A 72,089-nucleotide genomic window follows, 5' to 3' on the forward strand; every position below is an offset into this window, starting at 1 on the left:
TGGTCCTTTAGTACGTTTGTCAAAGTATATAAAGAAGTGTATGAGACAAAAACTGGACAGTTTTCCCATTTCTTTTCTTCTCTTTTTGGGCTGCTAATTCCGAGTTTTTGAGCCTTTCTCCCTCTCCTTTATCTTGCAATTTGGTGCTTGAATTAATGGCATATAAATTGCTTCTCCTTAAGACTTATTTGGTATATATCTTAATGGATTAAGAACAACTTATATACAACTGAATAGTAGCATCTTTGGTGGTTGGTCATTGCTTGGTGGATACATTATAGAGAGTTTCTTCTTTGGAGCTTCATGTCATCTCATCAACTTCCAATCTCCTATGAGAATCAAAGGCTTAAAATGTTGTAACATTTTTCCTTATATGGTTGATTTAATTTTTCCGTGATTAAAAAATGATCACCGGCGGGTTAAAATGAGTTTTAAGTTTATTCTATTTTTAAAGCTTCTATTTGCGTTTTTAGCATTTTTGGAAAAACGATTCTGAATAAAACCCACTAATTACTACATAGTTCTACTCGACACACTATAATTAACATACTCAACTATTGTTAGGTACTTTACGGATCACCGTAATTTTACGAGTAAATAATAAAAAGGCCAACTCCGACGCCAAATGGATATAGGCAGCCACCACATTGGGCATTTTCATTATTAAATCACCATATAAATATTCATTGCTACCTGTGTGTGTGTGTGTGTTTGTTTGTTTGTTTCCATATGCATTGAATATTAACTCTGAGTCTATCTATCACATCTCTAGCTATTAGACTCTACGATCTATTAAGCCATAGTTTGTCATACACAATTATTTATTATTTCAATGTCAATTAGACATAGCTGTATTTTACACCAAGTTATTAAATAACTTCACTAACTATTTATCAACATTCCAATATTAATATAAATTGACTCCCATGTCATTCATACACAGAAAAAATATTACCTTAAGACACTCGTTATAAGGCTAACAAATACATCAAAATTAATCATAAGATACCCCTCTATGTATGTGTGACAATCATTAAAATTATGCTATTTCTATATTTGAATGTTCTAAGTTTCATATGTAGACACCACACATTTTAAACTTAGTAGTTAAAAGCTAAATCATGATATACTAGAAACTTGGAAACCGTTAGAAAAGAAAGTATACTTAGTGTTTACATTGAATTATCCAACTACCTTATAAAATTCCAAAACCGAACTATGTAACTTGTTGCAAAATATGTATAAATATATACAACGTTGAAAATAGTGAACAATCAGATTATTTTAAATTTTTAACTAAATAAATCATAAATGAACAACTTTATTTAGTTTAAAACAATTTTGGATATTTTTAAACCATCATAATATTTAAAGAGTAAATTTTTTATAAAAATCGAATTACTTGAGCTAGAATTTTAGAAACCTTAAATTCCCCAAAATTTTTATAATGTTTATAAAATACTCTCTCTCTCTCTCTCTCTCTCTCTCTCAACTTCCGCCAAAAATTCTACCATGCCACCACGAAATGATGAAGTTTTTGGTTTTTCTTAAAGCTATGCTACACCAACAAGCCAAGGTGAAGAACATACTTGTTGATCTTTTGCAATTTTTACAAGTTTCTAATTATCTTCTTCTTCCATTTTCAGATTTAACTTTCATTCTACTTGAAAATTTAGAGTCCTTTGTGTCTAAATATTTTCTAAACCACCAAGGAATTATCTTAACTCCATGGATGTACTCCAAATCAGATTGCATGTGCAAAAAATGGAGATCAAAGCTTGGAATTTAAAAGTTTTCTCAAAAATAACTAAAAATTATCATTTCTAGAGTTTTTGCTAGCTTAGCTTTGGTGCATGCAATCCCTGATGGTTAGAACATGTTTCTCATCAAAATATTCTTCGTATGACGTTTATAAATAATAATGTAAGCAAAAGAAAGTAAGGTTTTTTGAAGAAACAAGAGTTTGAACATCTTTTCTTGAGCTCATTTTTGTACAGCGGCATATTCCAACACTTGATTTTGAAAGACCATAACTCACTCAATTCTCAACCAAATTGAGTGAGATTTCTTCTGGAATTTAAAATTTTCAAGTTAGCTTTCAAAACCAAGTGGTCTCACTTAAAAAAGTATAATATTTATATCTCCAAATAGTCGTCACAAGACCAGTGCTCCAGTAGCTATACCATCTTAAACAATTATGCATTTTATGTCAAAAGCTTCCCAATAGAATAATCTAAGTTGGATAAAAAGTTTCTGATCAGAAGAATATTGTAAAAAAATTTAAAAATTGCCACAAAGTGACAACAAATTCAGAGTATGAAATCATGAAATGAGGTTTTGATTGATTAATAGTTGCTTGTGTAGTTAAGGTTTTGTGGATGGGTTCATATACACCAACCAGAGACCTTCTGATGTGATATTTGTTCAGTCATCTCGATTATCATTTGTTCTTCGTACATCTTTTTGATGACTTATTTTTGGGATGAAAATCTGTTTGGTGCATGTTACTTATCTTCGGGTTCTTCTTTGAGAGTGTTTTTGTGTCCGTGATGATGATTGATAGGTTATTTCCTTGAGGTTTTTGTATCCGTTGAACATGATGTTTGCTTGGTAGATATCCCCTATTCTAATAAAGCAGTAACCAAATGTCGCGTGTCATTTGGTCGACCCCCTCCCAAGCTTAATATCCTGCTCAATTTTTCAATGTGAATTTCCTTAATTGCCCTTTATCAATTATATACCTCATGCCCATTTATTTCGAGCTCTGCAATTCAACTACTTTCGTAACAAGAGTCCTTAAAATCAGCTACCAAATTATTGGGATTCTCATGATAATTAGCTATCTTGGTGTTAATTTGGTATGTTTCCCATTCATTTTCTTTTTCTGTTTAATCATCACAATCTTCTCTTTCTGAATTTGTTTTTTTATTCGTCGTGTTTTCAATTAAAACTCTATCCTTCTCCACAATTTTCTACAATTTCTTACAAGATATGTCAATGTAACTCCACATGTATTCTCTTTGGTTTCATTTTCTACTGTTAGTAATGTATTGCCAATGGAAAAATATAATTTCTTATTTAATTATTTGTGAGTTTTTTTTTCAATCGATTTTTTGGTTATTTGTTGCAAGAAATCGAGTTATTACATCTTTCTTCAAATAACTAGTCATCAACATTAATTTATGTCATCTGTTCTAGAAATTGGAAGATTCATTCTTAATGTTAAAAATTTGACTGAGGACACCATATGGAATCATGTTCTTGAAGCTGATTTACGAACATAAGGTGTTTCGTCAAATGCTCAATGTAGAATCAAAGAATCGAGTAATAAAACGAATCAGAGTTTGAATTGAATTCAGAATATAATATTGAACTCAAGATGTAAATATGATCTTGTTTCAGCTCTATTACGCTTTCGAATGTTTACAGAGTACAAAGACAGGTCTGCAAAAACTCTTATCTAACTCTAGTAAATGTCCCTATTTATAGGAAACAGAAAGCGTACAAAAAATATACTAAGGCATAAAACACTTAAGCTTCGAATCTAAAGAGCCTTAGTAAAATACATTACAAATTATATGAAGAGTATAAAATAGACTTCGACTAATTACAACATATTTTGCCCTTACAATCTCCCCCTTTGTAATCATAGTCGAACATCTTAATTTGTGAGAAGCTGGATGGAATACAGCATCACTCTTCGAATTTCCGTGTTCCAAGAAATTATCTTCTTAAGCTCTTTCTTATCTCCTTCATTGTCTTTCTTACAATGATTCATACGAACAATTAAGTTCGTATATTGAGGCGTTGCATATCTCTCTCCTTCGCATGCCTGGAACAAGAAACGTTTTGCTTTTCCAGCTTTATCTTTTCCTGCGAAGACTAACCCAAAAGGCTTCAAACATATTTCCCCATCAGCATACTTTTTCAGTTCAGCTTGATTCTTCGTAGGAGCCATTGGAGCTTTTATTTCCATGCCTTTAGCTGTAGCTAACTCCACATCAGTTAGTGCCAAGCACTCATATTAATTTTCATTGACGATCTTGATGTGAGCAACTCCAAGCTTAAATTCATTTGGTTCAGTGTTTTGCAGATATGAAAAAGATTTGTCTTTCAAAATCAATGCAACTTGTATGAGATCATACAAGTTCATTAATGGAAAGACTGCAATAGTAAATTCACAAGTATTTCCATTTGCCCTGACCACCACATATTTGATATTTTGGACTGTGTTTTCGAACACCACATCCTTTTTCATACTTATAACCTTCTTGATTTTCACCAACGACCAAACTTCTTCAGGGGCTTTTGCTAGAACAGCATGAAATCGAATCTTCATGTGAGTACCATCCTCCTTTACTTTAAAATTTCCTTCAGCTTTAAATTGAGGCATGATAAACATCATCTCATTCACTGGAAAGTCAAGCTGATTTGTATCCGTATTCGTAACCATGTAACTCGGCTTTGGTTTCTTCTCAAACGAATACATATGATTATATGCAACCTTGGCTTCAATTGTTTCATAATTGTAGTGTTTGGAAGGATCACCTTTATCAATACCCTTCGGATCACTAGCACGTTGAGTCATTATGCTTTGAATCAGTCTTAGCCTTTCAAGTTCAACTTCTGCTTCAGCTTTCCTTTCTTCTTTCGACTTTTCCACCACTATTGTTTTCCCTTTATCTTTCAAAGCTGAATCATCTTTCACCTCCTTTGTTTTCGAACTACTCCCACCAGTATCATCAGATCTACCAATCACAATTCCTTTCGAAATTGGTTTTGTAATTGGCACATTCGTTACAACTGTTGAAGTAACTGGCCCAGCAGATGCTATAACTGGCTTTGTTGTTGGGATCTTCGAAGAAAACAACCTTCCCACAACCTTCGCATCTTCACCACTAGCCTTCGAATCACCAGTTTTTCTTTCTCCCCCTTGCACCCCTGTGAAAACAGGTGGGGAATCTGTAGTTGGAAGAAGGCTTCATGTGAGAGAAAGAGGAGCTAGTTGCTTGTGGAGAATTGCTTCGAATTGTGTGAACTTTTGAGATAAAAATTCAGGAGTAATCAGGGAAGAAGAAACCGACTGGACAGATAGTTCTTTTAACTCCTTTAGCAAAGTAATCACTTCCAAAAAATTGTCACTTTCTATTGTTGAAAGTTGAGTAAGTTGAGGAGTCAAACATTCGTATAATTTGACAAATTTCGTGACAGCGTCACAAATAATATCGACCTTTTGATTCATAGATGCATAATCTTGTTGAACACTTGCAATCTCTTTTTGCATATCTTCGCGAAGTTCATGAATCTGCAAATTGACATCCTCCCCGACTTTCTTTACTTCTTGAACAAAGAGAACATGCCTTTCCTTTGTCACATTCTTCAATTCTTTCATATCTCCGGCAAACATCGAATTTTGAGAATTGATTCGTAGTTCATTGTTTTGATCACTATGATCAACCTTCTCCAAAATTCTTGATTCGGAGTCTGTAATCATCCCGGATACTTTACTCACGACTCTGGCTTCGAACATTTTCAACAGAGTATCAACCTCTAAACTTGAAACAGACGAACCACCCCCCATATCAGCTTGAGATTGAATTATAGAATTCAACTTCTTATTCAAAATTTTAAATTGCTTCATTGTCATCAGCATATGATCTGGAAAATCTTCTTCTTCTTCATCAAACTCTAATTCCTCAAACGTGCCTCCAAAACCCTCATTATCAGTTTCGGTCTCCATAAGAATGGTTTCTTGAACAGGTGAATTAGGTTTGGGTGTATCAGTGGATTGAGAAGAAAAAATAGAAGTAAAGGGTTGATTGATAATATTTTCGAATGTAATGGAATCAGTGGTTGAAGTAATTGAAATAATTGGTGGTGGTAAAGAAACAATACTTTCGAAGGTAGCAGAAGTAGGTTGACCTTGAGCTTCTTTTTTCGAATCTCCTTCACTCATGATGACATTTTCATCCGTATCAGATACGTTTGCAGTGATGCCTGAAGTTCGGACCTCCTCAGGAACTGATTTGGCAACCGAGACTTCAAGTGGGATTACAATTGTCTACTAAGAAGTTGAAATTTCTTTGTGAATAGTTGCTTCTGGGGTTTCTGGAATTCGTTCATCTTCATCTTCTGTGAACTCAGTATTGAGCAAAAGCTTTCTTGACTTCTTCGTCTTCTTCTTAGAAATGTGTTTGGCCATATCTTCAGCCCCTCGTTTATTTGATGATGGAGAAACAGGCGCTGGCATTTCACGAATTAAAACTCCTTGATGAGTAACCTGAGGCTTTCGTACCACATTAGATGTTTGAGACTTGCGTAGATGTGAAGACTTCATTTTAATTCTTCGAAACATACCAGTCTTCGAAGGAATAACCACTTTCTCTTGAGTCTCATCAACAACAGGCTCAATTGATTGAGTCTCAGCAATCAACACTTCGTGTACCTTGGACTCTCCAACTGTAACTGGCTTCTTCTTTGGAAATTTTGAAGATTTCGAATCCTTGACTTTATTTTCAAAAGAATCAGGTTCAGGCTTCTTCGATCGCTTAGATTTCTTTTCTTCCTTCGGCAATAACTTCCGAGTTTCAACAGTAGTATCAATAGTTTTCAAATAAGCTACTAAGACAGAATTCAAAGGATCAACACGTTTGAGCATAGCATCAGGAATACGAGCAACAAATGGAAACTCCTCAGTATCATCTGTGACATCCTTCGGATAGTGGTACGATTGAAAAACGGCTTTGTCTTCATCAGTGGGTACCATAATCCCTTCCTTGTTGTAAAAATATTGCAAAATCAAGCTCCAGTATCTTGCACACGAAATACCATGAAGAGCATTTGTGTTTTCTACACTCTGTTGGAATTCCTTCCATAATTGAGTAGAATAATCCACTTGAAGATCATAGTATAGCCCAACAACCATGGCATATACCTCCATTCTTCCTTTATCAAGACCAACTGTTCTCCCAGTTAAACATCTCAGAAAAATACCAAATAAGAAATTCCAGATACTTGGAAGACCAGATTTCTTGAAATTACTGATCTTGGATAGTTGAGGCTGATATCCCATCTCATTAAACATATGTACGATTTGAGGGAATGTGAAATCAACATACGGAGGTGAATTCGGAATTTCAAGAATTTGGCAAAAGAGTTTCTTTGATAATCTGACCTTTTTGTCCTTCACCAGATTGAAAGTAATGGTATCAAAAGCTTTGTTGTAAGTAGCGGTTGATCCTGCTTGAGAAAGCCATGACATTGGAACTGAGAACGAACTGAACATTGCTTTAGACAAAACAGAGCTCTTCAAGGCAACGATTAACATCTTCAATTCTTCTGGGTATTGAGAAACATCAGCCTCCACATGATAATTACTTCCTTGAATCTTCATAATCGGTAATGAAGATACATCATCAGTTGTATGTGAAGGAGTAGCATCGACATGAACAGAAGTCGCCATTGTTAGGGTTTGAAAGCTTTGAAAATCAGAGAATTTGGGCGTTTTGCTTTTTAATCGCGTAAACTGATAATTGACCCTTGAAACCCCTTTTATATGTAACCCTGAAGTTTGAAATTAAAGCGGGATGTGCATTTAATGAGATCTGACGTGGCACCTTGAAAATCGGACCATTACTGCGGAAAAGTAGCCATGCGTCAAAACGTAGTTGTCCCGTCGCCTTGAAAACCGGACAGAATACCATACGTCATTAAAAACAGCCTGTATTGTTATCCCCAAGAGGATTGTAACCGTCAGAACCCTTCGGATGGAAGTAAGGCTCTTTCACTTTTGGGATGAAAAGCGAAGTCATATGCCAGATGTTTGAAATCATCAGCCTGAGTTGGTATTACTCAGAACCTCAAGGATTTCGTGAGTGCAGTGTTCCAAAGAATTTAGACAAGAAACAAAGTTAAGAAAAATTTGGGATACTGTGATGTCAAAATATTAATTTGACACGAAGGCAGATAAAATCCCGGGCAAAGATTGCTTCATTAATCATTAAGAGAAATGATCAACAGCTTGTGTAGGTTCCTGTGAAATACAATCAAATACTTGTAGATAAGTATCGAAGGGCTTCTTTTATAAGGCTTCGTGGGTAGTTAAAAAATTTTGTTACATGTCATCCTAAACATAAGGTGATAAATTGTAACATAAATTACTTGTTTGACCAGTGTAGTCAGTGACAAGTTTGCTTTGAAAAATTTTAAGTGACATTGGATTTCGAATGAAACTCACACGGAAATCATATTCAAGAAAAAATTTGTGCTGGATCTTGTTCGGTAACAAACATCATGGGTTTCGAATGTTTGATCAAGACCACTCATACGAAATGAATACGATTTGGAGTTTCGATTTTTGGTACTGAACCAAATGTTTCGTGAAAATCTGAAACATAGTTCCCTGTCAATTCCTTAAAAGTTTAGAAAATTGGGTTTCACTTTCATCACGGTCTCATCATGTCAGATCATAAACATAGATTTTTGATATGTCTAAGGCTCGATGGGTTTGATTAGAGACCTCATAGACATATGTCTTCGTGTGTGATCATGTAAGAACTTTTTGAGTGAAAAAGATTGATGTAAGACACGAAATGTACCTCTGTTATATTTGGACAAAACAGTAAACTCTTAACTCATTGTGAGAAGAGTCAGGTAGCTCAGGAGACTAATGTGAATATAAGCCTGATTGTGAAGAAATTTTTGTATGAAAGATTTCATTAAGGCTTTCGTACACACACATTGAGTCAATGGAGACTTTGGACAACATGCAGCAGCATGCTTCTAGGGACAACTTAACTAGTTCAAGATATTGAAAAATTTATTGATTTGTACGAAAAATGTACCTGGACCTAGAACTGCAAGCATGATCCACTGTGTATCATCATGAATATCTGCAAGAAAGTACTAAAAAGAAATAAGAACAAAATATTTTTGTTGTTTTGATTTTTCGAAAGTAAATAACAAAATAAAGAGAAAATCTTTTTGATGTTTTGATTTTTCGAAAATAAAGACAGAACAAACGAAAATCTTTTTGAATTTTTAATGTTTCAAAAATTAAATGACAAAACAAACAAAAATCTTTTTGGATTTTTAATTTTTTGAAAATTAAATGACAAAACAAACGAAAATCTTTTTGGATTTTTAAATTTTCAAAAATTAAATGACAAAACAAAATGTACTTGTTGCAAATACACGAAATTTTATCATCCCCTGATAAGTGACAAATTTACGAATTCGAAGGGGTCGAAGCGTTGACTATGAACAGTAACCTCTGAATCAATCCTTAAAAAAAAATAATAAATTTACGAATTCGAAGGGGTCGAAGCGTTGACTATGAACAGTAACCTCTGAACGTTGACTGTTATTGCTTTGTCTTTCATTCAACGCCTCTGAATCATTCCTGGTCAACCATCATTCTCATTTTTCACATGGAACAGAATTTTCATCGATCATTCCAAGTCCTTCTAAAATTTTCACAAAGGAATTTTCATCTAAAGGTTTCGTGAAAATATCAGCTAACTGATCAGTTTTTTTCACGAAATGTACTTCTATATTTCCATCCTCCACGTGATCCTTGATGAAATGATAATGAAGAGCTATATGTTTAGTCTTCGAATGCTACACAGGATTATGACAAATTCTTATTGCACTTTGTGAATCACAATATAATGGAATCTTTTTCATATTAATTGCATAATCATGCAATTGACTTTGGATCCATATAATTTGTGATGTGCATGCAGCAGCAGCCACATATTCTGCTTCAGCCGTTGAAATTGATACACACGTTTGCTTTTTCGACTGCCAGCTCACCAATTTGCCATGAAGCAATTGACATCCACCGCTTGTACTCTTTCTATCAAGATTACAACCACCCAAATCCGCATCTGAATAGGCTTGAACAAAGAACCCAGTTTTCGAAGGATACCACAATCCAAACCAAATTGTTCCCTTGAGATAACGAAAAATATTCTTCACAGCAGTGAGAAGTGGTTCTCGTGGATTTGACTGATACCTAGCACAATCACACACAGAAAACATGATATCAGGTCTACTAGCTGTAAGATAAAGCAACGAAACAATCATGCTCCTATAAAGTGTTAGGTCAACTGCAGGTTTTTCTAACAAAGGTGTTAGCTTTATGCCAGTTGCCATTGGAATTCGTAACTTTGTGCAGTTTGTCAATCCAAACTTCTCAAGCAGGTTCTTCGTATATTTTTCTTGATTGATAAAAATTCCTTCTCTGCTTTGACGAATATTCAATCCAAGAAAATTATTTATTTTTCCCATCATGCTCATTTCGAACTTACTTTTAATCAGATCTTCGAATTATTTAGACAAGGCAGGGTCAGTTGAGCCAAAAATAATATCATCAACATAAATTTGAACAAGCATTAGATGATTCCCAACTTTATTTCGAAATAACGTGGGGTCAACCGATCCTTGTTTAAATTTAGATTGCTTCAAAAATGAAGTAAGAGTTGCATACCATGCTCTTGGTGCTTGTTTTAACCCATAAACTACCTTATCTAAAATATAAACATGATCAGGATGTTCTTCGTTATTAAAACCTGGGGGTTGTTCCACGTAAACTGTTTCTTCAAGCTCTCCATTTAAAAATGCACACTTCACGTCCATTTGATAAACATCAAAGTCTTTATGAGCTGCATAAGCCATAAATATACGAACAGCCTCGAGTCTTGCGAAAGGGGCGAAAGTTTCTTCATAGTCAATTCCTTCTTGTTGTGAATATCCCTTAACAACAAGTCTAGCTTTGTTTCGAATGATATTTCCATCTTTGTCGGTTCTGTTTTTGAAAATCCATTTTAACCCGACAATCGAAACATTTTTAGGTTTAGGAATTAATCTCCAAACCTTGTTTCGTTGAAATTCAGACAATTCAGATTGCATCGCAACAACCCAATCTGAGTGTTCCATTGCAATGTTAACTGTCTTTGGTTCAATTTTAGAGATAAAAACATTGAACATGCAAAATTCTTGATAAGCATTCAATACCTCATTCTTTGTATGAATTTGAGCTCTAGTTAAAACACCTTCTTGCGGATTCCCAGTTACTTGATCCTTCGGATGATCTCTTGTCCATTTTTCCATTAGAGGATACGTTGGATCAAAGTCCAAAGGTGCGTCTTCGTATATATCATCATTCTCTGAGCCTGCAACCGAACAAACATCATTAAAATCATTATTATTTTCATTATGTTCTAAATGCTCCCCCTCAACATCATGCTCCAATCTCTCATTCTCCCCCTCGAAAGAATGCTCCCCCTCAACAAGATTGTTCGAATCCAAGTGCTCCCCCTCAACTGGATTATCTTGCATACTTTCGCCTAGCTTTTGAGAAGTTGATGTTAAATCATCAGTTAGCTTTGTTAATTCAGGAAGATGATTATAATTGGCATTAATTTCAGCATCAACAGCATGATCTGAAATACCAAAAATTAAATCATAATTAATATCTAACATTTGTGAAGGCTCAGATTCATCTGGTATTTCTTTTAGAATAGGATGATTTTCAAAATACGTTTCAGTTTGCTTAATATAGTAATCATCAAATGTAAGATTAAAAGTTTCTTCTACTTTTCATGTTCTTTTGTTCAATACACGATATGCAACTGAATTTTGCGAATATCCCAAGAAAATCCCTTCATCTGCTTTAACTTGAAATTTCGAAAGATTGTCCTTAAGATTCATGATAAAGCACCTGCATCCGAAAACATTAAAAAAATTTCACATTAGGTTTTCGATTGTTGAGAATTTCGTATGGAGTGATGTTAAAACGTCGATGGATAAAAGATTTGTTTTGAGTAAAACATGCAGTTGATACTGCTTCAGCCCAAAGGTATTGTGGAAGATTCGCATATGCTAGCATAGTCCTTGCTGCTTCGCATAAAGATCTATTTCTTCGTTCAACTACACCATTCTGTTGTGGTGTATATGGAGACGAAAAATTATTCGAAATTCCTTTGTGCACCAAAAATGAATCAAGAACATTGTTCTTAAATTCAGTTCCATGATCACTCTTAATTCTTTGAACAGTCTTCTTCAATGTTGTTTCCATCTTTTTGACAAAGCCAATCATGATTTGTGCAACTTCAGATTTAAGCCTGAGAAAATAAACCCACGTGAATCTTGAAAAGTCATCAACGATTACTAAAATGTACCGTTTCTTGTTGATTGTTGAAACTGTCGAAGGACCACACAAATCAATATGTAAGAGCTCCAGTGGTTCAACAATTTTTGAATCTATCGTAATCGGATGCCCTTGTTTATGTTACTTTCCAACTTGACAAGCTGCACATAAAGAATCATTATCAAATTTAAGTACACGTAATCCTCTTACCAGATCTTGTGCAACAAGTTTGTTGATGTTTCGAAAGTTGAGATGTGAAAGTCGTCGATGCCAAAGCCAACTTATGTCTGAGGAAGCTTTCGAAAGAAGACATACAGCAGGTTTGCCTATTATTGGATTGATGTCCAAAGTGAACATATCACCTTTCCTTTTGATTTAAGCAAAACTTCTTTTGTGTTGACATTCGAAATAATGCTTCCTTCTTCGTTGAAAAGAACTTGATTGCCAGTACCCACAACAAGTTGTGAAACACTTATCAAGTTATGTTGAAGATCTTCAACATAAGCCACACGATTCACTGTGAATTGGATGTTTGTGATCTTTCCATAACCTTTGACCTGACATTTTTTATTGTTACCAAATTTCACTACTCCAGCATTCTTTAGGCTTCGAAAAGCTCGTAAATTCTCCTTCTTCTCAGTTATGTGACGAGAGCAACCACTATCAATATACCACTGGCGATCGTATTGCTCGTTACACAGTTCCTACAATTAGTGGAAAATTTTAGGTACCCAAGGCTGTTTGGGTCCTTGGAAATTAGATTTCAACTTCGAATGTAATGAAGAACATTTAACCCAATCACAAACCATGGTTTTGAGACTATCAATTAAGTTCACATCATCACTTAAAGGAATTGAAACATAAGATTTTGATGATTTCGGATGTTCACTAATATTACCCTTCGTATTCTGAGTTTGTGATTGAACATTCTTTGCTTTCACTACTGGTCTCCATGCTTTGACTGATATGTTCGAATCCTTAGAAGATGAACTTCCATTTGATGAAGTATTCACATACTTCTCATAGGCTTCGTGAATTTGCTCCTTTGAAAATGTACTCGACTGATATATTTTTCCTTTGCCCTCAAGCCAATGATTTGGTTTGGCATAAGAACAAGGTTTGGCATAAGAACATGGTTTGGCATGCGGAATTAAAGATTACACAATGAACATGGTGATTTGGGTGTTTAAGAGATGTATTGAATATGTATGGTGTTACACAAAAAGGGATCTAGATCTAGTCTACATAAATAACACACACTTACACACTCAACTTTTACACCTCTCAAGCACACCTCTACAAGTGGACTAAACCCACCTTATATAGAGGTGTTTACATGTCTCTCTCTCAAAGTTAGGAATGAATGACCCACTTCAAATCTTTCTTCTCAACCTTCTTCTTTTCCTCAACAACAGCTTTACTCACAGCACTTCCTTTTACCTCAGCTAGCTTAGCCTTCGAACTGAACGGCTTTTTGAAGAATTTTTTAACACGATTATTTGAGTAAAATGCTATTGCTTCATCATCAGAATTCATGATGAATCCCTCTTCTTCCTCAGGATCACCTTTTTCATCTTCTTTCTTAGATTTCATGGACAAAAGTGGCAGTGGACCTCCCAAATTCAGCTTCGATTCTTCAGCAATTTCATTAACTTCACTTTCATGTGTCTTCAACTGATTGTACAGATCATTGAGAGATGTTATATCGAAACTTTATTGATTCTTTACCATCATACTCACACTTCTCCATTCTTTTCGAAGACCCATAACAAAGATAAGATTATATTCCATTGAAGTCCTGGTGATTCCATAGCGATTACAACGGTAGATTAACTTGTTCATTCGGTCATAGTACACTTCAATTGTTTCACCTTCTTTTTGTCTGAAGTCTTTCAGCTCAACCAAGCACTGTTTGACTGAATGGATTTTCGTCCTTTCACTTCCTTGAAATTTTTCTTTCAAATTGTTCCAGATCTCCTTAGCAGCTGTACAACTCCTTACGTAATTGTACACAACTGGAGGTAAAGCTCCTCTCAACTCCCTCATACATCTCTTCTCCAGTTTCTTCATACAATCAGTTTGATTTTCAACACCAGAACTTGCAGAAGATGATCCAATTGCTTGAATATTCATCGGAGGGTTGACATTTCCAGAAATACATGACCATAGTTCTTCATCAAGACCATTCAGATAATCATGCATACGATCAGCCCACTGATCATAGTATTCAGGAATTAGCATTGGAATTTTGGTCGATGATCCTAACAAATAAGAAAGCGAGGTCATAGAATTGAGATTGAAACTCGCCATTGTTGTACGGAAAATGATTTTGAGAATTTTTGAAGAATATTTGAGAACAAACTAGTTGAATCAAATCAGAATTACAAGACGTACACTCGATTCAACAATTCAAACGCAGAATCGAATCACAAACTAAAATCTAGACAATTTTTCACTATCAAAAAGTGCGGAAACTTTTGAACCAAAAAGTTGATTCAAAAACTTTTTGAATAGATGAAAATTAGATCACAGATGTGATTCCTGCTCTGATACCAATTGTAGAATCAAAGAATCGAGTAATAAAACGAATCAGAGTTTGAATTGAATTCAGAATATAAGATTGAACTCAGGATGTAAATATGATCTTGTTTCAGCTCTATTACGCTTTCGAATGTTTACAGAGTACAAAGACAGGTCTGCAAAAACTCTTATCTAACTCTAGTAAATGTCCCTATTTATAGGAAACAGAAAGCGTACAAAAAATATACTAAGGCATAAAACACTTAAGCTTCGAATCTAAAGAGCCTTAGTAAAATACATTACAAATCAAACGAAGAGTATAAAATAGACTTCGACTAATTACAACATATTTTGCCCTTACACTCAACAATCAGAGACCATATGAAATCGAAGTTATTGTTATCGCCACCGGTGTGCATACTTTTTCGGAAAAGTTGCACATGTTGTCGTCAATGCCAACCAAGTCGACCATTTCCAAAAAGTTCTTACAACAATCTGTGGATAAGAATTTAATTAAGGTGTCAAAATTTCAAAGTATAATGAATGAATAAGAAAACATTTCAAAAGTACACTGTTATTTCTTGCATTATTACTTACAATGGGTAATGGTGGAAGTATGATAAAAAAAATTTGCAGGAAGTTCTTGAAAAATCGAAAGATAATGTTGGTGGTCCATGGAAATTTGTTGGATTGTTGATGACAGTGTCGAGACTATTCGCAGAGCTCCTAATCCTGGTGTAAACATCAAGATGATCACCGGTAATTACTACACTCATATCTCCTAATTATTAAACAATGAATTTTTTTAACATATATATATATATATATATATATATATATATATATATATATATATATATATATATATATATATATATATATCAGTTTATTATTATTAACTTACATGTGATCAACTTGCCATTGCTAAAGAAACTGGTAGACGTCTTGGAATGGGAACAAACATGTGCTCTTCTTCATTGTTTTTGTGCTTTAGAACTCAAAAATGTAATATTATTAAGCTAATTTTTTTTGTTATATTCTATGCATGGATTCACTAAGAAATTTGGTTGGTTGATTTTTTAACCCATGCGTGTCCAATTCCAGTTTCACCATTAATTATGGATTTATTGATGATGAGATGATCTCCTCATTGGAGGTTTGCTCAGAAAGGAATTCTTGTCATTGTTATATTATACGCTTCTGTTGTCTTTTTCGTGTTTTGATATTATGCATCAATTCAGCATTCATAGAGACCTAAAACCTAGCAAGTTGTTGTTAGATGCAAATTATGAATTAAAGATAAGTGATTTTGGACTTGTCAGACCAAATGTTGATAATGACTTTATGATTGAATAATAGGTTGTCACAAGCACTTTCTGCATTTTTTACTTTTTACTATATTCACACTTGATGTATGTAAAACAGGTTAAATATTTGTAGTATTTACTTTTTTTATATTTTATTTCTAGGAAATCGGTGTGGCTGAAGATGGAATCGTCGGAAAGATATTTATAATTCATACATGGGGTAAAAATTACATCCACATCTCTTTCCTTTTCTCAATGTAAAAAAGAGCATTTTCAATTAATTGAGTTGAAATTTGATTTTTGTTGATAATCCATCAACCTATAAGTTTGCAAATGTATCTACTATGTCATGACTTTTGTAGTGTTTTGAAGAAAAACATTTTTTCTAAGCTGTAGATCTGAAGTTACCCAAATTCCCTATTTTTGAACGATAGTATTATATCATTTGTTCTTGGAATTCGACCCCATGACATGTCAATTTGTATGTTCAATGTAATTTCTTTTCTTTGAACCTTTTCTAAAAGTTTTTATATTTTTTTAATGGACATTTCCTACAACTTTATGTTAGTACAGGGACAATTGCTTTACTTACATTATCACTATTTCATTGACAGTGACCATTTTTGTAATATCATTTACAATTTATAGCATTTTACTTTTTTATTTTGAAAGATACTGTACTTTTAATCCATCTCGTAAGCAACAAAATACAAATGACTATTGTGCCCTTAGTTTTGTAAATGTTTACATACATATTACACATAAATATTTCTTGTCATATTAAGCAAATAATTCTTAAATTTAAGAGGTACAGTTATATTAAATTAAATTAAAGTAATAAAGACATAGTCATTTAACAACACGTTTAGATTTCTAAAAACTAACTCCCAACCCAATTCGAAAGTAATCACAAAAAAGCCTATGATTTATTATTTAAAAAAATTAGAAACTCCCATTAATCACAAAAAAGCCTATGATATATAAATAGATGTCTTTACCCATTAATAACATTTAACAAGAACATACTTTTACTTTTAACTAAAAAAACATAAAATTATTTTTAATTCACAGTACTTCTATTTTTAACCGACTACATCAATCTATTTTAATTATTTAACAAAATTCAATAAAATTTGCTTTTTAACAAAAAATAATGTTTGATTTTTAACCGACTAACGAAAAACTACGAAGTATTATATCTTTAACCAATAACAACAACATCAATTTTAACCCAAACAATAATGTAGATAGCAATTTTCAGGCTCTTCCCACCTGTTATGGAATGGTTTCCATGAATATCTACCCCATTTGCTTCAAATTTATGTCTAATTAAATGACTAATTTTGTTATTTCAGATTACAAATTTCAACCTATGAAACGGTTTTCATGGGTTGCTTCAGATTCTTCCACCTACAAAATACATATAGCTTGAATGTGTATATAACTTGTGATAACATTTGGAGTCTTCTTTTTATAGCGATACATTTTTTGTATTGGTTTGGATTGTGTTCTCTAACTTTTAATACTTTCATCAAAACTATAAAAAAAAATCATGTTTTTTGTTGATTAATCTGACAGTCTGTAAGTGGCAATTTACACAAAGTAAAGACCAGACAGAGGGTTCTGGATTTCCAATTTGGACAGGTTGCCACATCAAGAACGTTGCACTATTTGATCCTTTTGGATAGTATTTCTATATCCAAGAATGAGATTTGATATATTTTCGATATATTCAATTATTTAAGTGGAAATGAGTAAATAAACATTTCAATTAAACATTTTTAGGAGTTTATAGAAGCATGTGTAGCCTTTAAAAGAAGATTTTTGAACATGTAATTCAAGATTATGTGAATTTTGAATATTGGATTTGAGAAAACAAGGCTTAGATCTCTAACTCCACCAAAAAGGTGTAAATAAATTCGGGAAAAGTTTGGTCAATGACTTCAAAATTCTGTCCTCAGTTTTTATTATGGTCATTATTTTTATTTGTAATTATGAATGTAATATTTCTTAAAAGCACGATATACAAACTACTCTCATACTTTGTAAATTTTGGAATTTCAACATTTTATTTAGTAAAATGTTTTATTTTTAAAATTCCGAAGGTAGACCAGAAAATAAAATAAAAATATTTTTTTTTATCATTTTATTTTCTGGAAACTATTATTTATAGCATTCTACTTTGTAAAATAATCTCTTTTGAGGATTTCGAACATGGAATGGAAATCTTAAAAACATTTTATTTTATAGCATTCTACTTTTTTAAAAACATCATACTTTGTAAAATGGTATTTTTTGAAGATTTCAAACACGGAAGTTGGTCACCAACTATGTAGTTACACTTTATTCAAATTTATATTCTATTATATATATCATAATTATATTAAATGTTTTCACATACATAATATATATTGGATATTCAAATAAAAATATATATTAATTTTAAATAATCGATATAAAAATCTAAGCAAAACTTATACATATTAATTTAATAAAATTTTATAAAAGAAATTTACCGGTAGTTTTCGCAGGTTTTAACCTATTTACCTACTAACCAATCATTCCAATGAGTTGGCCCAAAACATAAAAAAAAAAACTAGCAAACCTATGATTAAACACTATCACTAAAACCCAATCTCTTTCAGGCTCAACCCCCATTGATATATTATTGGGTCCATCATATGAATCAATCCATTAGTCCAATTTGCTACATTGGAAAAGGTCCCACGAACTAAGAAAACAAATCTCATGCCCTTAAAGAAAGTGTGTAATTTAAATGACATAAATAAATTTAGAGTAAATTATAAGGATGTCATGTTGTTGGGGATAAGCTCGATGGTTACTTCTTAAAACCATTTTTTTAATTCGTACAGTCTTTAAAACTTGGCTTTCTTACGTCTTTGGTCCTTACCAATTTAAAAAAAAAAAAAAAAAAAAAAAAAAACTATTTTACCCTGCATAGTTTTTTTTTCTTTTTAATATTTTTATTTTTAGTATTAACTTACTATTATAAAAAAATGGTAATTAAATATGTGGGTCCACCTCCGCACCCAACCCCTCCTCCTATTCTTCCGGTAGTCATCCTCCCGTGAACAATCATACCTTCATCTTCTCCGGCAAGATGTATGAAGCAAATCGCACGAAACTCGTACCAGAGACCATATACAATGCAAATCATCACCATATCTGAAGCAAATCACTACCATATATGAAGCAAATATGAAGGAAAATCAAATTGGAAAATAGGAAAAGCAAATCGGAACAAGATCACACCGAAAAAACAAATCACCACCAGATTTGTAGCAAAGTTAAAGAAAAATACAATTTAATACATCTTAGTTATCATCATACAACGAATGAGAAGGAAAACGAGCAACAAGTTGTGCCGCAAAGCCTTTTGTATGGTAAAGTCAATTCTTTTGAAGACTACATCCATATATCTAGGGGATATAACATTGTTATGCATGATCCGTTGTACTCTACTAAGTAGCTCCACCACATCTGGCGCAAGGAAACCAAACGTATCAAATGCAAATGGTATGAACACGTGTTGATTTTCCATGCACGGTTTCTCATGTTTGGTGACCTTGCATGTAGCAGCTTTTAATGCAGCTTGTCCTGCCGTGAAACCCCCGACCCTCAAGCCATCAAGAGGGGATACCCCTGTAAGGTCCACACATGTGTGTTTGCCTCCAACCCATCCAAAAATAAAAATGTCTTTCGGTCTAAGGGTTGACCTTCCTTCTGTCGGGTGAGCCAGGAAATTCACAAGAGTCTCTTTCTTGGCGGAAACCCCGACACGCTTACATATATCGACCAAAACATCCCTGACCATATCATGCCTGTATTTGAACCCCAGGAGTTCTTTACAATGAACTGCATGCTATCCAAAAGAGTCCAAACATGCCTTGCGGCACACCAGACATATCTCGTTGGCTGGGAATATTGGAATCATGAGTCGATATTTAAGGATGGTACGATACTCCACAGGAGACATATGTTGGCCAAGCCTATCTATACGGATAGCTAGAAGAAAATCTTGAGCATGTCGTTCATGTAATCACTGGAAAACTGCTTTTTGCTGAGCCGTCATGTTGAAATGCACTTCCATATCCTGGACAATTTTACTAAAAAAGCACTCACTAGTGTATTCTGAGATTTACCAGGGGGTGGGGGTGTACTTAGTAGTAAAACTACTAAGGTCAATTTTTAGAAGCTTGTTACGAGAGGAACCTAAGGCACAAGCATAATCAGAATCCATACCATAAATGTCGCTATCCCGTAAGATCTGGTCTTGCAATACCCAAGATTGGGCCCTTGAGGCAACAAAAGAATATGAGGTAGCCTCTACTGCCCAGTATAAACCCAAACCACCAAACCGAATGGTTAGGGAAGCAAGTCGGCACTATATGTCGCCAAAGAAAGGGCCAACACAAACCACAATGTCCTTAATCGTCCCGCACAACCCATTATCAAAGACAACGTCGCCTACTCGATGTGAACGAGTTGACACGTCCTCAGCCCAAAGAAAAATTTAGCAATATCCATACAAGACCGAAGTAGAAGGAACTCACTCTGAGGGTTAGAAAATTATGGAAGAAGGCGCATCATATTCACAGTGTTTTCAGCTCTCTTTATGGCTAAGCTGCTAATGAAACTACCATCTCTAATAAAAGTTCCCCCGAGAAGTTTCACCCCCAATGGCGGCCTCGGGATGCCAACTGGGAATAGCCCCTCACGCAGCTTCCTACCATCATACGAGGGCCAAAAGATCTCGGTTTTCGTGATATTCAACTGACGGCCCTATTTTGGGCCAATAACCTTAATGATGTCTAACGCTTTGGCTATCTCCTAAGAATCTCCAATAAGTGTGCCATCATTAAGGTACCATGCATGGAGAAGAGGCTCGCAATTGTCTTTAATATTATGCAAGAGTGGGTGCAACCGAATGGTAAAGAGAAGTGGGCCCAATAGGTCTCCTTGCTGAACTCTAGTAGTAGACCAGATATGTGTGTCTCCTAGATATAACTGTTGGATTAGGTGTCTAAGTTCATACCTATTTCAGGAATGTACTTGACACGGTTGGCATGGTCCATTTGGGTTGCATGGCATTGCAACAAATGGATAGACTAAATGAGAGAAAGGACACTTATGGTATATTAATATATTATAAGTTCTAATATATTAATAATATTATTTAATTAGTTTTGATCAAGAATTAATTTAGAATTAATTTGGTGATCAAAAAGATGACTAATTAAATATATGGGGTTGATTGTGTAAATCATCCATTCTTTTATAGTGGGCTAATGATCCATGGTTTATTGAATTGGGCTAAAACCCATAAGGTGCTCCATGGATAGTTCATGGAGGTTATAAACCCATGGATCATGGAATATGAAAAGGCATGTCACTTAGGGTTTACATGTGGTAACCCTACTTGTGACACAACTATAAAAGGACTCCATGGGCTACCAAAATCGGCACTATGTGTAGAACAAGAGGGCTAGCCGATTTTGAGTGATAGTGTACTTTTCTTAAAGTTATTCCAAGAGTTGTGGTGTTGTGTGAAACATTTGAGGCATCACATTTAGGGTGCTAGGCTCACAAAGTTCTCAAGGAATCCAAGCAACAAAAAGGTATGTTCTTCTACAAGCTTTTATGTTTCAAAGTTCCCCATGCCATGCTAGTTAGGTTAAGAACCTTGGAAAAATCAAATTTGCATGTATCTTAGTAAAACATAGGTCCAAGGTTTCTAGGGTTGCATGTACACTTTAGGAGTGGGAGAATGCTCAAAACCCTTCAGTGGTATCAGAGCCTAGTCTTGTTGTCTTGATACTTGATGCAAATTGTTGAAAAAACTCAAGATTTATGCATTCAGCTGAGTCAACTCGCCGAGTCCGTGGGGGGACTCGACGAGTCCATGTGTTATTTCATCCTACTCGTCGAGTAGGTTCTTGCACTCGACGAGTACGAGGCCCTGAATGCATATTTTCAAGTTTTGTTGCTGCAAATGGACTAGAAACATTACCCTAAACTGTTTTGGTATTTTACAACTTGTTTTATATGGTGTAATGGTTATGCTAATCCTTTTACAAAGGCTATTATCAAAATTTCAAGTTTTGTATGTGTTTGTTTATGATTCTTGAAATTGTTGATATGAATGCTCATGAACTTTTGAGTTTCGTAGATCATCGGAATTATTTTGTTAGTTTAATTCTTGATCTTGATGTGTTTTAATGAAATCCATAATTTGTCCTCAAGTTATGGATTACCAAAAGTGTTTCTTTTAAATTCCATTAATGAACACATAGGTTACATAAAATGAAGAGTCTTTCATTTTAATAAACCATTAACTCATACGTTATGAAAGTTGAAAAGTTTTGAAAGTTACAAAACCTGCCATCAAGTTTTGGAACATGTAAAGTCACCTTAAAACTTTAGTTCCAACCCCTAGAATTTTAAAAGTTAAAATTCAACCCTTATACTTTATAATATTACAAGTTAATAATATATATATATATATATATATATATATATATATATATGTGTGTGTGTGTGTGTGTTTGTGTGTGTATAAGAACAAGTCGTTTTACCGTTAGTAGGCCTCATTCACGAAGCCGGTCTATAAGGGGGTATAAGGTTGTTGCCTATAAAATGGCAGCTTAATGGGTGTCCACTCTCACCCACCGGTTCCTTGACTCGTGGAGGATTGTTAGCCGAACGGGTAAGACAATGACTTTAATCCTCATTAAAAGTATGATTGTTATGAAATAACTAAATGTTTTATAAATTCCCAATCTTAGTTAATTTAGGAAAATTTGAATATGGTGCTAACCCATGAAATTACACTTTGCACTTTGCTTAAGTCGTTAGTGGAGCGTGTATGGTTAACCAGAACACTAACCTGGATTTAACATGGTAGGCAAAGGGTGGCTTAATGTTTATCATAGATCGGTGGAGCACGTTTCGTTAACCGGCACATCGGTTAGGTGATAAATTTTAAGAGTACCAAGTAATTTGCATGGTTAATTCACACCTTGTTTTGTAATCCTTGGCATCCCAGTCACAAAACCTGAAGGGCACAATCGAGATTGAAACATGCCTTTAAAATTTTTAATGAATCTCAAAAGAATCTAGGAGTTTCAAAACCAATTAAAACCTAATAATTTATTTCCTTTTTCATGGTGGAAATTGGTGAATCGTCATTCACCTACCTTCAAATATTTTATAGCTTTTATTATGGCATCCCACTTCTAAGTTATAAAATATTGTGTTGGGTCCTAACCTTAATATTACATTTGGGTGTCTTTTTAAGGACTATCTTGATATCTAATCTAAACTTGTCCTTCTTTCCTTTCAGATGTCTTCCAAGAATGCTGCTTCTGGCTGAAACCCTACCGACTCCTTCTCTCTCATGAACCTTTGTGGGAGAGTCATATTCGATGGTTCCAACTTTATGGATTGGATCCGGAACTTCAGGATGGTCACTCGTTACGAGGACAAGGAATATCTCCTCGACAAAGAGCTTAAGGAATTTGATGAGTCGTCTGCTACTCCTGAGGAGATCGCTGAATTTCGGACTCATGAGAGAGATGCCACAAAAGTGGCATGTATCATGTTGGCCACGATGACATCCGAGCTCTAAAAGTCCTATCAGGACTATTACCCTTTTGAGATGCACCAGGATTTGATGGACCGGGACCATCAAAGTGCTCATCAAGAGAGGTATGACATCATCTCATCCATGATAACAACTCGGATGAAGGTTGGTGAACCCATCACGGGCCACATGTAGAAAATGCAAAGGTATGTGGACTGTTTGCCGAAATTGAATGTGAACTTCCCTGAGGATTTTGCAATTGACATCGTTTTATACTCCTTAACTTCGTGTTATGATCAATTTCGGATGACATATCACATGAACAAGGAGGAATTTACACTCAACAAATTTCAAGGACTTTTGAATACCGCGGAAAGTCGTATTAAGCGTAAGTCGGTTGTTACTACTCCTACTCCTACCGTGGCACCTGTCTTGGCAATCGGGCAAGGTACAGGGAAGAAGAGGAAGAGCCCTTCGAAGGGTACCAAGGGAAAGTCCCTTGATGGCTCGTCTTCGAGTGGAACCAAAAGAGGTTCTGTCACTCCTTCTGCCAACCCTAAAGAGGTTGAATGTTTCTATTGCCATGAAAAGTCGCACTGGAAGCGAAACTGCCCAAAGTACCTGCAAGATGTTAAGGATGGGAAAGTGAAACCCAACAATGCCGATATTTACACTATATTGTCTAATAACTCACCATATTCTAATTCTTCGGTCATTGATACAGGTTGTGGTATTCACATATGTTCTAAGAAGAAGTGAGAATGTGGAGCATGGGAAGATAAACTTCATCATGGGGAATAGCAAAGTTACACCTGTCACCAAGATTGGAGTTTATTCTTTGTTGATAAGTAGTGGGTTAACATTAGATTTGAATAAATGTTGTTACTCGTCTGAAATGGCGAGAAATATTATTTCCTTTCACGGTTTGTACAAACAAGGGTTTACCTTTTCGTTTGATAATGAATGTGGTGGTATTAATGCTTTCTTTAATAATGTTCTTTATTTTAAAGCATTAGCTTGTGATGGTGTGTATGAAACTGTGTCGGTTGTAGACAACCTAGGAAATAATGTGTTGTGTATTGATTCTTCCATTAGCTTGGATAAAGCATCATTATGGCATTGTCATCTTGGCCATGTAAGCAAGAAACGTATAGGCCAACTCCAAAAGGATGGAGTCTTGGAGTCATTTGACCTAAATTCGGATGATAGTTGTGAATCCTGTTTGTTTGGAAAAATGACAAAGTCACCCATCACTGGTACATGTGATAGGGGTGAGGGTTTGTTGGACCTCATACATACTAATGTGTGTGGATCTTTCAGAACCGCCACAAGAGATGCTAACCGCTTCTATGTGACTTTTACTGATGATTATAGTAGATATGGATATGTATACTTAATCAAGCATAAGTTAGAAACCTTTGAAAAGTTCAAGAAGTTTAAACAGGAAGTGGAGAATCAGTTGGGCAGGAACATTAAGATGTTTCTATCCGATCGAGGTGGTGAGTATCTTAGTACATAGTTCCTTGACTATCTTAACGAATGTGGGATTGTCTCACAATTGACACCTCCCAGAACAACACAGCTTAATGGTGTGGCTGAGAGGTGTAATCAAACTTTGTTGGACATGGTTTTTTCCATGATGAGTCGAGCTTCGCTACCAATCTCATTTTGGGGGTATGCCTTAGAGACTGCCGCCCATATCCTTAATCTAGTCCCTACTAAGAAGGTTACCAAAACACCTCACGAGATGTGGACTGGAAAAGTTCCCAATCTAGATCACATCAAAATTTGGGGTTGTGAGGCTTTCGTGAGGCGCGAGACTCATGATAAGCTCGAACCTCGAAGTAAGAGGTGTATTTTCATCGGCTACCCACAGAGATCTTTTGGTTACCTCTTCTACTGACCCAGTGATCATGTGGTCTTTGTAGCAAGGAGAGGAGTCTTTCGCGAGAGAGAGTTCATAAGCCAAGGAAACAGTGGGAGGCAAATTGACCTTGAAGAAATTCAGGAGTCAAGTGGTGAAGGAACCTCAAACTCTAGCAATCACCCTGAGGAGGAAACTCATGTTGATCCGACTAAGGAGTCTGTACCTCTGAGGCGCTCCACGAGAGTTAGGAATGCACCTGAGCATTACTATGGTTTCCATATTACTACGGAAGGTGATACACTTATCAGCGATAACACACTGGTAAGTCTGGATGAACCTAATAGCTACACGGAAGCCATGCAGGCCCTGAGGCTGTGTCACACCCCAAAACCGTAACAACGGAAACGTTCGGGGGTGGAGGACGTCATGTACAATATCACAACAATGCATAGTAGTAAACAAGCAACAACATCATCCATTGCATTAATAATATAATTTAATACAAGTGTGTTCTGTGAAGTTTATAAGACACCAAAAATGTAAATCAAAATAAAAGATGAGTCTTGAACGAGCTCCATCTTCTCCAAAACTGGCATCGGTACCTGTCTACTGATGACATGAGAATACAAGTTATTTTGAAAGAGTTTATCAACTTTAAAGCTGGTGAGTTCATAAGCATTTTAGTGTCATTGTTTGTATGAAAATGTTTGTATGAGTTTGATGTATAAGTTTGTAAATGTTTGAATCTCCTAGAAAACCCTATGTTTTCTACTAAAAGTAGCCTTCTACCAAGGCATCGAATGTTTTGTATGTTTGTCTCTTGTAAGAGTGTGTATTTTCCCAAATATGACTATCATTTACCAAAAATATAGTTATTACATTACCGTTCATTGTGTGAAGATCACAAAGTGAATGCAATGGGGAAATAAAATAGTACTATAGTGTTGTATTAAGTAACTACTGTTGTACCAACTACCTTAAGCCAATTGTTAATTAAGATATAATGTGCTATGATTGTACCATACTATTGACTAAAAACACGACGATGAAAGACGTCGGAAGTAATGACATTTGGCACCCGTACACTTGCAAGTCCCACTGTAGCGAGCAGCAAGGTGTAGGATAGTCAATCCAGTATAGATCTATACGCAAATTCAACGCTCTCCCTCAAGGAGATTATGGATACAAATCGGGCCATGACAGGTGATCCCATGCCCCGAAACCGTAGCTCACATTATGTTATAATATACTTGTATATGTATTGTATGTACTTGTATAATGTATGTTCTCTCTGTCTAGTATGTTCTGTTTGTTTCTCATCATAGTATGTTATGTTTGTTTCTCATCATAGCATGTTATGTTTGTTTCTCATCATAGTATGTTATGTTTGCTTCTCATCATTGTATGTTATGACTCATGTATGAACTGACTCTTTGTATGATTCATTGAGTAGTATCCTCCTAACTATACCTATTATAGTTTACTAGTAAAGTTGTTTGCATAACTGGATGTATTGAACTGAGATAAAAGCCTTTATGTCTATACATGTATACATAATATATAACTAAGGATCAAACGACACTTGGACAAACAACAGGGTACTCTAAGTCCACAACTAAACAAGGAACAAGAAATAAAGTGTGTTGTCAGTTCTAAGTCCTTCCAACCTTACTTATATAACTATACATGCATTAGACACGATTTTGACAATATATTAGTTTAAAAAGAGTTTAACATGTAAAAAGAGTTTGATAAATATTTTGAAGTAGTTTGTTTGATAAAACAGCTAACAGAATAGAAAATCCATTTGTTTGATAGTTATTAATCACATTTGATTGATATAATAACTATAATGTTTCAACTTGTATTCCCGCACCCCCATAAAAGCATTTAAAATCATTTAAAAGGTAGATTAAGGGGTATGAACTCACCTGTAGTGAGTGATACGGTAGAATGTTTGGAAACAGGATGTAGAGTGTAAGGTGAAACCTTGAGCACACAAAGATCCTAATGAGCATATAATGACACATATATGTTTACAATTAGTGTTTAAACAACTAATTATTCAAGTAAAGACACCCTAGGACATGGAAAACACTTTGATTCAAGTGCTAGAAGTACAAAGGGTTACATCTAAGGGGTGTAGGGCCTCACATAGGAGTTTATGGCCCAAATGGTAACTACCTCATGAGTTTACGGCCAAGGGTTTACGGCCCTATGAGTTTATGGTCGTAAACTCATTGTAACTTGTACCATTTTTGATGTTTAAGGTCCTATACTATTCTTGGAAGTATTCTAGACTTAGGTCCATGGCTTAGGAAGGTGTTGGTAGCATCCTTGCACCAATAAGTAGAGTTTACGGCCAAGGGAGATTGCCTTGGCCGTAAACACCCTTTTGTCCTTTATTTCTTTGTGTTTTAAGGTCTTACAAGTCAAGGGGGAGTGTTCTAAGTTCATATCTAAGCCTTTGGAAGGAGTGGTGGCACAAATGCACCACTTATGTGTGTTTACGGCCCACGAAGATTGCCTTGGCCGTAAACACCATATGTTCTTGAGTTTTCTTGATGCTTTTTAGTTGTTTAACAAGTGATTCAAGCTTATAACAAGCCAAGGTAAGAGTACTTACAATATAGAAGCTTGTAAGGGGGTTAACGGCCCAAGAACACTAGTGTGTGTTCTTGGTGTTCTTGGTGAAATGAAGAACACTTGAAAATCTAAGAAAATGGAATGATTTCGTGGGTGAAATCATGTAAGATCACTAGATAATGAAGGATATCAACTAATCAAGGAAAAAAACACTTACTATCTTGAAGATCTTAAAGAAAAATCGGATGATACTTGAGAGAGAATGAGTTCTTTGGCTTTCTATAGTGAAAAATGACTAAAATGACTAAGTGTCATTTATATACTCTTAGAGTTTACGGCCGTAAACTCCACCTTGTGGCCGTAAACTCCAATTCTTGGAGTTTTGAGACTTGAATGATGCACATTAAACCCTAGAGTATACTTCCTATAATTACCTCTTGAAGGTACTAGGCTTTAGGACACTCAAACAGGCTCTAAATAGTGCTAAATGTTAGTAGAAACAAGTCTGACTTTGATTGAGTTATTGAATGTATAAGATAGAAATTTCGGGTTGTCACATCATCCCCCCGTTAGAGGGAATTTTGTCCCGAAATTAGAGTTTAAGCAAATAAGTAGTTACAAATAACTAAGCAAAAAGACGATGATATTTCAATTTCATTTGATCCTCGCGCTCCCAAGTGAATTCAGGTCTTCGCTTGGCCTTCCAGCGAACCTTCACTATCGGGATACGGCTTTGTTTCGTTTGCTTGACCTCTCGGTCCATGATCTCTACAGGTTCTTCCACGAAGTTGAGGCTCTCGTTGATCTCGATCTCGTCGAGTGGGATTACAAGAGTCTCGTCGGACAGACACTTTTTCAAGTTCGAGACCTGGAAAGTAGAATGTACGTTACTAAGTTCGCGAGGTAGGTTGAGTTTGTAAGCCACTGGGCCGATTCTAGCAAGAATCTCGAAAGGCCCTACGTATCTTGGATTTAGCTTTCCACGCTTTCCGAAGCGTATCAAGCCCTTCCAGGGTGAGACTTTCAAAAGAACTCGGGCTCCCATCTGGAATTCCAACTGTTTCCTTCGTTTGTCTGCGTAGCTTTTCTGTCGGTCTCTAGAGGCTTTCAATCGTTCACGAATCTGAACGATCTTTTCCGTCGTTTCCCGAATGATCTCCGAACCTGTGAGAGTGCTGTCAGGAACTCGTCCTTTAGCTAACTGGGTATCACCCACCTCAGCCCAGCACAGAGGGGATCTGCACTTTCGGCCATAGAGGGCCTCAAATGGAGCAGCCTTTATGCTCGTGTGATAACTGGTGTTGTAGGAAAATTCGACAAGGGGTAAATGAGTATCCCATGCCTTCCCAAAGTCGATCACACAGGCTCGCAACATATCTTCCAAGGTTTGGATAGTCCTCTCACTTTGTCCGTCGGTCTGTGGCAGGTAGGCTGTACTCATGTCTAGCCTCGTTCCAAGAGAACTTGGTAGCGACTGCCAGAACCTCGAAGTGAATCTACTATCTCTGTCCGAGATAATGGATATGGGAACACCGTGCAGTCGTACAATCTCCCGAATGTAGGTTCTTGTTAGCTTCTCCATCTTGTCTGTCACTTTGATAGGCAGGGAGTATGCGAACTTGGTTAACCTGTCTACGATCACCCAAATGGTATCGAGACCACCCGTTGTCTTGGGCAACTTGGTTATGAAGTCCATTGTGATCCGCTCCCACTTCCATTCTGGTATCTCCGGTTGCTGTAGTAGACCTGAGGGTTTCTAGTATTCGACCTTGACCTTGGCACAAGTAAGGCATTTACTCACGAAGGTATCAATCTCTGCTTTCATGTTAGGCCACCAGTATAACTTTTTATGATCCAGATACATCTTATCTGAACCTGGGTGGACGGAATAACGAGTGTTGTGCGCTTCTGTCATGGCCAAGTCTCTGAAACCACCGTGTTTCGGTGTCTAGATCCGATCCATGAGAGAATAAGCTCCGCCACCCTTGACTTCCAAGTTCTTATCCATCCCTCTCAGGGATTCACTCGCCACATTTTTAGGTTTCAAAGCATCGAGCTGAGCCTCCTTAATTTGTGTGGACAAGTGTGAATGGATAGTCACAGTCAATGATTTGACTCTACGACCAGAGTATTCTTTCCGACTTAGGGCGTCAGCTACTACATTGGCTTTACCCGGGTGATATCGAATTTCGCATTCGTAGTCACCGAGTAGCTCGACCCACCGTCATTGTCTCATGTTGAGCTCCTTCTGGTCGAATATGTGTTGTAGGCTTTTATGGTCTGTAAAGATCATGCTCTTCGTACCGTATAGGTAGTGTCTCCAGATCTTTACAGCAAACACAACTGCTCCCAGCTCAAGATCGTGTGTGGTGTAGTTGACCTCATGTGTCTTAAGCTATCTGGAGGCGTAGGCGATGACCTTACCTCGTTGCATCAGAATACAACCGATCCCTTGATTGGATGCATCACAATAGACTACGAAGTCTTCTATTCCTTCTGGGAGGGATAGTGTAACGCCCGTGTTTCTAGGCTTGGCATTAATATTGACATAATAGTCTAGGTTAACCTTTGTAACTCATTTAGAAGAAATGAAAAGGAATTATGTAAATATTATACGAAAATTATGTGTTTCATGCTTAATTATTAGGGTTTAAATAATTAAGAATAAAAATGAGCGTCAAAATTAAATATTAGATAAAGCCGATATCTATTAAGAAACTTGTAGTGGGCGTGACAAGGATTACGGATATATAAAGAATGCCGAAATCCAAGTTGTAACGAAGAAGTTATGACCTGTCGAAGTTTCACGATAAACCGGCACGGTGCAGAATGTCGTAAAAAGTGAGTTTTCGATAAACTACATTTTGGCCTTAGTGATCTAAACGAAACTCGTAGTGTTCGTTAAACCGAGAAGTTCGATAAAAAGAACGCCCAAATCTGACTTCGTATGAGGAAGTTATGTTTTTCGAAGTTTCAGTTTAGCAGTAGACAGCTAAAAACTCGAATTTTAGATCGAGTGATTTTTAGCCGACACAACCTAAACGAGAATCGAAGGTCTCGTCATTTGTAGTACAACGGTAAAAAGTCTGACGAAAACGGGCGTTGGATGAAGAAGTTATGAATTTTTAACGGATTTCCTGTCCCGGTCTGTTAAAAATAATAATATAAAAATTAAATTCAAAATTAGCCGAGGAAGTCAAAACGAAAGTTGTAGAGCGTAATTTTACCTACGCGTGCATATAAAGAACGTCAAAAACGGAACTCGTATGCGAAAGTTACGGATTTTACAAGTTTTGGCGCGAAAACCGAGAAATTTCGCATAGGTGGCTTCGGCCACGTCACCCTTTGCATGCAGTCTCCACGTGGCATCTTCTGATTGGACCGCAGCCTCGCGTGGCAACCGCTGATTGGTCCGAAGTCGTCACCCTTCTTTCCCATTGGACCGAAGTCCGGTCCACTAAGAGGCCTCCAGCTATCCGAGCCGAAGCCCTCTCTCGCCATCTGTCCAAACCGAGGCCTCGCAGCCTGCCGCGTGTCCGAACCCTCACATACGTGTCCTTCTTCCGCGGCTGCCACGTGCCTCGCTGACTCACCTCTTCTCGGCCGACATTCGGATGTCACACCTATAAATAGGAGCCTTGCGAACCCTCCCGGGTAAAAATGGGATTTTGCCATTTTTGACCCCTTTTTTCATATTTTTACTATCCCGACATCCCCCGAAGCCTCGGTACTTATTCCAAAGCCCGGAATACGCCACGAAGTGCCCGAGAAGCCCGGAAAATTTATCTTTTCGTTTTGAAGCCCGACCTTTCGCAGAGCCTGGTTTCTCAATAAAACTCCCGGTTTTATTAGAAACGATCGTTTTAGGAAACGAATTGCTGCCCGATTTTCATTAAATCAGGTGAGTGTATAGTTACTTTCACCTTACACATATATATGAAGTATTTTCTTTAAAATACGTGCTATGTGTAATTATATTGATTGTTTAATTAAGGTGACTGTTGAATAGATGCTTTATACAAGTTTTAAACTGTATATATATTTTTTTATCTACAAATATGTTGGGTAAAACATGGGTAGATGAATTAGACGATGAGTGATGAGAGGTATCGATGTTTAAGATGATCTAGTCATCTAGCAGAGTATAGACAACGACGACAGACTATTTTAGATAGTCCAGTGGAACGTTAGTAGACTTGTAATCGGTACGTATGTTTGAACTATATAAAGTGTTCTTGAACTATATGTTCATTAGGTATTTTTGAACTATGTGTTCATCCATTAGTTCTTCCTTTTGACACTATTACGTGTCGGGGTACGGGAGCGTACGGGTGTACTTTATCAGTATTTTCCCTATACTTTTATTTGGAAGAGCTTTGGAGTCTTTGTTCTTTTATGAAGTGATCGGACCAGCTTCATGAGTTAGTGATATAGATCATGAGTTAAATAGTGGGTGTGTGATGAAAAGTGAGTTGGATAGATGAGATGATCAGTGATATAGATCATGAGTTGAAAGCGAGTGGTGAAATATGGGAAAAGCTTTTACCCAAATGTTGGCGTGAGTGGTGCAATATGAGAAAAGCCCTTACCCAACGTTGACCTCTGTCATTCAGCAGAGTAGGGATGACAACCATGGACTGTTCTAGACAGTCCAGTGGGAAACATTAGCAGGCCCGTAACCCGTAGGTGTTAATGGACTAGAGTGTTCATTCGCTGTACTCTATTCCCCTCATGATTGCCTTTAGTGCATGTATGGCTGGGGAAACCCCTTAGTATGTTCATCAGCTGTATCCAAAACCCATTGACATGTATTGCGGGGGGGAAACTCCCGTGGGAAATACCGTAGATGAATAAGAGCTATGGACTTAGTATATGGAAAACCCATTGACATGTATTGCGGGGGGAAACTCCTGTGGGAATTACCGTCGATGAATAAGAGCTATGGACTAGCACATGGCGACGATGTGACTTCGTGCCTATTTGACATAAATTGTTGAAGGAAAGCAATGTTGTCACATTGTTGGTTGTTTTATGTTAGGATGTCTTGTTTGACATAACTTGCTGAGGGAAAGCAATGTTGTCACCCCGATGTTTGTTTTATTTGACATAAGTTGCTGAGGAACCCCCAAAGCAATGTTGTCACCCCTAGTGATAATCCTTAGGCTAGGTCCCTTATGATAGTTGTTTTAGGGACGTAAAGTGAGGATAATGGGAATGGGTATTTAGGGTTATTTTGGTTGATGAAATTAATAAATTTATTGATTGAGAACTTAATAAGTTTATTATTTATTGTGGGTTGAAAACCCTATATGCTCACAAGGCTCCCAAGCGTGACCCACTCAGTTTATTTGTATCACAGGTATCGATACGAAGTTGCTTTACACTGACAGATTAAAAGAGAAGTGGATCACTAGTGTAAATGGATGTAAGTTTTGTTTATGCTTATGTTTTTGTATTAACAATGACATCCCAATGGTTTAAGTGAATAAAATACATTTCTTCGGAAATGATCTGATAGCATATTCATTATGTTTTTCTGGGAATAAATTCCGCAACACTTTTAATAAAATGATTACTCTGAAATTATTTCAAAAGCATAAATTAAACCGGTCTTTTCTGGCTGTGAATTTGGGGATGTCACAGTTGGTATCAGAGCATTAGTTTAAGCGAACTAAGAAATTGTAGGATTTCTAGACTTAAACTTAGAATGCTAAGCGATGATTGTGAGTTGAGTGTGTCTATTATATTTTAGGTAGTGCACCTAAATTGACACGAGCACTAGTTTATTTTAGGAAGGATGCCTAAAATGCTTTTATGTGCTAAATGTTTGTGTTATAGCTATAATGATGCTATTATTTGTTCGGATCTATGGTCTGTTGCCGACCGGATCTGGAAACCTTTTGTGTGTAGGATTCTAAGCGTATGATTACGAGATTAGAACTAACATGTAAACGTTTCGAAGTGATAAGGAGATTTATATGTTTATCGTAAATAAAGCTTTCCTATCTTAATTTCTGGCCTGGTACACCGAACGTCTGCTTGGGTGTACAAAACGTTATGGTAAAGACTCGTAGAGAATTGAGTAGATGGAGGAAATGAAAAGCTTATGATAGTGAATGATACCTATCAGAAGATATCGTAAGAGTGGTATCTTGTCTTAGAATATGTTTGATAAAATAATTAAACGTTTAGAGGAGTATGGTACGTCTGAAGTACACCTTCGATTGGCAGGATGATGGAACGATTGGTGTAATTCCTAAAGTTGTCCCATCATTTGGAATTTCCATCACCAACCAAGTTGAAGTAGAATTGATGACTGAAGATACGCATGGAAGAAGTCCTAGTAGAGTCTAGGAAAATTCAATGATTAATTGGACACATTCGTATGTGTTAAATTGTTTTGTGATTTTAGGACTTGGGGACTGCGAGACAGTACTTGGGACGGGTATGAGTTGGTGTGAATAGTAGTAGAGATCTATACTACTGGAAGCACAGGACTCACACTTGGATCAGGGAAAGTCACAAGGTTACCAAGGAACTCGTAATTGATTCCGTCTTATTCTAGTCTATCGTTACCATCGTTTCGGTAATAACTAAGAAGATGATTGTTATTCCGACCCTAGTGGTCATATAGAATTGAGTCTGACTACGATGAGTTTGTTACGTGGTTTAGAGAACCAAGTTTGATGTAGTATTTGACTTAAGTCAAATCGAAGTAAAGGATGATCAAAGCGATCAATAGAAGTATCGCGTTCGTTGTTAAAGAAGTTGGGTTAGGTTGTATTCTGACCCAAAGGGATAAAGTGATAGCGTATGCATTGAGGCAATTAAAGGAGCATGAAAAGAACTACCCTACTCATGATCTGGAGTTGGTAGTGGTAGTATTCGCCTTAAAGATGGGAGGAGTAAGAGGTCTTCTGATGGAAGAAGCTCACAAAACCATGTACTCGATTCATCCCGGCAGTGCGAAAATGTATAGGGATCTAAAACCCTATTACTGGTGGCCGATGGTGAAGCTCAATGTTGCTAAGTATGTGGCTGAGTGTGTAACTTGTGCTAGGGTTAAGGCACAACATTAGAAACCATATGGGAGTTTAGATCCTTTACCTGTACCGATGGGTAAATGGGAAGGTATCACTATGGATTTTGTGACTAAACTGCCCAGAACAAGGAACGGTCACGACATGATTTGGGTGGTCGTTGATCGCTTCACTAAGAGTGCGCATTTCATAGCAGCCAATGAGAAATGGTCTATGGATAAACTTGCGAATTCTTATGTGAAGGAAAGTGTGAGGCTTCACGGTGTTTCGTTAACGATTGTATCCGATCGTGACAGCCGTTTTACCTCAAGGTTTTGGAGGAGTCTATAAGAGGAATCGGGTACCAAGTGTGTTTTAATACAACTTACCATCCACAAACCGATGGTAAGAGCGAACGAACAATTCAAACATTGGAGGATATGCTGAGAGCATTTACCCTAGAATTCCAAGGTAACTGGGGTAAACACTTACCTCTAGTAGAATTTTCCTATAATGATAGTTTCTACTCGAACATCTAGATGGCACCTTATCACGCTTTGTATGGAGAAAAGTGTCGAACGCCGTCATGTTGACTAGAAGCTGGGGAAAAGCAGTTTATGGGACTTGAAATAGTCCATCAGACTGCTGAAAAGTTGAAAGTGATTAGGGAAAGGAGGTTAGCTGCTCAAAAGAGCTATGCTGACAAGAAAAGACAACCGATATCATTCGAAGTTGGAAATTCGGTTTTTACTTAAAGTCTCGCCGTGGAAGGGACTTATAAGATTTGGTAAGAAGGGAAAATTGAGTCCAAGGTTTATTGGACTATTTAAAGTTCTTCAGAGAATTGAGAATCAAGCTTACAAGCTAGAATTACTGGAAGAACTGGAGGGTACTCATAACACCTTTTATGTGTGTTATTTGAGAAAAATTACAGGAGATGTGCCCGACATAATTCCCATTTCTGAGTTAAGGTTGGATGAAAACAAGAGGTTGATTAAAGAACCTGAGGCAATCGTTGACCGTAAGACTAGGAAGTTGTGACGTAAAATGGTCGAATTAGTGCTTATGTGTTAGAAACATACGAATGGGCCAAATCTCACCTGGGAAACGGAGAGTGACATGATGAGTCGCTACCCGTATTTGTTTGCTGATGTGTGATTCTGGGGACGAAATCATTCTAAGGGGGAGAGAGTTGTAACGCCCGTGTTTCTAAGCTAGGCATTAATATTGACATAATAGTCTAGGTTAACCTTTGTAACTCATTTAGAAGAAATGAAAAGGAATTATGTAAATATTATATGAAAATTATGTGTTCTATGCTTAATTATTAGGGTTTAAATAATTAAGAATAAAAATGAACGTCAAAATTAAATATTAGATAAAGCCGCTATCTATTAAGAAACTTGTAGTGGGCGTGACAAGGATTACGGAAATATAAAGAATGCCGAAATCCGAGTTGTAACGAAGAAGTTATGACCTGTCGAAGTTTCACGATAAACCGGCACAGTGCCGAATGTCGTAAAAAGTGAGTTTTCGATAAACCACTTTTTGGCCTTAGTGATCTAAACGAAACTCATAGTTTTCGTTAAACCGAGAAGTTCGATAAAAAGAACGCCCAAATCTGACTTCGTATGAGGAAGTTATGATTTTTCGAAGTTTCAGTTTAGCAGTAGACAACTAAAAACTCGAATTTTAGATCGAGTGATTTTTAGCCAACACAACCTAAACGAGAATCGAAGGTCTCGTCATTTGTAGTACAACGGTAAAAAGTCTGACGAAAACGGACGTCGGATGAAGAAGTTATGAATTTTTAACGGATTTCCTGTCCCGGTCTGTTAAAAATAATAATATAAAAATTAAATTCAAAACTAGCCGACAAAGTCTAAACGAAAGTTGTAGAGCGTAATTTTACCTACGCGTGCATATAAAGAACGTAAAAAACGGAACTCGTATGCGAAAGTTACGCATTTTACAAGTTTTGGCGCGAAAACCGAGATATTTCGAATAGGTGGCTTCGGCCACGTCACCCTTCGCATGCAGCCTCCACGTGGCATCTTCTGATTGGACCGCAGCCTCGCGTGGCAACCGCTGATTGGTCCGAAGTCGTCACCCTTCTTTCCTATTGGACCGAAGTCCGGTCCACTAAGAGGCCTCCAGCTATCCGAGCCGAAGCCCTGTCTCGCCATCTGTCCGAACCGAGGCCTCGCAGCCTGCCGCGTGTTCGAACCCTCACATACGTGTCCTTCTTCCGCGGCTGCCACGTGCCTCCCTGACTCACCTCTTCTCGGCCGACCTTCGGATCTCACTCCTATAAATAGGAGCCTTGCGAACCCTCCCGGGTAAAAATGGGATTTTGCCATATTTGACCCCTTTTTCCATATTTTTACTATCCCGACATCCCCCGAAGCCCCGGTACTTATTCCAAAGCCTGGAATACGCCACGAAGTGCCCGAGAAGCCCGGAAAATTTATCTTTTCGGTTTTGAAGTCCGACCTTTCGCAGAGCCCGGTTTCTCAATAAAACTCCTGGTTTTATTAGAAACGATCGTTTTAGGAAACGAATTGCTGCCCGATTTTCATTAAATCAGGTGAGTGTATAGTTACTTTCACCTTACACATATATATGAAGTATTTTCTTTAAAATACGTTCTATGTGTAATTATATTGATTGTTTAATTAAGGTGACTGTTGAATAGATGTTTTATACAAGTTTTAAACTGTATATATATTTTTATCTACAAATATGTTGGGTAAAAACATGGGTAGATGAATTAGATGAAGAGTGATGACAGGTATCGATGTCTAAGATGATCTAGTCATCTAGCAGAGTATAGACAACAACCACAAACTATTTTAGATAGTCCAGTGGAACGTTAGTAGACTTGTAATCGGTACGTATGTTTGAAGTATATAATGTGTTCTTGAACTATATGTTCATTAGGTATTTTTGAACTATGTGTTCATCCATTAGTTCTTCCTTTTGACATTATTACGTGTCGGGGTACGGGAGTGTACGGGAGTACTTTATCAGTATTTTCCCTATACTTTTATTTGGAAGAGCTTTGGAGTCTTTGTTCTTTTATGAAGTGATCGGACCAGCTTCATGAGTTAGTGATATAGATCATGAGTTAAATAGTGGGTGTGTGATGAAAACTGAGTTGGATAGATGAGATGATCAATGATATAGATCATGAGTTGAAAGCGAGTGGTGAAATATGGGAAAAGCTTTTACCCAAATGTTGGAGTGAGTGGTGCAATATGAGAAAAGCCCTTACCCAACGTTGACCTCTGTCATTCAGCAGAGTAGGGATGACAACCATGGACTGTTCTAGACAGTCTAGTGGGAAACATTAGCAGGCCCGCAACCTGTAGGTGTTAATGGACTAGAGTGTTCATTGGCTGTACTCTATTCCCCTCATGATTGCCTTTAGTGCATGTATGGCTGGGGAAACCCCTTAGTATGTTCATCAGCTGTATGGAAAACCCATTGACATGTATTGCGGGGGGGGGGGGGGGGAACTCCCGTGGGAAATACCGTCGATGAATAAGAGCTATGGACTTAGTATATGGAAAACCCGTTGACATGTATTGCCGGGGGAAACTCCCATGGGAAATACCGTCGATGAATAAGAGCTATGGACTAGCACATGGCGACGATGTGACTTCATGCCTATTTGACATAAATTGCTGAAGGAAAGCAATGTTGTCACCTTGTTGGTTGTTTTATGTTAGGATGGCTTGTTTGACATAAATTGCTGAGGGAATGCAATGTTCTCACCCTGATGTTTGTTTTATTTGACATAACTTGCTGAGGAACCCCAAAGCAATGTTGTCACCCCTAGTGATAATCCTTAGGCTAGGTCCCTTATGATAGTTGTTTTAGGGACGTAAAGTGAGGATAATGGGAATGGGTAATTAGGGTTATTTTGGTTGATGAAATTAATAAATTTATTGATTAAGAACTTAATAAGTTTATTATTTATTGTGGGTTGAAAACCCTATATGCTCACCAGGCTCCCAAGCCTGACCCACTCAGTTTATTTGTATCACAGGTATCGATACGAAGTTGCTTTACACTGAGAGATTAAAAGAGAAGTAGATCACTAGTGTAAATGAATGTAAGTTTTGTTTATACTTATGTTTTTGTATTGACAATGACATCCCAATGGTTTAAGTGAATAAAATACATTTCTTCGGAAATGATTTGATAACATATTTATTATGTTTTTCTAGGAATAAATTCCGCAACACTTTTAATCAAATGATTACTCTGAAATTATTTCAAAAGCATAAATTAAACCGGTCTTTTCTGGCCGTGAATTTGGGGATGTCACAGATAGTATCGGTGCGGTGCATAAGGCTCGTTTTAGTGTTTGGAACGCTCTCTCCTGCTTCTCTTCCCAGTCAAAGGGCACGCCCTTCTGGGTCAAAGTCGTAAGAGGTTTCGCAATTCGTGAGAAGTTCTGTATGAACCTGCGATAGTAGCCAGCGAGGGCTAGAAATTGACGAATTTTGGTAGGCGTCTTCGGTGCTGACTAGCTCTCAATGGCTTTATTTTAGAAGGGTCCATGTGTATTCCCTCTTCGCTAACCACGTGCCCTAAGAAATCGACTCTTCGGATCCAAAATTCGCATTTCGAGAACTTCGCATAGAGCTTCTCCGAACGCAACATTTCTAAGACTAGTCGCAGATGTTGACTATGCTCCTCCTTACTACGAGAGTGGATAAGTATGTCATCGATGAAGACGATGACGAACTGATCCAAGTAAGGATGACACACCCTATTCATTAAATCCATGAATACGGCGGGCGTGTTTGTTAATCCGAACGGCATCACTACGAATTCGTAGTGTCCATAACGAGTTCGGAAGGCTGTCTTCGGAACATCCTCCCCTAGCACTCGTAGTTGGTGATACCCGGATCTTAGGTCGATTTTTGAAAATAAAGTTCGCCCCTTGCATTTGATCAAATAAATCGTCTATGCGCGGTAGAGGGTAACGATTTTTTATGGTTAGCTTGTTGAGTTCCCTGTAGTCGATGCACATACGAAACGATCCGTCTTTCTTCTTGACGAACAAGACCGGAGCTCCCCAGGGTGAGAAACTTGGTCTTATAAAGCCCTTGTTGAGCAGTTCATTAAGTTGACCGGACAGTTCTTGCATCTCTGCAGGTGCTAGAAGATAGGGCGATTTGGCTACTGGGGTAGCCCCTGGAACTAAGTCGATTCTAAACTCGACTTGACGTTGTGGAGGTAATCCTGGGAGTTCTTCTGGAAAGATGTCGGGGAAATCGCGTACTACTGGAATGTTCTTAATGTCTTTCGTTTCTTGGCTCACATCGACAACATGAGTTTCTTAATGTTCTTAATGTTCTTAATGTCTTTCGTTTCTTAATGTCTTTCGTTTCTTCGCTTGACGGCAGATTAAGGCGAACAGCGTTTTCGTAACACATAATGTCGGCCCGATGTAGACTCAACCAATCCATGCCGATAATGATGTCGAAACTTTTAATTGAGACCGGGATGAGGTCGATAGAAAAAGAATGGCTATCTAGAGTTAGGGTACATCCTATGAATATACTGCTAGTGCTCTCAGTCTTCCCATTAGCCATTTCTACAGTGAACGGTTCCTTAAGTGTTCGTGATTTTTGCTTAAGTAAATGAGCAAATTTTTGGTTCACGAAACTCCTCTCCGCTCCAGTATCAAACAACATGCATGCATAAGAGTTATCGAGGAGAAATGTACCAGTGACCACTGTGGGGTCGGCAACTGCTTCCTCGTGGCCTATGGCCAGAACTCTTCCCACTCCACCGACATTCCCTGCCTTTGGGCAGTTCCTCTTGTAGTGGCCCACCTCGCCACAACCGTAGCAAGCTTGGCCCACACCAGCGCCGGGGACTTGGTTGATTGGCCTTGCCGGAGCTTTGCAGAAACGGGCGGTGTGCCCCTTCTTGTTGCAGTTCGAACACTACATTTCCCGACAGGCTCCTGTGTGGTGGAAGTTGCACTTGTTGCACTTTGGCAAACATCCAGCATACTGCTTTACCGGAGCAGCAGCGGCAGGTGCTATCGCAGCTTGAACTGCCACGACCTGCTGCTTTTTGGCAGCTTTCTTCTTCTTCTTGTCATCCCAGAACTTTCACTTATTATCAGCGGTTTTGGAGGGTTCTGAGATGGTTAGGGTTGTTGTTGACGCCGGGGTAATGACCCCATGGTCAATGAGCCGATGTGCCAACCGCTTGGCACTATCGAATGTAGTGGGGTTTGAAGCCAAAACATTCCCTTGGAAGGGAGGCACCAGCCCCCAAATGTACCTCTCTATCTATCACACCCCCAAACCAGAATGGTAGAATCGTTCGAGGGCGGATGACTTCATGTAGTATCGTAACAGTTAAATACATAGTAAAGAAAGTAAAACAACCATCATATATATAATTTAAAAGTTACATTGTTGAATGATTATTGTTGCAAAAACAAATTACAATATGATGACCAAATGAGTTTTTAAAACTGACGCCTTAACGTCCATTCTCCAAATGCTGAAGTTTACCTGTATTACTGAATCCCTGAGAAATACAAGTAGATTTGAAAGAGTAGATCAGCATTTAAGCTGGTGAGTTCATAAGTATTTAATGTCAATATTAGTATAAGTTTGAATGAAATTGATTATAATATGTTTCAAAACTCCTACAAAATCCCATATTTCCTACTAGTATAAAAGTAGTCTTCTACCAAGACCAGACTGTTTTGAATTTTTGCTTCTAGAAATCCAATGTTTTTCTATAAGTGTGTGGTAGTTTAAAAGTTCCAAAACTTTAATGCATTAGTGTTTTTCATGCTTAAACTAGTAGATTTATATATGTATAAAATCACTAAGGCATTTGATAACTCCGTAAATCAACGTCTTTTTAATACTCCATGTGAGTTTCATAACCATGCTATTGACCCAGACTGCCTCTAACAATGTTCTTCAGGCGTTGGAATGATGTGACGTTTGTCACCCCAGACCTGCCGGTCTAACTGTAGCTAACAGTTTAGGTGCGGGATTGTCAATCCCGTATAGATCTATACACAAGAATCACGCTCTCCCTACAAGAGATTATGGTATATAATACAGGACTTTAACTGCATACTTGAAAGTACGTGAAGTTGATTGTCTCACAAAACTTAGTATCAAATAGATTTACGTATGAAAAGTCCATTTGTTCTTGTATATGAAAGTATTTCCTTGATATAGTATTTATAGTATGTAAACTCTCATGAATATCTAGTAAACTATACATATTATAGTTTTTCCAATAGTGTGATTCGTTTGTATGATAACCCTAGTGTAGTGTCGACTTTGTATGTAAAGTATAACATTTGTAATAACATTATTGAACATTTATACTCAAGATATAAATAAAGTGTTTGATATTTACATAACAACATGTTTCATTTCAAAAAGACAAGTGTTATCGTGATATGTTGTATGAGAACGTTTTCGTACGATAGTTATAAATCACATATGATTGATTTCATAACGAAAAAGCATAGCAAAAGATTGATGTTTTTCATACGAGGATAATCGTGTGTTTACTTGTATTCCTCCCCTTAAAAGTGTATAAAAGCATTTACAAAGCATTTGAAAACTTAGTTGTAGGGGTATGTACTCACTTGATAGATTGAAGAAGGTGAGACGAAAAACTGAGTAGAACCTCGACTTGAGAAAGTTGATTTTCTCGGAATTCTCGGGAATCTCGGGAATCTCGGGAATCTCGTGGATCTCGGGAGTGTAAAACCTTCCTTCGTAACTTGGATGTGAAAATCGGGGCTTCGGGATGGATTTGGGGGTTTAAATGTAGAGCTTCGGCACGAGAAAGGGAAGAAATGAGCAAAAATGACCGGCACCCTCGCATCTTATTTATAAGGGTGTGAGAGGCTTCGTACGCTGGGCGTACTTCGGAGTTACGTGGGGCGTAGTGCCTTCGCAGCTCGTACGCTGCGCGTACGAGGCTACGCTGGGCGTAGCGGACGTCACTGCTTACGTACTTCGGATGGGAGGGCTTCTGACCGATGGGAGAGCCTGCCTGATGGGACGAGGCTCCTATCCTCTGGTACGCGGGGCGTACTTCGGAGTTACGCGGGGCTAATTTGAATTCTCAAACTTCTAAATTACGTAACTTTCGTGTACGAGCTCCGTTTTTCGCGTTATTTATATCCACGCGTAGGTGAGACTGTACTCTACAACTTTCATTTAGACTCCGACTGCTAATTCTGAATTTATTTTTAATAATATAATTTTAACAGGCCGGGACTGGAAAAGTCCGTTAAAAATCCATAACTTCTTCATCCGATGTCCGTTTTCGTCAGACTTTTTATCGTTGCGCTACCATTGTTGAGATCTTCGATTCTCGTTTATTTTGCGTTGGCTAAAGGTTGCTCGATCTCTATTTTGAGTTTTTAGCTGTCTACTGCTATGTCTAGAACTTTGAAAAATCATAACTTCCTCATACGAAGTCAGATTTGGGCGTTCTTTTTATGTATGTTTACAGTTTGATGATATCTACGACTTTCATTTAGATACCTAAGGCTGAAAAGTATTTTATTGAAATTTCTTATTTTACGCTTAACAGTGTCTTGCCGGTTTTGTTGCGGATTTTCGATTGGTCATAACTTTTTCGTTATAACTCGGATTTTAGTGTTCTTTATATTTCTGAAACCCTTGACACAGTATCTATCATTTATGAAATCCAGTAGAGACATTTGAACATTTTATTTTTTTGACGATAGTTTCATTATATCAAAAGAGATTACAATACTTGACTTTTTAGGTCAGTACATTGATTCGAAATATCGGGTTGTCACACTATCTTCTTTCCCTCAGTGTGAACCATGTTGGGACAGAGGGCCACCAGCTCGCAGAACCTGGCGGTATAGGAAACTATATCGGAGCCCTTCATGGTTAGGCTCCATAGTTCTTGTTCTAGTTTCTGAATTTCGCCCCTCAGGCAGTATTCCTCGATCATGAGCTCTTTCAGAGCTTCCCAGCCCATAGCATTAGCCACTACAAGAGTTAGTGACTTGACATGGCTATTCCACCATGTCAGGGCTTTTGCTTCGAAGGTGCACGCAGCAAATTTGGCTTTGCTCCCTTCTTGGCATGAGCAGATCTCGAAGATCGACTCCGTCTTTTCGAACCCTTGCGAGAGAGCAATGACTCTGCCAGTCCCTTTAAAGGACAATGGCTTGCAGTTTGCGAAGTCCTTGTAGGAGCACTCTCTCGGGCGCACGAGGACCTCGCCTTGTGTAGAATGAATAGTTGTTCCACCTCCGGTGGCACTGTTAGAATGATATTGAGCCATGGCTGTTGCCACCACCGCAGCTACTGCAACATTAAGAGCTGTCGTATCAATTTGCATAGGAGGTGGTGGTGTTGGAGTTACTTGAGGATCGCGTCTTGTTGATCAGCACGGATGCATATTTTAACTAAACGTTTACAAAGATGACGATATTGGTAAGAATTAAATAGAGAGAAATGATGAGAGTGACTCATGGACTAACTCTCCATAGCCCAATAACACAATTGAATAGCACAATTGAATGTAGATCTACTACTAAAAGATGATAGCATTTGGATATTAATTTCCATGAGATTAGATATCTGTCAATAATACTGGAATTACAGATGTAACAAGTTCGGGAAAAATGACCTAGAAGTAGGTCCTACATCAAACCAAGATGGGAAAATTTTGACAGAACTACGACCTAATCAAGACCTAACAGGTCCAAGTCTTAACAAAGATAGGAAATTAGACTAGAGTTTTACATAACTTAGTTATATCCAAAAGAGAAGGTTGAGTAGGCTCTATCTACGACGAGAACCACTAGAATGAGTCCTTGATTCTGTCTGACGGCGCTCCATGTCTCTCATGCGCCTTTCAGACATTGACTGCCTATCCCGAAGTTCCCTAACTTCAGCTTGGGATGCAGCTAGCTGTTGCTGCAGAGTCTCATTGGTTATCCTAGTCCTTTCCATAGCTCCTTCGAGTTGGCGAATGCGGACCGTGTTAACGCCAGAGTTGGTATCAATTTCCATGACTCGGTCGATGGCTGCTTAACCTTGCTCAACATTTCGAGCAATCCTACGGACCATGATGGGTAGGACTCGGTCAGATGAGCCTCCCTTGCTTAGATTGTAGAAGCTTCGGTCTCCATTGTACGGTATGGGCTGACCCTGCTCATCACTCTAGCGATTCAAGTTTGTCGCCCACAAGGGTGTGGGACCTTGAAACGCTGGTCGGGGTCAAGGTTTGGGATTTGAGCACCTTGTGGTAGGTTGTTGACTTCTGGCTCGAAGTCAGAACCATCAGAAAAGCCTTCAGCATGGTGATCATCCAAAGGGATTGGATGATCATCTTCTGGCTCCTCTTCAAGCCATCCTGCATTGCCTTCGTTTGGGAAGTAAGGGTCGTCGTGGGGATGGAATCCAGCCATGTTATCTACGCGAGAAAAGGGGTATAAGGAATAATTAAATAGACGTACTAATTAGATAATTATAAGATGATTTTTATCAGTTACTTCAATACTTGCATAGTGCATACCAGTTACATGTAATCAAAACAGGATAGACCTTCGAATAAGTGATCCTAACTCCAAATCCTCAACCAAACAAGGAACAGGAAGAAAAGCAAAGATCACAGATTCTAAGTCTATGACATCCTAGTCATATATAACCTTAGCGTATCCACTTAGCAATTATTGACCTACTAATAAAAACCTTTAATTCTCAGATAAGTAATTATAGTAACACAAAATTCTCCTATAGTATTTTAGGTTTATGTTCTGTTCTAATGTTTTCATTGTAGTGTTGTTGGTAAGTTTTTAGACTTGTTGCAACCTCACAATCACTCTTAGGCACATGCTAGTCACTCCTCGGATAATATAGTTAATCAGGCTATATCTTCCCAGGTTTGACTATATGTCTCTAAGTCCAATTGTGCTACCCAACAATCGTAATACTTTTGTTCTGTCCTAGTGACACTGATTTTAGTATGAATACAGGTAAGTATACTTGGTTAAATATTTTATTATTTAAAAGTATAAACTCTTGGTCAGAGTATTTTAATCCCGTTGTGTTTATAGTTTGTATATCTTTTATGGGTTGATATACTTTATTCACTATAAACAATGCTCTCATACCAATCTCTCACACCCCAAAACCATAACGGCGGAAACGTTCGGGGGTGGAGGACGTTATGTACAGTATCACAACAATGCATAGTAGTAAACAAGCAACAACATCATCCATTTCATTAATAATATAATATAATACAAGTGTGTTCTGTGAAGTTTATAAGACACCAAAAATGTAAATCAAAGTAAAAGATGAGTCTTGAACAAGCTCCATCTTCTCCAAAACTGGCATCGGTACCTGTCTACTGATGACCTGAGAATACAAGTTATTTTGAAAGAGTTTATCAGCTTTAAAGATGGTGAGTTCATAAGCATTTTAGTGTCATTGTTTGTATGAAAATGTTTGTATGAGTTTGATGTATAAGTGTGTAAATGTTTGAATCTCCTAGAAAACTTTATGTTTTCTACTAAAAGTAGCCTTCTACCAAGGCATCGAATGTTTTGTATGTTTGTATCTTGTAAGAGTGTGTATTTTCCCAAATATGACTATCATTTACCAAAAATATAGTTATTACATTACTGTTCATTGTGTGAAGATCACAAAGTGAATGCAATGGGAAAATAAAATAGTACTGTAGTGTTGTATTAAGTAACTACTGCTGTACCAACTACCTTAATCCAATTGTTAATTAAGGTATAATGTGATATGATTGTACCATACTATTGACTAAAAACACGACGATGAAAGACGTCGGAAGTAATGACATTTGGCACCCGTAGACTTGCAAGTCCCACTATAGTGAGCAACAAGGTGTAGGATAGTCAATCCAGTATAGATCTATACGCAAATTCAACACTCTCCCTTAAGGAGATTCTGGATACAAATCGGGCCATGACAGGTGATTCCATGCCCCGAAACTGTGGCTCACATTATGTTATAATATACTTGTATATGTATTGTATGTACTTGTATAATGTATGTTCTCTCTGTCTAGTATGTTCTGTTTGTTTCTCATCATAGTATGTTATGTTTGTTTCTCATCATAGCATGTTATGTTTGTTTCTCATCATAGTATGTTATGTTTGTTTCTCATCATTGTATGTTATGACTCATGTATGAACTGACTCTTTGTATGATTCATTGAGTAGTATCTTCCTAACTATACATACTATAGTTTACTAGTAAAGTTGTTTGCATAACTGGATGTATTGAACTGAGATAAAAGCCTTTATGTCTATACATGTATACATAATATATAACTAAGGATCAAACGACACTCGGACACACAACAGGGTACTCTAAGTCCACAACCAAACAAGGAACAGGAAATAAAGTGTGTTGTCAGTTCTAAGTCCTTCCAACCTTACTTATATAACTATACATGCATTAGACATGATTTTGACAATATATTAGTTTAAAAAGAGTTTAACATGTAAAAAGAGTTTGATAAATATTTTGAAGTAGTTTGTTTGATAACACAGCTAACAGAATAGCAAATCCATTTGTTTGATAGTTATTAATCACATGTGATTGATATAATAACTATAATGTTTCAACTTGTATTCCCCCCCCATAAAAGCATTTAAAATCATTTAAAAGGTAGATTAAGGGGTATGAACTCACCTGTAGTGAGTGATACGGTAGAATGTTTGGAAACAGGATGTAGAGTGTCAGGTGAAACCTTGAGCACACAAAGATCCTATTGATCATATAATGACACATATATGTTTACAATTAGTGTTTAAACAACTAATTATTCAAGTAAAGACACCCTAGGACATGGAAAACACTTTGATTCAAGTGCTATAAGTACAAAGGGTTACATCTAAGGGGTGTATGGCCTCACATAGGAGTTTATGGCCCAAATGGTAACTACCTCATGAGTTAACGGCCAAGGGTTTACGGCCCTATGAGTTTACGGCCGTAACATTATGGTAACTTATACCATTTTTGATGTTTAAGGTCCTATACTCTTCTTGGAAGTATTCTAGACTTAGGTCCATGGCTTAGGAAGGTGTTGGTGGCATCCTTGCACCAATAAGTAGAGTTTACGGCCAAGGGAGATTGCCTTGGCCGTAAACACCCTTTTGTCCTTTATTTCTTTGTGTTTTAAGGTCTTACAAGTCAAGGGGGAGTGTTCTAAGTTCATATCTAAGCCTTTGGAAGGAGTGGTGGCACAAATGCACCACTTATGTGTGTTTACGGCCCAAGAAGATTGCCTTGGCCGTAAACACCATATGTTCTTGAGTTTTCTTGATGCTTTCTAGTTGTTTAACAAGTGATTCAAGCTTATAACAAGCCAAGGTAAGAGTACTTACAATATAGAAGCTTGTAAGGGGGTTCACGGCCCAAGAACACTAGTGTGTGTTCTTGGTGTTCTTGGTGAAATGAAGAACACTTGAAGATCTAAGAAAATGGAATGATTTCGTGGGTGAAATCATGTAAGATCACTAGATAATGAAGGATATCAACTAATCAAGCAAAGAAACACTTACAATCTTGAAGATCTTAAAGAAAAATCGGATGATACTTGAGAGAGAATGAGTTCTTTGGCTTTCTATGGTGAAAAATGACTAAAATGACTAAGTGTCATTTATATACTTTTAGAGTTTATAGCTGTAAACTCCACCTTGTGGCCGTAAACTCTAATTCTTGGAGTTTTGAGACTTGAATGATGCACATTAAACCCTAGAGTATACTTCCTATAATTACCTCTTGAAGGTACTAGGCTTTAGGACACTCAAACAAGCTCTAAACAGTGCTAAATGTTAGCAGAAACAAGTCTGACTTTGATTGAGTTATTGAATGTACAAGATAGAAATTTTGGGTTGTCACAAGCTGCTAAATGGAAAGAGGCAATGGATAGCGATATACAATCCATGTATGACAATCAAGTTTGGAACTTGGTTCACAATGTACCAGGTCGTAAGACAGTCGGGTGCAAATGGATCTTCAAGAAGAAGACCAACATGGATGGTAATCTACACACTTATAATATGATGAGACCTTTTCACCAGTAGTGAAGATTAAGTGTATTAGGGTTATGCTAGCCATTGCTGCATTTCATGACTATGAAATATGGCGAATGGATGTCAAAACCGCTTTCATTAATGGAAAGTTGGCTAAGGATGTTTACATAAGTCAGGCAGAGGGTTTTTTCAGCGCAGAGTACCCTTATACAGTGTGTAAGCTTGAGAAATCCATATATGGATTGAAACAAGCACCTCGCAGATGGAATCTTTGTTTCGATGAGAAAGTCAAAGAGTTTGTCTTTTCGAGGAGCGAAGATGAGTCCTGTGTATATGTCAAGGCTAGTGGGAGTATAGTTATCTTTTTGGTACTATATGTGGATGACATACTACTCATAGGAAATGACATCCCAACCCTGCAGGAAGTGAAGTCCTGGCTTGGGTAGTGTTTCGCTATGAAGAACATTGGAGAAGCTGCCTATATCCTAGGGATAAGGATTTTGAGAGACAGGAGTAAGAGACTAAATGGACTAAGTCAAAGTACCTACTTGGATAAGGTGTTGAATAGGTTCAGCATGCAAGATTCCAAGAAATGAGAGTTACCGATCCAGAGTAATGCCTGACTGAGTAAGACTCAGAGCCCGAGTATAGAGGCTGAGATAGCTGAGATGAGTCGAGTACCGTATGCTTCCGATGTAGGCTCGATAATGTATGCTATGTCTTGTACTCATCCTGATGTGGCCTTTGCATTGAGGATGGTCAGCAGATATCAGGGGAACCCTGGCAAGGCTCACTGGACTGCGGTGAAGAACATTTTCAAGTACTTGCGGAGGACTAAGGACTGGGTCCTTACCCTCGGTGGGAGTGATGACTTGAGAGTAGTAGGGTATAGTGATGCTAGCTTCCAGAACGATAGGGATAATTTCCGCTCTCATTCAGGCTGGGTCTTTACCTTAAACAGAGGAGCAATTACTTGGAAAAGTTCCAAGCAGGAGACAGTGGCTGATTCAACTAGCGAATCAAAGTATATAGCGGCAAGCGAGGCAGCAAAGGAGGCTATATGGTTGAAGAACTTCATTGGTTACCTTGGAGTAGTACCAGCTATAAAGGAGCCTATGGAGACTTTCTGTGATAATAAAAGTGCAGTTGCCTTAGCTAAGGAACCAAGGGATCACGGAAGATCCAGACACATCGACAGAAAATACCATTTCATTAGACATCGAATAGAAGAAGGACTCCTCGTGGCAAAGAGGGTATCATCGAATGAGAACCCAACAGATCCCCTCACGAAGACACTGGGTAGGGTTAAGCATCTTCAGCATGCGAGGCGCATAGGGATAAAGGATGATATTAGTTTTAGAAATTAGATAGCTTTGAAATTTGTAAAGTGTAATTGACATTTGATGATAAATAAAAGTTGTTGTTTATTTATAACTAAAGTGTTGCTATCTTTTGTCAATCGTTTACTATCATTTCATTTTGCATGTTTTGACTTCCAGAACAATTTTGTTATGGTATACCATATTATTCATATTCTCCACAGTCGGTCATATGTTGGAAGTAGATATAAATCAAGATTGTCATGAACCTGGCTTGTAGATTTCTAAAGTGTTGGACATAACAAGAGTTGCTATAACATTCATGAGTGCTCATAAGTTATGAGTATTGGATTCAACCCACGCTCACTTGTATCACTTCATGGAATTTATCTCGAGTGATCGTGAGACGGTAATATTATATAAGTCTTCAAACGTAGAGATATGAGTTGTTGACTATGAGTTGGTTATACATTGATTGTACGGAAACGAATTGGTAACTCGATGTTATAAAACGTGCCTTTGTGTATAATTCAACAAGTAGTAGAAGAAGCATATGAATCGAAGTTTATCTGTTCCTTCTTGGATTAGAAGCAATATATGGGCCCCTCGATGATTTTTTTGTGACCTATGTACCGGGCCCAGTCAGAACTAAATTGATGTGTTCGAATAAGTTGTATGTCAAAAAAATCAGAAATCGGGAAACAAACGGCTGGACAAGAAGTAAGACATTGTTCCATGTATTTGTCCGGCTAATATCTACAACAGAGGATTATATGATCACTTATCTTAAATGGCGTATCATCATGATCTCAGTTCCACGAGAATTTGAAAGAGCTACGATTGTTGATCGGTTCTTGAAGTCATTCTTGAAGTTATAGTTATTAGATTTATCCAAGTGGGAGACTGTTGGATTAGGTGTCTAAGTTCATAACTATTTCTGGAATGTACTTGACCCGGTTGGCATGGTCCATTTAGGTTGCATGGCATTTCAACACTTGGATAGACAAAGTGAGAGAAAGGACACTTATGGTTTATTAATATATTATAAGTTCTAATATATTAATAATATTATTTAATTAGTTTTGATCAAGAATTAATTTAGAATTAATTTGGTGATCAAAAAGGAGACTAATTAAATATATGGGGTTGATTGTGTAAATCATCCATTCTTTTATAGTGGGCTAATGATCCATGGTTTATTGAATTGGGCTAAAACCCATAAGGTGCTCCAAGGATAGTCCATGGAGGTTATAAACCCATGGATCGTGGAATATGAAAATCCATGTCAATTAGGGTTTACATGTGGTAACCCTACTTGTGACACAACTATAAAACGACCCCATGGGCTACCAAAATCGGCACTATGTGTAGAACAAGAGGGCTAGCCGATTTTGAGTGATAGTGTACTTCTCTCAATGTTATTCCAAGGGTTGTGGTGTTGTGTGAAACATTTGAGGCATCACATTTGGGGTGCTAGGCTCACAAAGTTCTCAAGGAATCCAAGCAACAAAAAGGTATGTTCTTCTACTAGCTTTTATGTTTCAAAGTTCCCCATGCCATGCTAGTTAGGTTAAGAACCTTCGAAAAATCAAATTTGCATGTATCTTAGTAAAACATAGATCCAAGGTTTCTAGGGTTTCATGTACACTTTAGGAGTGTTAGAATGCTCAAAACCCTTCAGTGGTATCAGAGCCTAGGCTTGTTTTCTGGATACTTGATGCAAATTGTTGAAAAAACTCAAGATTTATGCATTCTGCTGAATGAACTTGCCGAGTCCATGGGGGGACTCGACAAGTCCATGTGTTATTTCATCATACTCATCGAGTGGTTCTTGAATTCGATGAGTAGGAGGCCCTGGATGCAGATTTTCGAGTTTTGCTGCTGGAAATGGACTAGAAACATTACCCTAAACTGTTTTGGTCTTTTAAAACTTGTTTTACATTGTGTAATGGTTATGCTAATCCATTTACAATGGTTATTATCAAAATTTCATGTTTTGTATGTGTTGTTTACGGTTCTTGAAATTGTTGATATAAATGTTCATGAACTTATGAGTTTGGTAGATCATAGGAATTATTTTGTTAGTTTAATTCTTGATCTTGATGTGTTTTAATGGAATCCATAATTTGTCCTCAAGTTATGGATTACCAAAAGTCTTTCTTTTAAAGTCCATTAATGCACATAGGTTACATAAAATGAAGAGTCTTTTATTTTAATAAACCATTAACTCATAATTTATGAAAGTTGAAAAGTATTAAAAGTTACAAAACTTGGCCTCAAGTTTTGGAACATGTAAAGTCACCATAAAACTTTAGGTCCAACCCCTAGAATTTTAAAAGTTAAAATTCAACCCTTATACTTTATAATATTACAAGTTAATATATATATATATATATATATATATATATATATATATATATATATATATATATATATATATATATATATATATATATATATATATATATATATATGTGTGTGTGTGTGTATAAGAACAAGTCGTTTTACCGTTAGTAGGCCTCATTCACGAAGCCGATCTATAAAGGGGGTATAAGGTTGCTGCCTATAAAATGGCAGCTTAATGGGTGTCCACTCTCACCCACCGCTTCCTACACTGGTAGTAACTTCCGGATTTCCAGGTATCTCGAATTTAGTATTTATTTTGAGTTGAAAAGAGGGACTCGAAGAGTTGACGCCTGAACTCGTCGAGTAGGATCGCGATTGATGACTCGGATTAATGAACAGACTCGACGAGTAGGTGAGGTGACTCGACGAGTCCGCGCTGTTGGCGGAAGCCCTAAAATTTTGGGCCTGAGCCCTATTTAAAGGCCTTTATAGCCTTCAGTGACGGCCACCATTCCCCCCAGAGAGAACCCTAGCATACTTGAGCGCAGATAGAGAGAGAGAGAAGGCCATCTTGATCCTTTTGTGGTGATTTTGCTTAGGAGGAGGAGTGATTCAGCAAGAAGGACCCGAAGAGGTTGTTATTCTGAGACTTTCAGGCAAGGAGGCTTCACTTTGAGGTAGCATTTCAGCCTTTTTCTTCTTTATTGTGTAGACTCCTTGAATCAAGGGTTTCTTTCCCCTTCTTTTAAGTTGAAATAACAGCATGAGAGGTCCCAATGTGAAATAGATGATAGATCTGGAGCTTGAGAGGTCCAGAGAGCCCCCAACATCCAGCTTTATGCAGTTCTATCTTGAGTTCTAGAGCATGGTTGTCATTTTAGGGCTAAATCATCATATAGAGCCATATGAGGGTTGAATGAGCATAAAGTTTGGACCTTTATGTAACTTTCGAGGGTTAGGAGGCTAGATCTATAGGTTAGAGAAACAGATCTGACCTCAGAAGGTCGTTTGATCATTCTCATAGAAGAAACTCGCCGAGTCCATGAGCGGACTCGACGAGTCGGATCGTGTTGCACTACGGTTCATGTTCATGGGTAACCCGTCGGAGAAAGGTTGGCTCGACGAGTCGAGTGAGGCCTTGAAGGATTCCGAGGACACGCATGGACTCGCCGAGTCACCTGAGTGCACTCGACGAGCCTGGTCAAAGTTTGACCGTTGACTGGGGTTAACTTTTAGGGTTCTGGTCAAACTGGTTCAAGCAAGGACAGGGAGGGGTAGAATGGTCTTCTACCCATTCTTTAGGAATAAGGACAAGATGAAGTATTGATTGGAGATGTTATTATTTTGATAGGAGGAGGCTAGATCGGGTTATCGAGCAAGAAAGATTATCCGACATCGTACGAGGTGAGTTTTATCACTATACTTTACCTGGAATGGTAACTATGAGTGACCGGAAGATCTTATGTTTATGAGATATGAAATGTATGACCGGAAGGTCTTATGTGCTAGGACGAGTATGTGATATATGTTTCTATGCGATATGTATATGTTATGTATGTTATGAGTAGCATGGTATTACCGGAAGGTCAGTATGATATGGACCGGAAGTTCAACATGGTATGGACCGGAAGGTCGACAGAGTAGGACCGGAAGGTCTACTCAAAAGGATGGGACCGGATTGCCCCTAAGACACACTGACCGGAAGGTCTCGTAGAGTTATAGCCTTGAGTGGCTAGTTGTATGTGCATGGTATTTTGGGGAACTCACTAAGCATTTATGCTTACCGTTTATGTGATATGTGTTTCAGGTACCAGCGAGGATCGCAGGAAGGCACCGACATGATCTGTACACATTGCTGGAGTTTTATGCATTGAGATCTTGGGATTGTTTTATTTGGATGACATGTGTTACAATGGGTTATTGATATTTATTATGAATGAAATTATGTTTTATAAATGAAAAATTGTTTTGGAAATTTACGTTGTTACAAATTGGTATCAGAGCCTTAGTTTGAGGGATTCGGATGCACCTTCGGGTGTATTTGAACTCAAACTGAGGATTTGAGAAAGTTTTTCATAAAGCGGAAAGAAGCAGTGTGTACGATCAGCCAGCGCCCGAACGGTGATTTCCCAAAATACCCTTACATTATGTGTTATGAGATATGATATGATATGTTATGCATGCTAGAGTAGGCTAGGTATTCATATTAGGACTAGAGTGGCCTGATTTGTGATGCCTTAGCCTAGGAGATTACTGCTGCTATAAGACGCTTCGAGAGGGAGTAGGTAGAAGTGAGGAGCTTATGAGAAGTCTACCGAAGGGTAGCCTATGCTTAGAAAGATGTAGAGTACTTGTGATCTAGGATCCTAGGAGGAAGACTTAGGATGAACGCGGATGCGGTGTGGAAGGTAGTATTGTGCCCGTACTACTGAAAACACCGGATCAGTGCACAGTTCAAGTAAGAATCCTTAGGGTACCAGGGAACAAGTAGGGTTGAGTTAGCGGGTGCGAGTATACTCGAGCGAGTCTCTGATATTTTTATGTTGTATTTCAGAGACATCATGGTTGGGACACGCCACAGACTAGGGACCAGTGCCGTGAATGACGAGGAGCTTTGTTAGATGATCCACGATGAGGTGGCTACGGATATCCGAGCAGAGATACCGGAGATGTTTGGGTTTATTAAGACCACGTTGATTGAGACATTCGATGAGTGGTACGCCGTGGTTACTGAGGCTACAGCCGTTGCGGCTACGGCAGCTGTTGCTGCTGCCAGACCTCAGCGGGGTAACTCGTTGCTATTCCGGGAATTTAGCAACACGAAGCCACCAGAGTTTGATGGGACGCATGACTCGATTGCTGCGATGAGATGGATTTCTGATATTGACGGATGCTTCTACACCTATTCGTGTCCGGAGCATCTGAGGGTACGGTTCGCGTTGAACCAGCTCCGCTTGGGAGCGAAGGATTGGTAGAACTTTGTGACGACAAACTTCACTCTTGCAGAGATCTCAGAGGTTACTTGGGAGAGGTTCACCACCATGTTCAGAGACGAGTATGTTCCTCTGGTGGAGAGGGAATGGTTGGCACAGGAGTTCTTAAACCTCAAGCAGGGGACGGAGTCCTTGACTGAGATTACACGGATGTTCCACGAGAGGGCGATGTTTTTCCTTGAGCACGTGTCGTCTGATCAGGCACGCATGAGCCGATATATGAGCATTCTGAGGAGGGACATTCGGGAGTTCGTGGCGAACTTGACGTACCAGACATTTGCCGAGCTCCAGGAAAATGCCCGGAAGAGGGAGATTGAGCTAGAGACTCAGGCCAGGGAGGAGGCCGAGTCTCAGAGGAGGGACAGGCGGCCGGTGCAGTCTCAGCCGGTAGCCAAGTGGGCAAAGCCCGCCGATGCGATAGCTGGACGCCAGATGGGCCACACTTGTGGGAAGTACGGTAAGGGACACGAGGGAGTTTGTGTTGAAACCTGAAAGTGAACCTCTAGCAATCCTAAGTACATATTCCGAAGGCTGTTGGTTCTGAAGGAAGATGTGATCCGGAACCTGTCTGGAGCTGAAGAAACGGAGTGAAGCTTTTCTTGAAGAGGAACGCATTCTGGAACTAATCCTTTAGTCCGGAATGCATGTTGATCCGGAATCAAACTTTCATCTCCGGAACATCACGTGTCCGGAATGAAGTTATTGTTTCTCTTATGCATTTATTACTTTTGTCTTGTATTTTGATGTAACGTTTCATAGGACTTAGTCTAAAGTTGTAATAGGGCAATCAGAATGTCAGGCTTATGCCTTTTGTCCGGTCCTATGTAAACATCTGAGATAATTCACTGTAACATTCTCTCCTATATAAAGGAGCATTCAATACAAGTCAACTACGGATTTTTCTCTCACTTTTGGCATTTACTCTTATCACATTATTCTTGTTCTTCATTTATTAACTTTACTGATCACTATTCACTTATTCTCAATTAATGTCTTGATCATCTTGTTGAATCGATTATCTAAGACTTGACTGGTCTTTCCAGTCTTGACTTGAACATCCACTATTAAGCAGACATTGATCTCAAGCATTCACTCAAGGTTTGAGTTCTCAAACCTTGTCCCTGCGCAAAGATCTTGCTTTCACAATTGGTATCAAAGCTCGAGTGGTTGTCCTTTGAATCCATAAGATCAGATTATAGTTGGTTTGAATTTACCTTGGTATTTCAACCATTTCTGTGTTAAGGATAAAAGTTCTTCTATATACCACTTAAGCTTGAAGATATCTTGACTTCAATGGCTGCTTCAAATCCTCAACAAATGATTTCAATGCAAATCGCAAATAGAGTGGGTGGCCCTACACGTGCCCCATTGCTAGTTGTGGAAGAATATGATCATTGGAAAGTTAGAATGGAAAGGTTTTTAATAGGCAAAGAGAAAGGTGAACAAATCTGGAGATCCATCATAGAAGGCCCTCATGTTCCTGTAAGAACAGTTGTAAGAGATGCAGCTGCTCAACTCATGCGAGAAGATGAAGCTCGTCCAGCCCCTCTAACTGCTGATGACATTGAGAAACTGCATGCTGATCAAGTCGACTTCTCTGAAATGGTGTTTGGTGTTCCTCCATCACTCTTTGAGCACATCAAGTTATGCAAATCAGCTAAAGAAATTTGGGACACTCTTCAGGATCTGATTGAAGGTTCTAAAAATATGAAGGACAAACGCCTCACCTCAGTTGTCAATGACTTTGACACATTCACTACTACTCCAGGTGAATCTGTAGCCTCAGCTTCCAGCCGATATCGAATCGTTGTCAACAACATGACTGCTCATGGGATTGTTTGAACTCCTCTCGAATACAATCTCAAGTTCATTAACTGTCTTGGTAAAGGATGGGGAAATGTAAAGTCTTGTCTCCAAAGTAATGGTTCCTTAAAAAAACTGAAACTCTATCAACTTTTTGATGAGCTTCAAGGACATGAATCAAATGTTGCTCAAACCATAAGAGAACTTTCCGGAGGACCACTTGCTCTAGTCAGTTCGTTCGAATCAACCATTCCGAACCCACCCGCTCTGGAACTTTAAAAACCCACTCTTCCTTTGACTCAGTCATCCTTAACTCCTTTACCCACACACATCTATCCTGACGATGATTCTGAAACCTTGGATTCTGAACTCCATTTCCAACAAGAATTTTCCTGACTCTCCATGAAATACAAACGACCCTTCAATCCTTCTTACAAACCATACCAAAACAGATTCAGCGCTCCTCATCAAAACCACCCTCGACCATATTCTGCTTCGGAACAAAAACACCCCTCTGAAAATCCTCCTGCATACAAACCTAACCTTCCTAAACCAAACTCATCCCTGGAATCTTCTAAAAATTCTAACTCAGATAAACCAAAGATCTCGTGTCATAAATGTGGTCATGCTAATCACTTTGCTAAAGATTGTCTAGCTGATGCTCCGCAAAAATCTAAAGTCAAGGATTCAACTTATTATGCCCGAAAAGCACAAGATCTGGCTGAAAGTGAGAAAGCATTTGTTACTACTGTTTCAAGAGATGTCGAAGGATACTGGTCATCCGGAGATGATGATGATGTAGTAACTGGAAGGAACATGTGTTTGATGGCAAGACAAACAGTTGTATGTGATGAAGGTTATTGGTCTTCTAGATCCGAAGATGAAGAAGATGTTGCTGAACCTCACCACTGCTACATGGCCACTAACGATCCACCAGGTCGAAGCATTGTTCAGCAGGTAAAATCTATGATCTCTGATAATAATTTTGATTTGACTTTATGTGAACCTTATCTGACCCAGATTCAAACAGATATGAACACCATCTATAAAGCCTATGAGTCCGCCATAGAAGCCAGTGAGAAGAAAGACTGTGAACTAAGTCGTCTTAGATTACGTTTTGAGGATAAGAAATTGAAAATCGAGTGTTTAGAGCATGGACTTGTAATGTAAAAGATGAATGTATCATTTTGAAAGATAAATGTGAAATCACTTATTCCAAACGAAATATTTTGATTTCTGATAACAAACGTCTCAATGCCAAAATAGATGCTTTGCATAACTTTGTTGACATGCTTGAAGCTGACATTCGGATGACTCATAATTTTCGTCATCCATGGTCCAAAGCTCCTGGTCTCGGAAGCGAGTATCCGAAACCAATTGTTAGTCCCATGAAGGATTTGCAAAATCTGACATTCATGGGAGAGGTTCCGAACATTAAACATTCGGACACTCCCGTTTCTCCATTTTCACCCCTTCCGGAGACTAAAAAATCTTTTGAGTCCCTAATTCTTGAGTTCCAACCAATAGTTGTCAAATGTCCTGATTCCACGCCTCTTCCGCCTCTGATAAACCTGCACCTGAATCGGACCACAGAATATCATTCAAGTCTTCCAAATTGTGTAGACCATGTTCCTATATGCAATCACGTCAACAAATGTGTGATTGAGGAAATTATTCCGGAAACAACTGAAGTCAATGCCTCGGAATTTGCATGGGCATCTCTAGATGATAAAGTTGAAGTCTCAAGCAATGTGTCCTCTGATTCATGCGAATCGGACTCCGTAGTTCTTTCAAAAACCAAATTGGTTCCCATTACTCCTAAGTTTTCAAATCCATCCAAAGGACAATCCTCTGGATCCTCTCCTCATCCTAAGAAAAAACCAATGTTGAATAGAAAAGATGTTGTAGATCCCAAGGTAGAAGCTAGAAATGCTTACAAAAAGGAAGTTAAGACTAGACAAAATTCCAGGTTCATTGCTAACTCTAAACCAAACTCATCTCGAAACAAACTCAAGGAAGTCCTTAGGTCAAAACCACAGTCAAAATTCGTTTGTTCCGACAAAAATCAAAAAGAGATCTTCCGAACCTCCTGTTCGTTCGGAACCAAAATAAGTCCTTAGCTCCAAATCTCCGCAAGCTCATGTTAAGGTCAAAACCATCCGAAACACTTCACCGGCACCTCGAAATGTTTCATCTGTCTTTATTGCAAAATCTGATGGCATAATTTTTAAACCAATAATTTCAAAGAACAATGTGTCATCAAACAAATCAACAAGTTCGAAAAAAACTGTTTCAAAATCTTCAAACAAACATCTTGTGTGGCAAATCAAAACATCTGCTAAAAAAACAACTAATTCGGAGATAACTTAAAGTGTCAATCCTTCGGTTACCACTGTTCCGAAGAAGTCAGCTTCGAACCCACAAGTAGTTGAATATGACTACTGGATAGATGAAAAGACTTTAGCATTTTGTCTTTTTCCAACGAACTCAAGTAATCTCACCAAGAAACACGTAGTTGTTCCAAAGTCACAAACAAAGTCCAAAGTCCATGCCTATGTCCCAAAGTCTAACTCGGAGCCTAAAAGCTCCATTGCTCACTAATTTTGCAGGCACTTTGTGCTTCAGAGCAAGAGACAATATGATATATTAATAGTGCTTGCTCCATGCACATGACGGGGCAGAAGGATTTTCTACGAGATTTAAAGCTTTCTCCAAATGCTGGTTACGTGACGTATGGCAACAACTCCAATTCTCAAATTCGTGGTTATGGAACTCTCACCAATGGGAACTTCTCTATTTCACATGTTGCTTATGTGGCTGACTTGAAACATAACTTGATAAGTGTTGCTCAGCTCACCGACTCATGCCGACGTGTGGAATTTTTCAAGAAATATAGCTATGTGATGACTGAAGACCGAAAAGAATGTTTGATTAAGTCTCTTCGCAACAAAAACATGTACCCACTTGACATCAATATGATCATTGGCAAACCGCAGCTTTGCCTTCTCTCCAAAGTTGTTCCTGATGTTAGTTGGTTATGGCACCGAAGGCTCGCCCATCTGAACTTTCGGTACATGAATGATCTTGTCTCAGGTGAGATGGTAAGAGGTTTACCTCTTCTCAAGTTCGAAAATGATCATTTATGTGCTGCATGCGAGTGTGGTAAGCAATGAAAGAAGGGTCATCCTGTTATCATCGAAAAGTCCATTTCGGATCCCTTAGAACTCCTACACATTGATCTGTGTGGACCATCCACTGTAGAAAGTCTTCATCATAAGAAATACATTCTTGTGATTGTTGATGATTTTACAAGGTTCACTTGGGTCTTCTTTCTAAGGCAGAAATCCGAAACTGCCTCTGAGCTCATCAATTTTATTAGAGGAATAGAAGTTCTTACCAAACTCCCGGTCAGAAGAATCCGAAGTGATAATGGTTCGGAATTTGTTAATTCCACCATTGAGAAGTTCCTCACAGAAAAAGGAATCGATCACAACTTCTCAGCTCCATACACTCCACAACAAAATGGTGTAGTTGAAAGACGTAATAGAACACTCATTGAAGCTGCTCGATCCATGCTGAACTATGCAAACCTTCCGCTCTATCTTTGGGCTGAAGCTGTATCCACTACTTGCTTCACTCAAAATCGAAGTATTATCAATCGACGGCTCAACATGATGCCATACGAAGCAATGAATGGTCGAAAACCAACGATCTCATTTCTACATGTCTTCGGATGCAGATGCTTCATAAAAAACAACCGTGATCACCTTACAAAGTTCCAACCTAAAGCTGATGAAGCAATCTTTCTAGGGTACTCTTCCAAATCCAAAGCTTACAGAGTTCTCAACCGAAGAACTCGTGTTCTGGAAGAAAGCTTCGATATTACCTTTGATGACAACTTTGTTCGGAATTCTGGCCCCACTCACATCACAACTCACATCATGGAGTCTGATGCTCCTCCGCCAAGATGTCCGAACCCTCAAACCATTCTGGAGGTTGATTTTGAAACTCTCTTTGGTCCTTCCGAAATAGCTCTTGATTCTGAATCTCGATCCCAACCATCTCTGATTCCTATTCCTCCTTCGGAAGCCCCAGTCTCTGACAACCTCTCTGGTCCTCTTCCGAGCCTACCTCCATTTGATTCCAACCCGTTTCAACCTTCTCAGGTTGAGGGGCAGAATAATGCAAATCCTTCTCTTGAATCAAATGTGGATGGTTTCCAAGATGCAGCTGCTGATTTCGATGACTCAAATCCTCTCAACATTGATGAAAACGAAAATTTCTTTGAGTTTCCTTCTGATGATGATGTCAACCTCTCCGGTTCAGAATTTCAGGGGGAGCATCATCCCAATATTCAAATCATTCAGGGGGAGCAAATTAATTCTACTATTGATGTAGGATCCTCCGCTGCACAAGAACTTCCTCGATTGCATGCTTGGACGAAGGATCATCCTCCAAACCAAGTGATAGGCAATCCAAATGTTGGTGTACAAACTCGCTCAGCTACCAACATCCAAAATGAATTCCATTTTTCAGCATTCATATCCATGGTTGAACCCAAATTCATCAAAGAAGCATTAGACCATGTTGATTGGATTACAGCCATGCAAGAAGAACTGGCAGAATTTGACCGAAATGAAGTCTGGACTCTTGTACCTCCTCCTCAACATCACCCTATTGTTGGTACAAGATGGGTATTTCGCAATAAGCTAGACGATGCAGGAGTTATCATCCGAAATAAGGCAAGATTGGTAGCTAAAGGTTTCACTCAAATTGAAGGCCTTGACTATGACGAGACATTTTCTCCTGTTGCACGACTTGAAGCTATCAGAATCTTTCTTGCTTATGCAGCCCACAAAGGTTTCAAAGTTTATCAAATGGATGTTAAGAGTGGTTTTCTTAACGGTGAACTTGACACTGAAGTATACCTTCAACAGCCCCCCGGATTTATTAATCTTTCCTTTCCGAACCACTGCTATAAACTCCGAAAGGCTGTCTACGGACTCAAGCAAGCTCCTCGGGCTTGGTACGAGACACTCACTGATTTTCTCAAGCGCTCAGGTTTTCAAAGAGGTATATTGGATCCCACTTTATTTCGAATATCAAATGGAAAACATCTCATGCTGGTACAAATTTATGTGGACGACATCATTTTTGGATCTACGGATTCATCTACGGTTGCTGATTTTGCCAAACTGATGGTCAGTCGTTTTCAAATGAGCATGAATCGAGAATTAAGCTTCTTTCTTGGCCTTCAAGTCAAACAGACTAACAAACGTATTTTCATTCACCAAGAGAAGTACATTTCTGAGCTTCTCAAGAAATACTCTATGGACACCTGTGCCTCTGCCAAGGTACCTATGGGCTTCGGTCATAAAATCTTCGCCGACCCTTCGGGTGTTTCAGTAGATGAGAAGAAGTACCGTGGAATGATTGGATCCTTACTCTATCTCACTGCAAGTCGTCCAGACATAATGTTCTCAACATGTTTATGTGCCAGATTTCAATTCAATCCGAAAATGTCTCATCTTTTGGCTGTGAAACAAATATTTTGTTACCTCAAAGGTACAAAGAACCTCGGAATCTGGTATCCAGCAAATGAAAGTTTCCTTCTGCAAGCTTACTCTGATTCGAACTATGGTGGTCTTCAAATCGATAGGAAAAGCACATCAGGAGGATGTCAATTCCTAGGTGGTCGTTTAGTCAGCTGGTCATCCAAGAAACATAACTGCATTGCTCTCTCCACAGCCGAAGCTGAATACATTGCTGCTGCCAGCTGTACCTCTCAAGTTCTCTGGATGAAATCTCAACTCTTGGATTATGGTTACCGATTTCAACGCATTCCTATCTACTGTGATTCTCAAAGTGCCATTGCAATTTCTCATAATCCAATTCAGCACTCCATGACGAAGAAAATTGACATTCGGTACCACTTTATTAAAGATCATGTTCTAAATGGTAACATCGGACTTATTTTTGTCCCATCTGACGATGAAATTGCTGATGTCTTTACTAAGGCATTAGATGAAACCAAATTTAATGGTTTTCTGAACAAAATGGGTATGATGATGCCTGATCCCAATTTCTTTCAAGAGACATGTTCTCTTTGATAGAAGTATTCAGAAGAAAAATATGCTCCGAACTCACTTATTTCTTGCTTCGGAACTATTTTGCCTCTAAATACATAGGATCCTTTTACTTGTTGATGATATATGGTGCCAAATGATGCGACATCGACCTCCTGCGACTCTTCTGGTCTTCTGCTGCGGCGGAGATCTGCCATCACAGTGCAAACCCGTCGGAGCCCGCTCCCGGGGCACAGTCCATGGGGCGGCTCTAACGGGTTTGCACTGTGATGTCAGATCTCTGCCGCAGCAGAAGACCAGAAGAGTCGCTGGAGGTCGATTTCGCATCATTTGGCGCCATCCCGGACTCGAACGAGCAGAAATTATCTCGTTCTTGCCTAGATCTGTTCAGATCTGTTGCATTTCAGCTCAGGTTTGCTCAGATCTGTTCATGTTTAGCATCATTTTGTTCAGATCCGTTTGGCTTTTGCCAAGATCTGTTCAGATCAATTTGGTTTTTGACAAGATCTTTTCAGATCTATTTAACCATCATTTAGATCTCAAGAACTACTTCATTTTCAATTAAGATCTTTTCAGATCTGTTCAGTTTTTAGCTCATATGAGCATTCACGAAGTTTGCATAGACACTTTAGATATGCTCTCGTTTTTAGCTTAGATCTCCAAATCTACACATTTTTGTTCACTTAATCACCTCTCAAGTTTAAAAACACCAGTTCAGACCCGTTTTTACTTGTACTTTCGGGGAGAGAAGAGGTTCTTTCGACCATTTCTCTATCTTTGATTCATGTTTTGGTGTTTTGCTACAGCAACTTGAGAAGAGAAGAAATTTTTCGTGATTTTTTACCTTATTTTCAGTTTATGTTACAAAGAAATCACATTCAGTTTATGATTTTCTTTGCAAAGCTCTTCTGAAGTTGTCTATTTAGTGTTCTCTCTAAAATCTTAGAGATAGAAAATGAGAATTTTTCTAGATCTGTCGTTTCTTTCTCATATCTTCATAGCTTGCTGAGCAAGCTGAAAAGAAAATGAAGTTTCATGAACAACACTCCACAACAGATCCGTTTTTTATTTATGATATGGGGTTTTCTCAGCAAATTTAGAAGAAATGATGTTTTGTGTGAGTTTTACTTCATCTTCTGTTCACATTCTCAAAAAAAAACCCTTCCCTATTTTTGTGCATATTTTTATTGCTGCAACAGTTATTTGTATACATAGCTTTGTGGCTTGTACCCTCTACAAAACCTTTTTTAAAAGAGAGAGAGAGAGAGAGAGATAGAGAGAGAGAGAGAAGTAGTTCTGATGGGTTTCTATCCCACTCTTAGTGCACATTTTATGGAAAACTCTTAAGAGTTTTTCTCATTTTCGAGTTCATATATTATGGAGAACTCATTTCATTTCCACACATGTGCAATTTGTTTAAGTTGTACATATGATTCTGATACATTTTAAAACCCACCAGAAACAAAATTTACTTCAAAACTTACCCTACCACATCAGTTACAATTTACCATGTCCGTAAAAAATATGTATGGTAAAAAAGGAAAAGTACATGGGGCGTAACAAAAAAAAAGAAGGAAGAAAAACCATCTTGCAGTTCACATATACAACAAGTTGTACAAAAGACATTTTACAAAATGGTCTTCGTACCCTTTGTCTCTCCCAAGACGACAAAAAAAAGAGGGGGAGGAGAGGGTGGTCACCAGCTATACCACCTACACTTATTGCATTAACTTTTAGTGGTTCCACAAATGCAAAAGATTATTACAAATAAACAGAAAAGACAAAGCCTAAGGTCAGGGCCCACCAGGTCTACCGAGCACCTTCAGCGGGACCGCCTTGGCCAATTCTTAATGCAAAGCCAAAAAACCACAACTGGCCTCCACGTGATGCTATTCTTCAGAGGCGTATGGGCCCCACTCAGTCAAAGGAGCTGGCAGAAAAGTCAAAAGGTGGGTCCACATGGTCACCAAACACTACTACCGTCAACCACCGGTCGACCGTCGGAAACAAAAGTAGCAACCTGAAGAATCTTCGACCCTGCTTTCTCGACCTTTCAATGCCAGCCGAAACTACACTACCGGTCACCATCGGGTACTTCAGGCTCCGACGAGTGGGACCTAGTCGCAATCCCCGGTGACGAACTCCAATGCCAATCGCAACCTTCGTATCCCCCACTTCATCACTGGGCTATAGCTGCCACTCGGGCACCTGTTCCTCGATCACTATGGTCGACTGGAACCGAAGCACCACAGATAGCTATTCGCTGCTCCGATCTCCCTCTCCATAAATCATCGCCGACAACCACAAGCACTGTAGATGGCTCCATCGCTACAAAACCACCGGCCGCCCCCCAGGGACAGAAGAACGTTGTTCTGTAACCGCTATTTTCCTCACCACAACGGAAGCACAACACCTCCAGAACACCTGTTAGCCTCCAAGAAACACAGACCGCCACCCACAAACGACGGGCACCTTCAAGATCGAGCGTCGCCAATCACAGTTAGCACCAGTGGTCGCCTAGAGCTTCGACAGAACCTACAACCGTCGACCTGGCTGAATCGACGTCATTGGCAGGCTTTGTTCCTATCTCTTCAGTCGTTGACGAGGAGCAAGTTGGTTTTCCATGAATCGTTAGAGTCTCCGGTCGTAGGCTCTTTGTCTCTCGACATCATTCCAAGGGATCGGGAGGCTGGGGCGGCTGGAGGACCTTTTCTCTAAAACCAGGAAGAAGACATAAATGGTTTTACCCTTGCTGTCTAATTCGTTCACCCCCACAGGAGACAAAAAAGAGAAGTGGGCCTGATGGACTGAAATTTTATTTTGGGCTCTAGCAATCTTGCTGGGTTTCTCTCAAATCAGTTTATAATGTTGATGGGCTAACTAAAAAATTAAAATTGACACTTCTTGCAAGACAAATTTTAATGATCAGCCCTAATACCCGCTTGTTGAGATCCCGCCCAACAAAACCCGACTTTAGAAGATACGTTACAACCTAGATCACTCACCATTTTCAAAAAAAAGGAAAGAGTGAAGAAAAGGTGGTAATACCCATTTGTGTATATAGTTCATACAAGAAAATTAATATTGGGATGATAATCACGAGTGATTCCAATAATCCTCATATTGGGCCTTTACCATTTCGAAAATGGGTTGCCATTTTATTTCGGGCATCTCCCATTTGGGCTTCTTCACATTGTTGGGCATTTCTCATACAAGAAAGCTGGGCCTATAATTCTATAGTGGGTTTCTTCAAGATGTTTCCCCCCAAGCTATTGGGCTGCAGAATATATCTTAGCTCCTATTATATTGGCGCTCCCTGGCTTGGCGCTCCCTTGCCAGCCTTGCTGGGGACTCTCCCGCCGGCCCGGCCTGGCTCTCCCTTGCTAGCCCTGATGGGGACTCTCCTGTCGGCCTAGCCTGGCGCTCCCTGGCTTGGCGCTCCCTTGCCAACCCTTCCTGGTGCGCGCCCGCCAGCCTTGCCTGGTGCGCGCCCGCCAGCCTCGCCCAGCGCTTCCGGGCGGCCCCGCCCAGCTCCTTGCTAGCTGGGCCTGAATCGGCTGGCCCAAGGCCTGACCTAATTGCCCCCTATATAATGAATAATACCTCCTCCATGGAGGGGGATCTTCCCAATGGCTCAGCCGCCACTATACTCCGGCCGGGTGGCTCAGCCGCCACCCGCCGCCGTCAACCACCATACACCACCACCAGCACCAAGATGGTTCTCTCCAGCTATGGAGGACCATCTCAGATCTTCTAGCTGATCTAACTTGACCGTCGGAGCCCACTCCCGGGGCACAGTCCATGGGGCGGCTCTAACGGGTTTGCACTGTGATGTCAGATCTCCGCCGCAGCAGAAGACCAGAAGAGTCGTCGGAGGTCGATGTCACATTATTTGGCGCCATCCCGGACTCGAACGAGCAGAAATCATCTCGTTCTTGCCTAGATCTGTTCAGATCTGTTGCATTTCAGGTCAAGTTTGCTCAGATGGGTTCATGTTTAGCATCATTTTGTTCAGATCCGTTTGGCTTTTGCCAAGATCTGTTCAGATCAATTTGGTTCTTGACAAGATCTTTTCAGATCTGTTTAACCATCATTTAGATCTCAAGAACTACTTCATTTTCAATTAAGATCTTTTCAGATCTATTCAGTTTTTAGCTCATATGAGCATTCACGAAGTTTGCATAGACACTTTAGATATGCTCTCGTTTTTAGCTTAGATCTCCAGATCTACACATTTTTGTTCACTTAATCACCTCTTAAGTTTAAAAACACTAGTTCAGACCCGTTTTTACTTGTACTTTCGGGGAGAGAAGAGGTTCTTTCGACCATTTCTCTATCTTTGATTCATGTTTTGGTGTTTTGCTACAGCAACTTGAGAAGAGAAGAAATTTTTCGTGATTTTTTACCTTATTTTCAGTTTATGTTACAAAGAAATCACATTCACTTTATGATTTTCTTTGCAAAGCTCTTCTGAAGCTGTCTATTTAGAGTTCTCTCTAAAAGCTTAGAGATAGAAAATGAGAATTTTTCCAGATCTGTCGTTTCTTGCTCATATCTTCATAGCTTGCTGAGCAAGCTGAAAAGAAAATGAAGTTTCATGAACAACACTCCACAGCAGATCCGTTTTTTATTTATGATATGGGGTTTTCTCAGCAAATTTAGAAGAAATGAAGTTCTGTGTGAGTTTTACTTCATCTTTTGTTCACATTCTCAAAAAAAAAAATTCCCTATTTTCGTGCGTATTTTTACTTTTGCAACAGTTATTTGTATACATAGCTTTGTGGCTTGTACCTTCTACAAAACCTTTTAAAAAAGAGAGAGAGAGAGAGAGAGAGAGAGAGAGAGAGAGAGAGAGAGAAGTAGTTCTGATGAGTTTCTATCCTACTCTCAGTACACATTTTATGGAAAACTCTTAAGACTTTTTCTCATTCTCGAGTTCATATATTATGGAGAACTCATTTCATTTCCACACATGTGCAATTTGTGTAAGGTGTACATATGATTCTGATACATTTCAAAACCCACCAGAAACAAAATTTACTTCAAAACTTACCCTACCACATTAGTTACAATTTACCATGTCCGTAAAAAATCTGTATGGTAAAAAAGGAAAAGTACATGGGGCATAACAAAAAAAGGAAGAAAAACCATCTTGCAGTTCACATATACAACAAGTTGTACAAAATATATTTTACAAAATGGTCTTCGTACCCTTTGTCTCTCCCAAGACGACAAAAAAAGGGGGGAGGAGAGACAAAGCTTAAGGTCAGGGCCCACTAGGTCTACCGAGCACCTTCAGCGGGACCACCTTGGCCAATTCTTAATGCAAAGCCAAAAAACCACAGTTGGCCTCCACGTGATGCTATTCTTCAGAGGCGTATGGGCCCCACTCAGTTAAAGGAGCTGGCATAAAAGTCAAAAGGTGGGTCCACATGGTCACCAAACACTACTACCGTCGACCACCGGTCGACCGTCGGAAACAAAAGTAGCTACCTGAAGAATCTTCGACCCTCCTTTCTCGACCTTTCAATGCCAGCCGAAACTACACTATCGGTCACCATCGGATACTTCAGGCTCCGACGAGTGGGACCTAGTCGCAATCCCCGGTGATGAACTCCAATGCCAATCGCAACCTTCGTATCCCCGCTTCATCACTGGGCGCTAGCTGCCACTCCAGCACCTGTTCCTCGATCACTATGGTCGACTGCAACCGAAGCACCACATATAGCTATTCGCTGCTCCGATCTCCCTCTCCATAAATCATCGCCGACAACCACAAGCACTGTAGATGGCTCCATCGCTACAAAACCACCGGCCGCCCCCAGGGACTGAAGAACGTTGTTCTGTAACCGCTATTTTCCTCATCACAGCGGAAGCACAGCACCTCCGGAACACCTGTTAGCCTCCATGGAACACCGACCGCCACCCACAAATGACGGGCACATTCAAGATCGAGCGTCGCCAATCACAGTTAGCACCAGCGGTCGCCTAGAGCTTCGACAGAACCTACAACCGCCGACCTGGCTGAATCGACGTCATTGGCAGGCTTTGTTCCGATCTCATCAGTCGTTGCGAGCGCTGACGAGGAGCAAGTTGGTTTTCCGTGAATCATTAGAGTCTCCGGTCGTAGGCGCTTTGTCTCTCGACATCATTTCAAGGGATCGGGAGGCTGGGGCGGCTGGAGGACCTTTTCTCTAAAACCAGGAAGAAGAAGTAAATGGTTTTACCCTTGCTGTCTAATTCGTTCACCCCCACAGTAGACAAAAAAGAGAAGTGGGCGTGATGGACTGAAATTTTATTTTAGGCTCCAGCAGTCTTACTGGGTTTCCCTCAAATCAGTTTTTAATGTTGACGGGCTAACTAAACAATTAAAATTGGCACTTCTTGCAAGACAAATTTTAATGATCAGCCCTAATACCCGCTTGTTGAGATCCCGCCCAACAAAACCCGACTTTAGAAGATACGTTACAACCTAGATCACTCACCATTTTCAAAAAAAAAAGGGAAAGAGAGAAGAGAAGGTGGTAATACCCATTTGTGTATATAGTTCATGCAAGAAAATTAATATTGGGCTGATAATCACGAGTGATTCCAATAATCCTCATCTTGGGCCTTTACCATTTCGAAAATGGTTTGCCATTTTATTTCGGGCATCTCCCATTTGGGCTTCTTCACATTGTTGGGCGTTTCTCATACAAGAAAGTTGGGCCTATAATTCTATAGTAGGTTTCTTCAAGATGTTTCCCCCCAAGCTATTGGGCTGCAGAATACATCTTAGCTCCTATTATATTGGTATTTGATCATATTGGGCTACGTCAACAAGCAACATGGGCCATCTTTACAAGACAAAAATCATAAATTTAATAGATGCGTGCCGCAAATTCCGTTCAATAAAATATACCTTCAGAAGTTGCGTTGCAACCAAACCAACTTGATGTTTTCAAAAAAAAAAAAGAAAAAAAAGAGGGAAAGAGTATTAACTCCTACTACTCGTGAAGTATTTCAAAACAGCCCTCAGCTGTCATGCAGCCTGGCCATAAGCAACCATATGAACCAACCCAGTAGCCGCAAAGCCTGGACACTAGCTGCTACATTGCCTGCCTCCCAGTAGTTGCCTTGCCCAACTCTCAGCGGTAGCGCTACCCAGCTCTTTTCGGCCTGCTTGAATCGCCTAGCTCTTTCCAGCAGCTATGTATATCTGCTTTCAGCGGCTATACATCCATCTTTCCCTTTCTTCGCCTCCTTTAAGAAAAAAAAGGGGGGGGGGGATTGGTTGGTACGACAATATTCCGAAGGGGAAGAGTTAAAGTAGATGAAGAGCTGATGCTATACATAATAGTGCACTCCCGAGGTGACATTAATATTTCGAGTCGAAAGATCAGCCCTGTTGTTCAACCCTTGGTAGTCTCGTTGCCCAGCTCTCAGTGGTCGTGCTGCTCATCTATCGCTAGCAGCTCGATGCTCAGTTCTCAGCAGCCCTGATGACCAGCTCTTGACGGCGGTCTCGCTACACACCACTTGACGGTAGCTACACTATCCAGCTCTAAGTAGCATCCCCGCATGGCCCTCGACAAACAGTCAAGACACCGAGGCATCAATTATTAGTACGACAAGCGATGCAGCAAAGCATCAGGTACTGTTCCACTTTAATCCAGACTGATCACACGAGCTAGACGCACAGACTGTGAGGTGCTACGCCCAATCATGCAAGGTTTAGTACCCTCGCCCCGAGTCGCCTGGCTTCTCGGCCCGACTCCATTATAGCGGCAAGCTCCGCACGCGAGGTTCAGTACCCTCGCCTCGAGTCGCCTGGCTTCTCAGCCCGACTCCATTATAGCGGTAAGCTCCGCACGCGAGGTTCAGTACCCCCGCCCCAAGTCGCCTGGCTTCTTAGCCCGACTCCATTATAGCGGCAAGCTCCGCACGCGGGGATCAGTACCCTCGCCTCGAGTCGCCTGGCTTCTCAGCCCGACTCCATTATAACGGCAAGCTCGGCACGCGAGGTTCAGTACCCTCGCCCCGAGTCGCCTGGATTCTCAGCCTGACTCCATTATAGCGGCATGCTCCGCATACGAGGTTCAGTACATTTGCCTCGAGTCGCCTGGCTTCTCAGCCCGACTCCATTATACCAACATGCTCCGACCATTCCACGCGACGCTCTCTCGCGTGATCTACGATCGCTGGCAGCCAAGCCCGATCCATTCCACGCAACGCTCTTCCGTGTGAGTCATCTACGATCGCTAGCAACCTAATCGTACAGCTCTCGGAATAACTGCCACTTATATCATGGTCATCAACCTTACGACTTATCGGTTTGACAGCGTCCATCTCGTACAAAGAGTTTTACCACTTTCTCACGAATTGACATAACAACTTGGCCTTATTTATCATAGTCTGATCCGGCTA

This window comes from Lactuca virosa, chromosome 4 (assembly GCF_052849685.1).
Source record: "Lactuca virosa cultivar CGN04683 chromosome 4, Lactuca_virosa_CGN04683_v6, whole genome shotgun sequence".
NCBI classification, from domain to species: Eukaryota; Viridiplantae; Streptophyta; class Magnoliopsida; order Asterales; family Asteraceae; genus Lactuca; species Lactuca virosa.